Source organism: Salmo trutta, chromosome 22 (assembly GCF_901001165.1).
Source record: "Salmo trutta chromosome 22, fSalTru1.1, whole genome shotgun sequence".
NCBI lineage: Eukaryota > Metazoa > Chordata > Actinopteri > Salmoniformes > Salmonidae > Salmo > Salmo trutta.
Genome location: NC_042978.1, coordinates 49,540,427 through 49,612,515, shown reverse-complemented (window position 1 = coordinate 49,612,515; position 72,089 = coordinate 49,540,427). Strand labels below are relative to the sequence as shown.

The 72,089-nt window shown below is 42.8% G+C and overlaps 3 protein-coding genes across 5 annotated transcripts in view; 1 reads left to right on the top strand and 2 right to left on the bottom strand.

Annotated features, from left to right (window-relative positions):
• The window catches only part of LOC115157916 (B-cell lymphoma 6 protein-like), a 115,818-nt gene extending 110,197 nt beyond the window's left edge, over positions 1 to 5,621 (top strand). Inside the window, exons 3-8 of the mRNA XM_029706249.1 lie at positions 259 to 1,248; positions 2,089 to 2,219; positions 2,992 to 3,159; positions 3,274 to 3,404; positions 3,600 to 3,737; positions 4,208 to 5,621. Coding sequence (XP_029562109.1) covers positions 259 to 1,248; positions 2,089 to 2,219; positions 2,992 to 3,159; positions 3,274 to 3,404; positions 3,600 to 3,737; positions 4,208 to 4,351 — 1,702 coding nt within the window. The 3' untranslated portion in view covers positions 4,352 to 5,621. The remainder of the gene's footprint in view (positions 1 to 258; positions 1,249 to 2,088; positions 2,220 to 2,991; positions 3,160 to 3,273; positions 3,405 to 3,599; positions 3,738 to 4,207) is intronic.
• Positions 5,622 to 20,770: 15,149 nt separating this feature from the next.
• On the bottom strand, positions 20,771 to 60,838 carry LOC115158897 (phosphatidylinositol 3,4,5-trisphosphate 5-phosphatase 1). 2 transcript variants are annotated; one of them, XM_029708318.1, is made up of 27 exons: positions 60,496 to 60,838; positions 57,630 to 57,693; positions 52,835 to 52,970; positions 52,359 to 52,524; positions 51,806 to 51,946; positions 51,459 to 51,549; positions 45,706 to 45,783; positions 45,247 to 45,324; positions 44,018 to 44,141; positions 43,732 to 43,835; positions 43,541 to 43,643; positions 42,100 to 42,296; positions 40,531 to 40,648; positions 39,566 to 39,662; positions 38,305 to 38,443; positions 37,196 to 37,304; positions 34,316 to 34,404; positions 32,266 to 32,347; positions 32,061 to 32,150; positions 31,648 to 31,758; positions 26,446 to 26,525; positions 26,248 to 26,335; positions 24,590 to 24,736; positions 23,002 to 23,068; positions 22,532 to 22,768; positions 21,383 to 21,855; positions 20,771 to 21,151 (listed from the first exon to the last, which is right to left on the bottom strand). In XM_029708318.1, the coding sequence occupies exons 1-27, from the start codon at positions 60,636 to 60,638 to the stop codon at positions 21,102 to 21,104; spliced, it is 3,402 nt and encodes a 1,133-aa protein (XP_029564178.1). In that variant the 5' UTR covers positions 60,639 to 60,838; the 3' UTR covers positions 20,771 to 21,101. The 2 variants fall into 2 exon arrangements, with proteins under 2 accessions (XP_029564178.1, XP_029564177.1); XM_029708317.1 differs by having other exon boundaries at positions 21,383 to 21,858; positions 60,496 to 60,832.
• Positions 60,839 to 69,338: 8,500 nt separating this feature from the next.
• The window catches only part of gpr17 (G protein-coupled receptor 17), a 16,163-nt gene continuing 13,412 nt past the window's right edge, over positions 69,339 to 72,089 (bottom strand). For both annotated transcript variants that reach the window (XM_029708320.1, XM_029708321.1), the window contains exons 2-3: positions 71,803 to 71,961; positions 69,339 to 71,315 (exon numbers count right to left, since the gene is read on the bottom strand). In XM_029708320.1, the coding sequence (XP_029564180.1) occupies positions 70,429 to 71,315; positions 71,803 to 71,959 (1,044 nt within the window). In that variant the 5' untranslated portion in view covers positions 71,960 to 71,961 and the 3' untranslated portion in view covers positions 69,339 to 70,428. The remainder of the gene's footprint in view (positions 71,316 to 71,802; positions 71,962 to 72,089) is intronic.

Sequence of the window (72,089 nt, the reverse complement as noted above, 5' to 3'; positions counted from 1 at the left end):
CCGCCGGCCCTTACGTTGGTCAGGTGATGTTCTGTGGTCGGAGGCGATAGGATGGCCCGCCGGCCCTTACGTTGGTCTGTCTTTCTCACTCCATTAACAAGATATTCCTATTTGCAAATGAGGACCTGTCTAAGAGCACAGCACAGAAATACATTGGTGTAATTTATGTGGACAGGGAAGGAATGTAGAATATGTTTCTGTTATCTGTCTGCGTTGTTCAGGTTCTGTCGTCTCACTCTTCTTCCTCTTCCTCCTCAGTGACGCTGGCCAGGCCAACAAGCTGCCCAGAGATGAGTTCTTGGTCAGCCCTTTGCTTTTACCTCAGGGCGTCCATGCATACCGGCCCCACGATGTGGTCGACAACCTGCCCGGCCGGGTCGGCCCCTTCAGAGACGGGAGGCCCTACGGCTCCAGCATGTTCAATGGGGTCAATTCCCCCAGCAATTACCACCTCTACGGTCAGTACCCAGTCCAGGGGTTGCCTTTCCCTCTCTGCAAGCTGACAGACGCCAAAAACACCTTCGCTGACTTCTCTAAAGGCGGGATTCACCACAAGCACTGTTCACCCCCGGACATGAGCAGCGCCATGAGGGTTGATTACAGCAGGGCGGTGAGCGGGGGCCCGGTCAGCATCCACCATACAGCCAGCTACGTCTCCTCCAGGGAGGAGGAGATGAGGAAGGAGAGCCACGAGGGAGGGGTCAGCCAGGCTGGTGGGGTGGGAGGTTCCAGGAAGAGAGCGTTTGCCACGACGGGCCACAAGCAGCAGATGGTGGTTCTGGGTAAAGAGCACGGTCCTCAGACGACAGAGGAAGACATGAGCCAGCAGCACTACCCTCTGGGGATCTCCTCAGCCGGACGGAAGGGCCTGATGAACAGTCCTCAGAGCCCGCTCAAATCTGACTGCCAGCCTAACTCCCCCACCGAGTCCAGCAGCAGTAAGAACGCAGGTCTCTCCCTCTCCCAGGCCGGCCGGTGTGGCGCCCAGCCCTTACAGGGCAGCCAGGACCCCAAGGCACGCAACTGGAAGAAGTACAAGTTCATCGTTCTGAACCAGAGCGCCACCAAGGAGGAGGATGCTGGACTGCAGGATCCGGTGGTCAGCTCCCCCCAGCGCCTGGGTCTACCCCCTTACCCCCAGCCCTCAGACTCAGAGCACCTGGACACGCAGGCCAACGCCAACACCAGCGAGCATGGAGAGGACCTGCTTGTTCCACAGGCCTCCCGACTCAACAGCATCATCAACAGGTAAAGTCTACAGTCGTACTGGACGAATCAAACACTGAACTACAACTGTACCATAAATGCTTGATTATTCCCATGTTGATGAGGGCCAGTGTGTTGGACTTTACAGCTTTATCTCTTTAAGATGCTTTTGTTTTCCCTTTCATGAATTGAAAAGTGGTAGTGACGTATATTTAAAAAATAAATAAACTGCAATTCTATTGCTCAATGAAGCTCTCCACAGTACACCTCTTTGTCCGCCATCCAGCCCATTTCATACATTTCTAAAGCAATTTCTACCATCATGGCAGGTGCCTAGATGACAACCTTCCAACTGTCGTCTGTAGCCTCTCTTTCTCTTTCTGCCCCCCCTTCTCTTTCTGCCCCCCCCTTCTCTTTCTGCCCCCCCCTTCTCTTTCTGCCCCCCCTTCTCTTTCTGCCCCCCCTTCTCTTTCTGCCCCCACCCTTCTCTTTCTGCCCCCCCTTCTCTTTCTGCCCCCCCTTCTCTTTCTGCCCCCCCTTCTCTTTCTGCCCCCCCTTCTCTTTCTGCCCCCCCCTTCTCTTTCTGCCCCCCCCTTCTCTTTCTGCCCCCCCGTCTCTTTCTGCCCCCCCTTCTCTTTCTGCCCCCCCCTTCTCTTTCTGCCCCCCCTTCTCTTTCTGCCCCCCCTTCTCTTTCTGCCCCCCCTTCTCTTTCTGCCCCCCCCCCTTCTCTTTCTGCCCCCCCCTTCTCTTTCTGCCCCCCCCCCCCCTTGCGGCTGTATTGTTGTGTGGAGAAAAGTCTGACACCCAGCCGTTGTTTAGTGTCTCCAGAGCTCTGGAGGGATCACAGAGGAGCGCTAACAACCACTCCTCTCTCTACATCAGCCACTTAAAGTGCACCTCCTGTGGTGCCCCGCCCCCGCAGCACTCTGAAGTCTGTCCCAACACCCCGGCTTCCTGTTTAGCGGAGGAGATGATGTCAGAGTTGCACTCTGAGTACTCCGACTCCAGCTGTGGTGAGTACACGCTGCTTTTTAAAACGCCGGAATGAGTCGCAAATGGCAGCCTATTCCCTATCTAGTGCACTACTTTTCAACAGAGCCCTATATAGGGAAACTAGTGCACTACTTTTCAGCAGAGCCCTATATAGGGAAACTAGTACACTACTTTCCAGCAGAGCCCTATATAGGGAAACTAGTGCACTACTTTTCAGCAGAGCCCTATATAGGGAAACTAGTGCACTACTTTTCAGCAGAGCCCTATATAGGGAAACTAGTGCACTACTTTTCAGCAGAGCCCTATATAGGGAAACTAGTGCACTACTTTTCAACAGAGCCCTATATAGGGAAACTAGTGCACTACCGATGCGTTGTCTTAGTATGACCCTGGTTCTCACAGAAGGAAAATAATCCTGCAGCCACAGGACATTTGAATTATAATTAAATGGATATTTCTGTAGGGGTTAATAAATGTTTTCATTAGGTCAAGTCTGACATTTTTAAAGTAGAAATTACAAACTTTAGAAGCCTTTTTAAACCTTTAAACTACACTACAATTTGCATTTCCTTTCTGCACAGGAAAATACTCTGCGTCAAACAGTGATCAAATTAAGATAACAGATCTGAAACGTAAGGAATAGGATGGCCATTTGCGAGGCAGACATGAACACCTCATGGACAGAGGGAAGCTTAGCTGCTTGTTGCTTTATACATAACACTTTCTTGATAACGATTGAAGCGTCACTAATCTTGATGTATTCATTAGTTGCCCTAATGCTTCTCCTTACAGAAAATGGTACTTTCTTTTGTAACGAATGCGACTCCAAGTTTGCTGACGACGGAGCCCTGAAACTCCACACGCTGCAGACCCACAGCGATAAGCCATACAAGTGTGACCGCTGTCAGGCTGCTTTCCGCTACAAGGGAAACCTCGCCAGCCACAAGACAGTCCACACCGGTACATAGAAGCAATAATAACACGTTAACTGCTCTGCCCACTAAATTTGGTAACCGGCTAACCGTTTTGTTCTGTGGGTTTTTGTTGTTGTTGTTGTATGTTGTGGCGTTGCAGGAGAGAAGCCGTATCGCTGCAACATCTGTGGCGCTCAGTTCAACAGACCAGCGAACCTCAAGACCCATACCCGTATCCACTCAGGAGAAAAGCCATACAGATGTGAGACGTGTGGAGCTCGATTCGTGCAGGTGAGCAGAATTCCCCCCTCTCTTTTCAGCGGAGGGATAGTCTGGTGGGGGGGGGGGGGGAATACCACCGCTATGCTTCACACCCCCCCCCCCCATTTCTGTTTCCCACATTTTTCTTCATCGTCATAGTCTTCATAAAATACAACTCACCACCACACAGACCTAGTTGTCTCATAGTGTTGTTGTCATGGTCAGGTTGCCCATCTCCGGGCCCATGTGTTGATCCACACCGGGGAGAAGCCATACCCGTGTGAGATCTGCGGAACGCGCTTCCGTCACCTGCAGACGCTGAAGAGTCACCTGCGCATTCACACAGGAGAAAAGCCCTATCATGTAAGTAGCATAACACCATTATATATACACCCTATCATGTAAGTAGCATAACACCATTATATATACACCCTGTCATGTAAGTAGCATAACACCATTATATATACACCCTGTCATGTAAGTAGCATAACACCATTATATATACACCCTGTCATGTAAGTAGCATAACACCATTATATATACACCCTATCATGTAAGTAGCATAACACCATTATATATACACCCTGTCATGTAAGTAGCATAACACCATTATATATACACCCTATCGTGCAAGTAGCATAACACCATTATATATATATATATATATATATACACCAACTATACAATCCAACACGTACTTACACCCTATGTAAGTACACCAACTATACAATCCAACATGATCTATCAGTCAGTATCATTGATGTACACACTGAAATTGAGGTGTTAAACCATGTAGATTGGAGACAGAAAACTCACTTTCGTTTCTGTTTCAGTGTGAGAAATGCAACTTGCACTTTCGCCACAAGAGTCAGCTTCGATTGCACCTCAGACAGAAACACGGAGCGATTACCAACACCAAGATCCAATACCGCATGTCCACTACAGAGCTGCCAACAGACCCGTCCAAGGCGTGCTGAACTGGCGGCGGGCGGAGCCAATCTTGACCATGGCATTGAAACACCCCAACGTATACAATCATCCCAAAATTGTAGTGCCACACTGTGTTGATTTAGAGGGTTGATTCATTAATACGGCCAATGTACACCGCTCTGCACGAGTTTCCTCTAAACATGTGAACGTAGAACCTCTTTTAGTCCATTTGTTTCTTTATATTAGTACGTCTCTTTTAATTTAGTTAAAATGTTTAAGCTTTAAAGAGGAATATAAAAAAAAGAAGCTTGGACGGAATGTAAACATGAATCCCGTTGAAGGATACGGTATTTTATATCAAATAACTTTTCTGAAAGTATTGACATTTCGATTTGAGAGAGAGAGAGAGAGAGGGGGGGGGAGGGTTGTTAACAGTATATTTTAAAGATAAATTGTATTTATCCTGGCTGTATAAGATATTGAATTGTTTATAGATTTTATATATTGATGTACATGTTATACCATGTAGACCTGCCCCCTTTCATGTGAAAGGAAAGAGAAGAAAAAAATAATTTAGTTTTTTTTTTTGAACTCTTGATAATGACTACTGCTCTCGTAGGAAGACAAAATGCTGCATGATGAGGCGTACGTACGTTACTACTGTTGCCAATAGTAACAATCAATGAAGCGGGCAACTGCAGTCATAAATATTGTGACATACTGTGTAATTAACTAATTATATCCACTGGGTTGCTCTCTGCTGGCAGAATCAATCAAGAATTTAAAATGTTTAAAAAAAAAAAAATATATGCATTTCAAGGTACTGCTTTGGGTATGAACCAAGAAGATATTTTTGCTTCAAATGTATTTGTATAGATGTGTTATAGTTTTTTTTGTTTAAGTGAACGTTCCCAGTTGTCATTGTACTAGAAGCTACAGTAAAAAGGTGTATAAGATGTTTGTACATACACTGTGTACTAAAGGTGCCTTGTCTATGGTGACTGAATTTCTTTCCATTCAGCCCAGTTCTGTTTATATAAAAAGGTACAACTCAAGGCACTAGTTGTCCTAGTTTTTATTTCGGGTGTGTGTGTCATTTAAAAATAAAAATAAAATAAAAGGAGAAAAAAAAAAAAGGCTTTTCACCAACCGTACAACATGCAAATTAATCATTACTCGAGCCGTAAATCTTCAGGACTTATTATTATTTATTTTTTTGTGTGTTTAAAAAGGAAAAAAAATAAATAAAATGCATTCAACGTATTGAACAATTATAGATGTATGAATGTAAAAATAAAAGTTTTGGATTTGTATGTATAAAGTCACGTGTGAATTCAATTTATTTATTAAACAGAAGACTTGCATCTATCTCTACTCCAGTAACTAAGGAAGGACATGTTTATGTGATGTTTTACTGTGTATAGTTGAGTCATCATGTCACGAGGAGGGGGGGGGGAGTCTAATGCTGATTGGTTAAAACCGCATTCCAGCCAATGACTTTGTTTTCCTCCATGATCCTACTCATGTGCATGTATGTCTTTTCTCAGGTTTGTGTGCTTGTTTTAAAAAAAAATGTAATTAAGACTATTGTTCAAGAGTTGTCTAATGTGGGAGAGAATTCTTCTTTTAGAAGAAGTAGATCACAAGGCATCTGGTCAGTCCCCAGATACATTATTTAGGGGGTTTTCACATACACTACATGAACAAAAGTATGTGGACACCTGCTTGTCGAACATCTCATTCCAAAATCCTGGGCATCAATATGGAGTTGGTCCCCCTTTGCTGCTATAACATCCTCCACTCTTCTGGGAAGGCTTTCCACTAGATGTTGGTACATTGCTGCGGAGACTTGGTTCAATTCAGCCAAAAGAGAATTAGTGAGGTCGGCATTGATGTTGGGCAATTAGGCCTGGCTCGCAGTCCGCGTTCCAATTCATCCTAAAGGTGTTCGATGGGGTTGAGGTCAGGGCTCTGAGCAGCCAGTCAAGTTCTTCCACCCCAATCTTGACAAACCATTTATGTACGGACCTCGCTTTGTGCACCGGGGCATTGTCATGCTGAAACAGGAAAGGGCCTTCCCCAAACTGTTGCCACAAAGTTGGAAGTACAGAATCGTCTATGTCATTGTATGCTGTAGCGTTAAGATTTCCCTTCACTAGAACTAAGGGGCCTAACCCGAACCATGAAAAACAGCCCCAGACCATTATTCCTCCTCCACCAAACATTACAGTTGGCACTATGCATTCGGGCAGGTAGCGTTCTTTTGGTAAACCCAGATTAATCCGCCAGACTGACAGATGGTGAAGCGTGATTCATCACTCCAGAGAATGAGTTTCCACTGCTCCAGAGTCCAATGGTGACGAGCTTTACACCACTCCAGCCGGCGCATGGTGATTTTAGGCTTGTGTATGGCTGCACGGCCATGTAAACCCATTTTCATGAAGCTCCCGACTAACAGTTCTTGTGCTGATGATGAGGGCCAGAGGCAGTTTGGAACTCGGTAGTGAATGTTGCAGACAAATTTTTACACACTATGTACTTCAGCACTCAGCGTTCGTTTTAGTTCTGTGATCTTGTGTGGCCTACCACTTCACGGCTGAGCTATTGTTGCTCTTAGATGTTTCCACTTTACAATAACAGCACTTACAGTTGACCGGGGCATCTCTAGCAGAGTAGAAATTTGACAAAATTACTTGTTGGAAAGGTGGCATCCTATGACGGTGCCACGTTGAGCTCTTCAGAAAGGCCATTCTACTGCCAATGTTTGTCTATGGAGATTGCATTTTATAGACCTATAGCTGAATCCACTAATTTGAAGGGATGTGAATAGTTAGGCACGTTAAAGCTTTCTGTTTGTTTGTCTTATTTCTTGTTTGTTTCACCCAAAAAAGTGGTAGGCATGTTGTGTAAATCAAATGATACAACCCCCCCCCCAAAAAAAATCTATTTTAATTCCAGGTTGTAAGGCAACAAAATAGGGACAAATGTCAAGGGGGGGGGGGGGGGTGAATACTTTTGCCAGCTACTGTATGTCATTGTTTCCTTAACCACAAATGTATCACATCCTCAAGACTTACGGTAAAAAGAGATCTGGTTATATTATCCACAGATCACAGTCCATATAGTTAGATCATATCTTTCACTTCATATTTTGTACTAATGTATATATATTTTTTTAACAATACAAAACATCCACATACAAACGACAACATACAGACAGACTCACACAAACATCCACAACACAGACCCACCTGCTCACACCCCCATCGCTCTCCTCCAAATGGCCTCAAACTGCACCATTTTGTTTCTCTGTCACCCACACACTTTCAACATTTAGATAATGAAACATTTGACCTTTCCATTGGGTTAATGGCGGGATGATTGATGAGAAAAGAATCATCTAACCCATCGGATATCTCACTGCACCCTCATGTGCCATGTCTTGAAATATGCAGACAGACGGATTCAAAGTTTACATCGTGATAGTTCTGACAGCCAACGTTCTAACCCCGCCCATAACTTTATGACGTCATAAGGTTCCCAGGAGGATTATGGAGTCATTGTTAGTTTTACACTTAAGACATGACTCTGCCATTTATGCTGTAGTAGAATTTGTGTATTTTGTCTCTTGCAGAATAAATTCTATACATGACTTTATACTGGATTAAGCGTACATTTAATTAACTGTAATTAAAATGAATTAATGTTCTTAGCTTTATCCTTTGAAAATAGACACGTAAAGTTTCTGGGGATGAGCATGAGCTTCAATATGTACTCGTTGTTCCTCTTTAGTGCATTTAGGTGTTGCTAGTAAAAGCCTTGGAATCGCTCCAACTCACCAGTATGGAAGGTTAAAACCACCCTCAGACTTAGGAAGATGTGCAATTGTTTATTCTATGAGTTTAGTTGCCCACATAAGTCTTATGACCGTATACTTAGTTAAAGACTAATACCAATTACCCCACCGAAGACAAAGAATAAAAACAAAAAACTTTGGGAGCCATGACATTCTGAAGAGTTTATTTATTTAAGACTTACGGGAAGATTATTTAATTAGATCAGCTTTCTATGAGTAATAAGATAAAGTTCCCTTTATATATTTGCTGCTTACTTTCATCCTAAGTATTTGATTTTTGTGGTCCACTTTAAAAGGTTTGATGTTGAGCAGTTATTTTTCCTATTTCCATTTGTGTTTTTTCCAAAATGGGTTGAGCAGACATTTAAAAGAAAACACACCAAAACAATAGCAAAGTGCTTCTTTGTTAATTCAAGGAAAATAGAAGTACTCAGATTATCATTCCCCTAGTGTACGCCTTAAAAGCATCCCAAACTATAAAATCAGGGACAGCTTCTCTATATGTCTACTGTACATTTGTAATGTTAAGGTTAACCTTTTAATTTACATATTTAATACATTGTCTTGACGATGCTCTCTGTTCATTCTCCATATTGTCGCTAAGTGTACTTTGTGTAAATAAGCATGATACAGGAGAAGGATCTGATAAAGAATTTTAAAACCAATAAATTGAGTATTTAATTATTTTAAACTGTCAATTCTTAGATAGCTTTTCTATGTAGTCTCTTGTAGTTGGATCATCTCCAGGTGTTCATCATGTTGAGATGACATTTTTCAGCCTCTACCTTATTACATCATTATTAAAAAAAAAAAAATCACCTTTATTTAACCAGGTAGGCAAGTTGAGAACAAGTCCTTTATTTAACCAGGTAGGCTAGTTGAGAACAAGTCCTTTATTTAACCAGGTAGGCAAGTTGAGAACAAGTTCTCATTTACAACTGCGACCTGGCCAAGACAAAGCAAAGCAGTTCGACACATACAACACAGAGTTACACATGGAGTAAAAACATACAGTCAATAATACAGTATAAAAATAAGTCTATATACAATGTGAGCAAATGAGGTAAGATAAGGGAGGTAAAGGCAATAAACAGGCCATGGTGGCAAAGTAAATACTTGCTATATTGTAAAACACTGGAATGGTATATTTGCAGTGGAAGAAAGTGCAAAGTACAAATAGAAATAATGGGGTGCGAAGGAGCAAAATAAATAAAATAAATAAATACAGTAGGGGAAGAGGTAGTTGTATGGGCTAAATTATAGATGGGCTATGTACAGGTGCAGTGATCTGTGAGCTGCTCTGACAGCTGGTGCTTAAAGCTAGTGAGGGAGATAAGTGTTTCCAGTTTCAGAGATTTTTGTAGTTCGTTCCAGTCATTGGCAGCAGAGAACTGGAAGGAGAGACGGCCAAAGGAGGAATTGGCTTTGGGGGTGACCAGAGAGATATGCCTGCTGGAGCGCATGCTACGGGTGGGTGCTGCTATGGTGACCAGTGAGCGGAGATAAGGGGGGACTTTACACCTAGCAGGGTCTTGTAGATGACCTGGAGCCAGTGGGTTTGGCGACGAGTATGAAGCGAGGGCCAGCCAACAAGAGCATACAGGTTGCAGTGGTGGGTAGTATTTGGGGCTTTGGTGACAAAACGGATGGCACTGTGATAGACTGCATCCAGTTGATTAAGTAAGGTATTGAAGGCTGTTTTGTAAATGACATCGCCGAAGTCGAGGATCGGTAGTATGATCAGTTTTACGAGGGTATGCTTGGCAGCATTTGTGAAGGGGGCTTTGTCGCAAAATAGGAAGCCAATTCTAGATTTAACTTTGGATTGGAGATGTTTGTGAGTCTGGAAGGAGAGCTTACAGTCTAACCAGACACCTAGGTATTTGTAGTTGTCCACATATTCTAAGTCAGAACCGTCCAGAGTAGTGATGGTGGACGGGCGGGCAAGCAGCGATCAGTTGAAGAGCATGCATTTAGTTTTACTTGCATTTAAGAACAGTTGGAGGCCACGGAAGGAAAGTTGTATGGCATTGAAGCTCGTCTGGAGGGTTGTTAGCACAGTGTCCAAAGAAGGGCCAGAAGTATACAGAATAGTGTCGTCTGCGTAGAGGTGGATCAGAGACTCACCAACAGCAAGAGCGACATTGATGTATACAGAGAAAAGAGTTGGCCCAAGAATTGAACCCTGTGGCACCCCCATAGAGACTACCAGAGGCCCGGACAACAGGCCATCCGATTTGACACACTGAACTCTATCAGAGAAGTAGTTGGTGAACCAGGCGAGGCAATCATTTGAGAAACCAAGGCTGTCGAGTCTGCCGATAAGAATGTGGTGATTGACAGAGTCGAAAGCCTTGGCCAGGTCAATGAATACGGCAGCACAGTATTGTTTCTTATCGATGGCGGTTACGATATCGTTTAGGACCTTGAGCGTGGCTGAGGTGCACTCATGACCAGCTCTGAAACCAGATTGCATAGCGGAGAAGGTGCGGTGGGATTCGAAATGGTCGGTAATCTGTTGACTTGGCTTTCGAAGACCTTAGAAAGGCAGGGTAGGATAGATAGGTCTGTAGCAATTTGGGTCAAGAGTGTCACCTCCTTTGAAGAGGGGGATGACAGCAGCTGCTTTCCAATCTTTCGGGATCTCAGACGATACGAAAGAGAGGTTGAAAAGGCTAGTAATAGGGGTTGGAACAATTTCAGCAGATAATTTTTGAAAGAAAGGGTCCAGATTGTCTAGCCCGGCTGATTTGTAGGGGGCCAGATTTTGCAGCTCTTTCAGAACATCAGATGACTGGATTTGGGAGAAGGAGAAATAGGGAAGGCTTGGGCGAGTAGCTGTGGTGGGTGCAGTCCTGTTGACCGCGGTAGGGGTAGCCAGGTGGAAAGCATGGCCAGCCATAGAAAAATGCTAGAGATTCTCAATTATAGTGGATTTAGAGGTGACAGAGTTTCCTATCCTCAGTGCAGTGGGCAGCTGGGAGGAGGTGCTCTTATTCTCCATGGACTTTAGTGTCCCATAACTTTTGAGTTTGTGTTGCAGGAAGCAAATTTCTGCTTGAAAAAGCTAGCCTTGTCTTTTTTCGATGCTAATGCAGAACGCCACAGGATGTTTTTGTGTTGGTTAAGGGCAGTCAGGTCTGGAGAGAACCAAGGGCTATATATTTTCCTGGTTCTAAATTTCTTGAATGGGGCATGCTTATTTAAGATGGTGAGGAAGGCATTTAAAAAAAATAACCAGGCATCCTCTACTGACGGGATGAGATCTGTCAATCTCATCAAATGTTTGATTTAGGTCAACTGCTAAAATAATAATTCCTGCCTGGATTTGATCTAATATACATCATTGAATAAAAGCCAAAATCATCATAATCAGTTTTATTTATTCATATAAAAATATTTAGACATTACATATTAAAATATCTAAAAAACAGCCACACACACCACAATCAGCCAACAGAGGGTCTATCCATACTACAAGACCTGTATCTGTGTGTTAAACAGGACACACCATCCTCTGCAGACTTCGCCATCATCTCCTCCTGGGTATCACGGTCCATGTCAAAGTCATACAGAAGAGTATTATCAAAGTCATAGCCAACAGCAACATTATGGTTCAAGTTGCCAGTGTAGGGCACTGTATCATAGTGATCCACTGGTCCAAGTCTCCAATGCATCTCCTTCTTGGTTGATATCTGAAAACAAGTGTTAAGAGTTCCTGTACCATAGTGTAGTGTCCCTCAACATTAACAGAAATGCATCCTTCATATTTACCTTTATTTAACTAGTCAAGTCAGTTAAGAACAAATTCTTATTTTCAATGACGGCCTAGGAACAGTGGGATAACTTACATTTACACTTGCCTTGTTCAGGGCACAGAACGACGGATTTGTACCTTGTCAGCTCAGGGATTTGAACTTGCAACCTTTCGGTTACTAGTCCAACCACTAGGCTGCCCTGCCGCCCCATATTAATTTACAAATGAAAGACATACCTCATCGTCAGAGTACTCCTCGTGTGATATTGATCTCGACAGGGAATCATGGGTGATGAATTCCACCGTCACCTAGAAAACAAAGCAAACTCAGGACTCCAGACACTCAAGTCTAATGTTTTATGTGGTAGTACCATGTGACAACACCCAAGTCGAGTAACCAGTAATTGAATGCACCTCAGAGATATTAGTGCAAATGTTTGCAACAAACTGTCGGGTGGGTCATTTGTTTTAGTGTACAGTTCGTCCTAAATTTTGTCGCATGTCTGTTCACAGGAAAGTACATGGCAAACATGGAGTTAATACTTCCTGATCTACACCTGGACGGGCACGACGCTAGCTTGGCTAATACACCTGGATGGGTACATGATAACGCTAGCATGGCTAATACACCTGGACGGGCACGACGCTAGCTTGGCTAATACACCTGGATGGGTACATGATAACGCTAGCATGGCTAATACACCTGGACGGGCACGACGCTAGCATGGCTAATACACCTGGATGGGTACATGATAACGCTAGCATGGCTAATACACCTGGACGGGCACGACGCTAGCATGGCTAATACACCTGGACGGGTACATGATAACGCTAGCATGGCTAATACACCTGGACGGGCACGACGCTAGCATGGCTAATACACCTGGACGGGTACATGATAACGCTAGCATGGCTAATACACCTGGACGGGCACGACGCTAGCTTGGCTAATACACCTGGATGGGTACATGATAACGCTAGCATGGCTAATACACCTGGACGGGCACGACGCTAGCATGGCTAATACACCTGGACGGGTACATGATAACGCTAGCATGGCTAATACACCTGGACGGGCACGACGCTAGCTTGGCTAATACACCTGGACGGGTACATGATAACGCTAGCACACCTGGACGGGCACGACGCTAGCATGGCTAATACACCTGGACGGGCACGATGCTAGCATGGCTAATACACCTGGACGGGCACATAACGCTAGCATGGCTAATACACCTGGACGGGCACATAACGCTAGCATGGCTAATACACCTGGACGGGTACATGATAACGCTAGCATGGCTAATACAGCTGGACGGGTACATGATAACGCTAGCATGGCTAATACAGCTGGACGGGTACATGATAACGCTAGCATGGCTAATACACCTGGACGGGTACATAACGCTAGCATGGCTAATACACCTGGACGGGTACATAACGCTAGCATGGCTAATACACCTGGACGGGTACATAACGCTAGTATGGCTAATACACCTGGACGGGTACATAACGCTAGCATGGCTAATACACCTGGACGGGTACATAACGCTAGCATGGCTTCTAGGTTCAATAGAAGAATGATTATTTGACCCGAGACCACCAGTATTACAGTAAACCCATGATGCTCAGACAGTAAAAATCAATGTTCATTAATAACTTAAATATCCTGTATCACAAGAATTATGGTAAAAAGTGGTTTTATGTGCCACAGATACCTAATCAAACATTTCAAAAGTGTGCGCTTTGTTAGTTTATTGTAAATAGTCAAAACTACTGAATCGGCTCAATGTCCACGTTTTTTTGTACGACAATTTCCTATGAAAGATTGGCATTAAGGAGTTAACTGCAGTATGACCAGGAGGTCATCTAAAATAAGCTGTTTACCGTCTACCAATAATGTTAGAGCCATTCATTTCATATAAATATTAAAATGAACCAAAACCACTGCAAATCATACAACACAGGGTCTGTCCGTGTTAGACAGGCCACACCATTGTCTGCAGACTTCACCAGTGTCTCCTCCTGGGCATCACAGGCCATCTCAAAGTCATACAGGACAGTATCATCATGGTTCTCTGGTCCAAGTCTCCAGTGCATCTCTTTCTTGGTTGAGATCTGAAAATAAACCGTGGTGAGATGGTCGACTCTACTGCGGATATAGTCCCGGTGTGACGACGCCAACCCCTCTGCCGGGATAGCCTCACCGCACACTCACCAAGACAAAAAACAGCCCTCACGAAAGTTAAATACATTATATTGGAACTTAGTTGGTTCTTATGTAGTGCAGAATTTGAGAAAATATCCACAGGAAAGTCAAAAACGCAGGTCCGTGCGCCCATCATAATCTGATTACGTGTCACCCCAAGGGACATGCCCAAGGAGGACATTTCTGGTTCACCAGAAATGTCTGGTGAAGGAAATGAAACGGCAGCCTAGACACTACAGTCTGGGAAATACTTTCCTGTGGATAGTTCTACCCAAATAAGGACCAACTGCCCACACAACCGGTAGAGGAAGTTAAACTGTAATTTGATTAAACATTCTGGCTTGTAAAGAAACTTTACACATATTTTTGCAGTGCTTTAATTCAGACTAGATCCCAGAAAGCTGGTATCAGTCTGATTTATTAGGCTACTGTGTATGAGAGCTGGTATCAGTCTGATTTATTAGGCTACTGTGTATGAGATCTGGTATCCCCTATAGTTGAATTTAAAAAAAGTTAGATTACAGCAAATGAAAGATACCTCGTCGTCTGAGTACTCCTCGTGTGATGTTGAACTTAACAGGTACTCATGCTTGTTGCAGCCTACCGTCACCTAGAAAATAGACAGCAAAAGTGAACTCAGGACTTCAGTTCCACAGAAAGTTTAATTTTATGTTACCCTGTGACATTTGAATCAAGTAATTGAAAGAACTTCAGAGAAAAGAGCTTACTGTTAATGTTTAAGAGCATGGCATGAAATCATTGAGGACAAATAGCAGTTATTCAACTTGATAGGAATGGAAAGCAGATCGCCCAAACGGAACAGTTTACCACATTAGAGATGACATCTGCAGGCCCAACACGGTTGTACATTTCAAATCCAACTTGTGGGCCAAATGTGAGCCACACAGACTCAAGGATGTGATGCATAGGAGACACACACGGCAGTCTTACTGCTGCGTTTACACAGGCAGCCCACTTCTGATCTTTTCACCGATTGGTCTTTTGACTCATCCGATCAGCTCTTTTGCCAATAATTGAGCTTCCTGTGTAAACAGTTGAGCCCACAAATGCCCCCCCTCCGCCCAACTACGTTTGTTTGCATGACCAAACCCTACTTTGAGTTGTCTTAAAACAGTTTGTTACTTGAAGGATAAATTACTTGGTTGAAATGTCTGTTTTGTTTTGAAAGAAGCCTCATTATCTCACAGTATTTAAACATATCGGTCTGAATACACACTAATGAAAATAGTAAACTTACCATAGCAACAACTTCCATTTACCGCTACAGGGATGTTGAAGTGACGTCTTCCCTGAATATTTTTTTTTTGCTGAAAAAGGTGATTGATATTCTAGCAGTTTACCTTGTGCAAGTTAATGAGTTTTTATGGGACTTTCCATGGTCAAATGACCTACACCTGGCTGACCTCACGTAGCCTCAACCAATCAGCAGAACCCTGGGCCCAATTCCAATTCTCCTTCTTCTGCCCTAAATCACAGATGATCCATTATATTTGACAAGATAATGTAGTGACCGCTTTAACAATGAAAATATGGAAGGCAGTTGGGAGGAGGCAAGATCAGGTGGGACCATTCTAGCCAATGAGAGGGCAGATACGCATGTGGACAACAGGCACAACTCTGACATAATGTTTTTTTGCAGGAAAGTCACGTGTTCTACTTATTTCAGTTCACTTGTAACAACTTATGAAACTTGTATTAGATCAAATAAACCACAAGCATCAAATGACCCATTCATTTTTGTTGTTGACCAAATTCAACACTCTCATTGAACTCCATACAAACACTGCTGGAGAAGACAGATTTTGGGTCCAGTTATCCCTCTGGCTTTGCCTCTTCCTCTCTGATGTGGTGCACTCTGGGAAGAAGGAAGAGAATTGTGTATTGTTCAAGACACCAGTACTGGCCTATCTACTGTGTATACCAAACATTATGAGCACCTTCCTAATATTGAGTTGCACACTCTGCAATCTGGTCAAATCAAAAGTTTATCTGTCACGTGCGCTGAATACAACAGGTGTAGACCTTACAGTGAAATGCTTACTTACAGGCTCTAACCAATAGTGCAAAAAAGGAAAGGTATTAGGTGAACAATAGGTAGGTATAGAAATAAAACAACAGTAAAAAGACAGGCTATATACAGTAGAGAGGCTATATACAGTAGAGAGGCTATATACAGTAGAGAGGCTATATACAGTAGAGAGGCTATAAAAGTAGTGAGGCTACATACAGACACCGGTTAGTCAGGCTGATTGAGGTAGTATGTACATGTAGATATGGTCTATTGTACAAGTGACTATCCCCCTGGGATGATATCGCCGTACACATATTGTATATAGCCCATACATTCAATTGATTGAACGGCAATTGCAAAGTTTTCAAACAAGGTTTATGTACACCAAATACCAAAGAAGTAATCAAAATAATATATTCAGCGCTGAACTACAAACTAAAATATCCTGGGGTGTATTCATTTAACGGAAACCATGTATTAAAAAACAAACAAACAAACAGAGAAAACAGAATGAAACAGGACGAGACCTACCTGAATTTATCCAATAGAAACTCTTGTTTGCATTTTTTCCGTTTGGAGTAAATGGTTAAGCAACAGAATCAGTGCAATGATTACACCCTTGGTCTTACATTATGAAAAGTAAAGATTGTGAGGAAACTCTCAATCTAAAAGGGAAAACAAAAAGCAGAGCATTCCTTCATTCAGACAAACAATATCGTATATCAATGTTGCATACAACACAATGTTTCTGAAAAACATGAACATAGACAAAAATAACCAGGGTAGAATCTAGACAGTCATTTCAAACATCAGCTAATAATGCTGATCTATCGAATAGATAAATGTAAGAGTCGTCAGCTTTTCAAAAATCAGGTGTTGTGAGGATGAATGACAGGAAGCACTGTGGTAAAATGGAGCGAGCCAACAACGAATGCACTTTCAGGAGGATACAGTTTTGCAGTTTAGCAAGTCTTTCTATGCAAAAACAATTATAATATTGATAAAAATATTAGCCCCTCACCAACAGGCCCCAACCCCTAGCCTGGTCCCCCCACCAACAGGTCCCAACCACTAGCCTGGTCCCCCTACCAACAGGCCCCAACCCCTAGCCTGGTCCCCCTACCAACAGGCCCCAAGCCCTAGCCTGGTCCCCCCACCAACAGCCCCAACCCCTAGCCTGGTCCCCCCACCAACAGGCCCCAACCCCTAGCCTGGTCCCCCCACCAACAGGCCCCAACTCCTAGCCTGGTCCCCCCACCAACAGGCCCCAACCCCTAGCCTGGTCCCCCCACCAACAGGCCCCAACCCCTAGCCTGGTCCCCCCACCAACAGGCCCCAACCCCTAGCCTGGTCCCCTCACCAACAGGCCCAACCCCTAGCCTGGTCCCCCCACCAACAGCCCCCAACCCCTAGCCTGGTCCCCCCACCAACAGGCCCCAACCCCTAGCCTGGTCCCCCCACCAACAGGCCCCAACCCCTAGCCTGGTCCTTCCACCAACAGCCCCAACCCCTAGCCTGGTCCCCCTACCAACAGGCCCCAACCCCAAGCCTGGTCCCCCCACCAACAGCCCCCAACCCCTAGCCTGGTCCCCCCACCAACAGCCCCCAACCCCAAGCCTGGTCCCCTCACCAACAGGCCCCAACCCCTAGCCTGGTCCCCCCACCAACAGCCCCAACCCCTAGCCTGGTCCCCCCACTGAAGGGCCCAAACCCCTAGCCTGGTCCCTCCACCAACAGGCCCCAACCCCTAGCCTGGTCCCTCCACCAACAGCCCCAACCCCTAGCCTGGTCCCCCCACCAACAGCCCCAACCCCTAGCCTGGTCCCCCCACTGAAAGACCCCAACCCCTAGCCTGGTCCCCCCACCTACAGCCCCCAACCCCTAGCCTCGTCCCCCCACCAACAGCCCCCAACCCCTAGCCTGGTCCCCCCACCAACAGCCCCCAACCCCTAGCCTGGTCCCCCCACCAACAGGCCCCAACCCCTAACCTCGTCCCCTCACCAACAGCCCCCAACCCTGGTCCCAGATCAGTTGATGCTCTTGCCAACTCCATAGAGCCCCACAGTGGAGGTGTCATAATACCCATAAAAACTCAAAACAGGGAAATGGTTCCAATCGTTTTTCCAACATTCCTTTTTCCCCATAAGGAATTTCAGAAACATTAAAAATGTACATGCTTATCAAAACATCCCTCCAGGATAAGCCTACACGAAACAAAGCCCTCTGTTTTGTGTAGCCTTACCCTGGCGTGACGTTTTGATAACTATGTGAATCTCTCTCGGACAAGATTACTTTTATCAATATATTCGGCTCTGTTTAATCTCAGATTCGAAAATGCTAATTAGCATCAAAATAGACATCATGCAAGACTACGAATCCCAGCATGCTCCTGCACGTCATCTCTAGCTGACACCTTTGCTAACAGGTATTGTATCAATTTAAAACTTTCACAAGACAGTTCACAGAATTGTCAACTTAATGAAATTCAGCCTATGTATTCATGACTAAATTTAGCTAATATTAGATAGTTAACCCAGAGATTCTTGCCTTGATTCGGGCAGTCTCGTCCAGATGATGATGGCTTTTTTAGTTCTTTATGATAGCCGCATTAGCAGCTAATTAGCGTTTCATGTTGTTATTTTTATTTTTTACCTTAATTTAACCATGGCAAAGGAGAAATGCTCACTAACAGAGATGTAAACAAATGTCAAACATTTTAGAGGAATAAGCTTTTTGTACATATGGAACATTTCTGGGATCTTTTATTTCAGCTCATGAAACATGGGATCAACACTTTACATGTTGTGTTTATATTTTTGTTCATTGTATAAGGGTCAAATGTTGCACAATCCAGGTGTGGAAAGCTTTTAGAGACTTACCCAGAAAGACTCACATCTGTATTCGCTGCCAAATTCGCTTCTACAAAGTATTGACTCAGGGGTGTGAATACCTATGTAAATCTGATATTTCTGTATTTCATTTTCAATAAATGTGCACACAAAAAAAAATCAAAATAAACATGTTTTCACTTTGTTATTATGGGGTATTGTGTGCAGATGGTCAGATTTTGTATTTATTTAATGCATTTTGAATTAAGGCTGTAACAAATGTAGATTAAATCAACAGTATGAATACTTTCTGAAGGCTCTGTAATCTGATCCGATCTGATGCTCAAAAGACAGATGTAACAAATGATAGCGGATACGTTACGAGAAAATAAAAGTAGAAACTAAACAACAAGAAGAATCACAAAATGCTGGGTCGGAGCAAAATGGCGTCAACACCGGCGGCCATTCAATACAGCGATCTCTTTTTCTTATTCTTGTACCATCTAAACCACTGCGATATATATATTTTTTTTCCATAAACAAAAATGAAGAACGGGAAGCATAGAAATAACACACATAGAACAGATCTACTGTTTTTTTAGACTTGCTTTCAATGGGAATGGCAGATCTATGGCTCTATGAAAAGTGTATGATGATAAAGGTAATGCATTTATTATGTTGAGTATGTCTTGTACGGTGTTTAATTTGTATACAGTAGTACTGTGTGTCTAAGAGAGTTACATTTCATCCTATAACTCACATTTCCTTTTTTTTCTCAACTTTTTTTTATATCCAATTGGTAGTTACAGTCTTGTCTCATCGCTGCAACTCCTGTACAGACTCAGGAGAGGCGAAGGTCAAGAACCGTGCGTCCTCTGAAACACAACCCAACCAAGCCGCACTGCTTCTTGACACAATGCCCATCCAACCCGGAAGCCAGCCACACCAATGTGTCGGAGGAAACACCGTACACCTGGTGACCGTGTCAGCGTGCACTGCGCCCGGCCCGCCACAGGAGTCGCTAGAGCGCGATGGGACAAGGACATCCCTGCCGGCCAAACCCTCCCTAACCCGGATGACGCTGGGCCAATTGTGCACCGCCTCATGGGTCTCCCGATCGCAGCCGGCTGCGACAGAGCCTGGACTCAAACCCAGAATCTATAACACTGTGATGCAGTGCCTTAGACCACTGCCCCACCCGGGAAGCCCATAACTCACACTTCTATGTGAATTTGGTCGGGTCGCCCAAAAAGTTACATAATGCAGCTTTAATTAAAATTAATTATTCTATTTATTTAATTTTTTCATTATGATTTTAATTCATGGATCGAGTATATTAAGTAGACTAATACACTTTTGTATATTTTCTATGCAGATGGTAAAAAACAACAATAACAATAACTTTTCCAATCCAATTATGTTGGCCACATAATTCTAAATGTATTTTGGGGTTCCCGAGTGGCGCAGTAGTCTAAGGCAATACAACTCAGTGCTAAAAGGTATCACTATATTACCTGGTTTGAATCCAGGCTGTATCACATCCGGTTGTGATTGGGAGTCCCATAGGGTGGTGCACATTTGGCCCAGTGTCGTCGGGGCTGGAGTAGGCCATCATTGTAAATAAGAATTTGTTTTTAACTGACTTGCCAAGTTAAATAAAGGTTAAAAAAATTTTTTTAAATCACACGCATGCAATACAGTCAACAAACCAGCAGGTGGTAGCATTAACATATATAAAGGATACTTGGCCACTGGGCATGTGAGAAATGAATAGGAGAGGTGGGTGAGCATCATTCCCTTTTGTTTTAATTGAGATTGTTGTACAAGTCTTTACAAATGATTCTTATAATCTAAAGAGCTCTTCTGGTTGTCAGCATTTGTGCAACAACAAAAAAAAGAACGACGATACATATTTCAGAGGACTCCACAAATCCCCAGAGAGTTGCCAGTAACACAGCCTAATGCATATGGAAAGATGAGTTTGTACAGAAACTTGTTTGGAGAGTCAGGAAGACGAGCATTGCAGTGACTGACACTAGCCACCATTCAACATCTAATTTTAACATATAGGACAAGAGGAGGAAGGTTTTCAGCCAAAAAAAAAACCACACACAGTCATTTCGCTGAACGGCCCGTCTTCGGTGGTTGAGTTGCCTCATGATGCGCTGGGGAAAAGGAGAAGAGAGATTTCTATTACAGACAAAGACCTGTTGCTTTCATCAGCCTGTTGTGTTGGCTATGTACATAGTTTAATGTACAGAACCGCTTCCTCTGCGGTATGCTTAGTTTAAAACCATGACAACAGAAGCTATAAGCAACTTGCTTGCATGATATGTGAACTGAGACTACTTGCGTGATATAGAGCGTTTCGTGAGGGAAAATGACTGTAGATTTACCTTCTTTGGGGAGGGGCTGGATGGGCCTTGTAGGTGGACGGAGTTTGCTGGGCAGCTCCGAGCTGTCTCTGTAGTCTCTGGGCTTAGTGGACGTGGCGTCCGCCTGGCCCGGGCGGGACTTCATGGGCAGATGTGGCCTATTGGTGGTTTGTACCATGCCCCCCTCGGAGCGTGAGGGCTTCACAGGGTTCTTGGTGTAGGTCTGGGGGAGGAGCGAGGCCGAGGCAGTGGTGGTGGAAGGCGGGGGTTTGGTCTCAGAACAGGTGTAAGAGCGGTTACGCGGGGTGGGGACCGGGGGCCGGTCAGGGTCCTGGTCAGAGGGTTTGGTGAAGGAGAAGATGGGGTCTGGAGGTGTCAGCTGGTCCTTGGAGCGTTGGGGGTCTGGTTGGTCTTTAGCTCCTCGTGGTCCTCCTGCCTTCCCCATGGAGCCGTACAGAGGGTTGTCAAACATCTCCGCTGGCTTCCCCCCCTCACTACTAGAAGACAGCACACGAGGCAGGCAGGCAGGCAGGCAGGCAGGCAGGCAGGCAGGCAGGCAGGCAGGCAGGCAGGCAGGCAGGCAGGCAGGCAGGCAGGCAGGCAGACAGACAGACAGACAGACAGACAGACAGACAGACAGACAGACAGACAGACAGACAGACAGACAGACAGCACACACAGCCAGACAGACAGGCAGGCAGGCAGGCAGGCAGGCACACAGACAGACAGACAGACAGACAGACAGACAGACAGACAGACAGACAGACAGACAGACAGACAGACAGACAGACAGACAGACAGACAGACAGCACACACAGCCAGACAGACAGGCAGGCAGGCAGGCAGGCACACAGACACAATCAGGTCATTCAGAGTTCAGACTCACATTGGGGTATCAGTCTATTCACTCTCAGTACATTGTCTGCTCTGTGAGAAAACTGCAACAGTATCGTTCAGTCCCATTTAGTTTCCACTTCAAGTAGGCCTAAATCATGGAACTCTGCATACTAGAGGTCAACGCCACCTCAACACAATTCCCTTACACTGACCAATTTAACCATTTCAATGGAGACGAGTCAGTGTCTGGGGAAACCAGGAATTCCCGAAAACTATAATCTCATAGATATTATTTTTTTCTCTCAGAGCTAAGCTAGTCAAAGACAAACTTACACGTTATCTGATGCTTTTCCTGTGGGGCTTCGCACAGCGCTGTGGTCGTAGACAGTCTTTTTAGGGGAGATGTTTCCATGGGTCTGGTCCCTACCCCCGTGCCCAGCGACACCACCCCCACCTCCGGAGCCTGATCTGGGGGACATGCTGTAGCTCCAGCCCCTGTCTGTCACACCTCCAGACTTGTAGCCCACCCCCATGTAACTGGGGTTGGTTATATCACTGGGAAGAGCAAACCTATTGAACAGGGACACATAACCATAGGATCGTCTCACAATTAAACAGGTAAAAGGGAAATGGAAAGAGTAAAGACTCATACACACTTATACGTTTACCAACATAAATATATATATATTTTACTTGGTAAACCACCAAAGTCAGTTTTTCATTAGTTTTATAGGAACTGGGATCACGTGTCAGCTATGCTTGAATGTTACAAAGTAGCCATGAGTGAAGGAGGAGGTTCTCACTTGTTGATAAGATCAAGTCCTTTTCCTTTAGAGGCACCAGAATCCTCCCTTTCCACTTTGATGAAATCTGTAGACGGAAGAAAAGAGAGTTGAACTCAGCAAGAAAAATAAGAACATTCAACAAATACAGTATATCATTGGATGTCAACCAAACTGTATAACTTCATTGGTTATCAACCTCAATGTAAAACTTCATTGGCTGTCTCCCTCACAGTATAACTTCATTGGTTGTCAGCCTCACAGTTATAACTTCATTGGTTGTCTCCCTCACAGTATAACTTCATTGGTTGTCAGCCTCACAGTTATAACTTCATTGGTTGTCTCCCTCACAGTATAACTTCATTGGTTGTCAGCCTCACTGTTATAACTTCATTGGCTGTCAGCCTCACTGTTATAACTTCATTGGCTGTCAGCCTCACAGTTATAACTTCATTGGTTGTCAGCCTCACAGTATAACTTCATTGGCTGTCAGCCTCACAGTATAACTTCATTGGTTGTCAGCCTCACTGTTATAACTTCATTGGCTGTCAGCCTCACAGTATAACTTCATTGGTTGTCAGCCTCACAGTATAACTTCATTGGTTGTCAGCCTCACAGTATAACTTCATTGGTTGTCTCCCTCACAGTATAACTTCATTGGTTGTCAGCCTCACAGTATAACTTCATTGGTTGTCTCCCTCACAGTATAACTTCATTGGTTGTCAGCCTCACAGTATAACTTCATTGGCTGTCAGCCTCACAGTATAACTTCATTGGCTGTCAGCCTTACAGTATAACTTCATTGGCTGTCAGCCTCACTGTTATAACTTCATTGGCTGTCAGCCTCACAGTATAACTTCATTGGCTGTCAGCCTCACAGTATAACTTCATTGGTTGTCAGCCTCACAGTATAACTTCATTGGTTGTCAGCCTCACTGTTATAACTTCATTGGCTGTCAGCCTCACAGTTATAACTTCATTGGCTGTCAGCCTCACAGTATAACTTCATTGGCTGTCAGCCTCACAGTATAACTTCATTGGCTGTCAGCCTCACAGTATAACTTCATTGGTTGTCAGCCTCACAGTATAACTTCATTGGCTGTCAGCCTCACTGTTATAACTTCATTGGCTGTCAGCCTCACAGTTATAACTTCATTGGCTGTCAGCCTCACCGTATAACTTCATTGGCTGTCAGCCTCACAGTATAACTTCATTGGCTGTCAGCCTCACAGTATAACTTCATTGGTTGTCAGCCTCACAGTATAACTTCATTGGTTGTCAGCCTCACTGTTATAACTTCATTGGCTGTCAGCCTCACAGTATAACTTCATTGGCTGTCAGCCTCACAGTATAACTTCATTGGCTGTCAGCCTCACAGTATAACTTCATTGGCTGTCAGCCTCACAGTATAACTTCATTCGCTGTCAGCCTCACAGTATAACTTCATTGGTTGTCAGCCTCACAGTATAACTTCATTGGCTGTCAGCCTCACAGTATAACTTCATTGGCTGTCAGCCTCACAGTATAACTTCATTGGTTGTCAGCCTCACTGTTATAACTTCATTGGTTGTCAGCCTCACAGTATAACTTCATTGGCTGTCTCCCTCACCGTATAACTTCTCAGTCTGTTTGCCTTCTGAGGTTCGTAACTGTACACCTCCCGTCAGGGAGCCCGTCCGCTCGCCGTGATGCGTCAGTGTGATGTGGAACTCTGTGTAGGAGGACTCCGCCGCTCGCAGAGCCACACAGCCCTCTCCTGTAAGGATGACACCATGTCAGGGAGGAGGAGCAGGAGGAAGAGGAGGAAGAAGGAAGAGGAGGAGGAGGAGAAGAAGGAAGATGAGGAAGAGGAGGAAGATGAAAGATGAGGAGGATTAGAAAATACTCTTTTACTCCCTGTCAGAGCTAGATGAAGACAGAGCTAGATGATGACAGAGCTAGATGATGACAGAGATAGATGAAGACAGAGCTAGATGATGACAGAGCTAGATGATGACAGAGATAGATGAAGACAGAGCTAGATGATGACAGAGCTAGATGATGACAGAGCTAGATGAAGACAGAGCTAGATGAAGACAGAGCTAGATGATGACAGAGCTAGATGATGACAGAGCTAGATGAAGACAGAGCTAGATGAAGACAGAGCTAGATGAAGACAGAGCTAGATGAAGACAGAGCTAGATGATGTCAGAGATAGATGAAGACAGAGCTAGATGAAGACAGAGATAGATGATGACAGAGCTAGATGAAGACAGAGCTAGATGATGTCAGAGATAGATGAAGACAGAGCTAGATGATGACAGAGCTAGATGATGACAGAGCTAGATGATGACAGAGCTAGATGATGACAGAGCTAGATGAAGACAGAGCTAGATGAAGACAGAGCTAGATGATGTCAGAGATAGATGAAGACAGAGCTAGATGATGACAGAGCTAGATGATGACAGAGCTAGATGATGACAGAGCTAGATGATGACAGAGCTAGATGAAGACAGAGCTAGATGAAGACAGAGCTAGATGAAGACAGAGCTAGATGATGACAGAGCTAGATGATGACAGAGCTAGATGAAGACAGAGCTAGATGATGACAGAGCTAGATGAAGACAGAGCTAGATGATGACAGAGCTAGATGAAGACAGAGCTAGATGATGACAGAGCTAGATGAAGACAGAGCTAGATGAAGACAGAGCTAGATGAAGACAGAGCTAGATGATGACAGAGCTAGATGATGACAGAGCTAGATGAAGACAGAGCTAGATGATGACAGAGCTAGATGAAGACAGAGCTAGATGAAGACAGAGCTAGATGAAGACAGAGCTAGATGAAGACAGAGATAGATGATGACAGAGCTAGATGAAGAAAGAGCTAGATGATGACAGAGCTAGATGAAGACAGAGCTAGATGAAGACAGAGCTAGATGAAGACAGAGATAGATGATGACAGAGCTAGATGATGACAGAGCTAGATGAAGACAGAGATAGATGATGACAGAGCTAGATGATGACAGAGCTAGATGAAGACAGAGCTAGATGAAGACAGAGCTAGATGATGACAGAGCTAGATGATGACAGAGATAGATGAAGACAGAGCTAGATGAAGACAGAGCTAGATGATGACAGAGCTAGATGAAGACAGAGCTAGATGAAGACAGAGATAGATGATCAGGATTCGTAGACCTAGACTAGTTTTTACTCAAGCCCAAATGTGGTCTGTGTCATTCTCAGAACGAGTCTCTCCAAACAGACCACAGTTGTCCTTCTTTCTCACCATAGGATTCATCACAGTCTGTGGACTTGACACACAGGAGAATGTGCTGATCCAACAGATACTCTGGGTCTGAGATGATAGGGACGAGCTTTAAAAAAGACACGAGAGGAGTTCTATTACATCAAATACGCCATATTGTAAACTCAACTAGCCTAGTGTAAAAAATTTTTTTTTTAAATGTAATAATCGTCAACAAACCTCAACTTGGTTTCCAAACCGAACTTTGATGGACCCATCTGAGTGATCTTGGTTCTCTCCTTCCGAACTCTTGACGAATTCTGTGGACAAAATGTCTACAGTTATGCTGGTCCCAGATCTGTTTGTGCTGTATAACCAATTCAAGTTTAATAGGAGTCTGAAAGATAAACAGAACAAACTAGTGTGCAGTCACTGTGAGTTAGGCTACATTTCAGTTGAAGCTCTTGATATACATTGTTTTGAAACAATCAAGAATCCCAGAAAAATGAGGGGGGAAAAAAAAGCCCACAATAACATATGTAAACTAAGAAACAAAGTTCATGGAATCCATAACTTGTGATGTGCCCGAGTAGGAAGTCCACTATGTGCAGCTCACCCTGCACTATCAGCTCAAACATAAATAACATGAGCATGTCTACTTCTGCTAAGCTTCCCAGTAAAGCAATGAAAACAATCAAGCATCCCAGAAAAATGCTAAAAATAGCCCACGTTAACAAATGTAGCTTAAGAAACCAGTTTCATGATATCAATAACTTGCTAGTAACAGATGACAGATTCATATTCTGACTCTGATAATACCTTTGATGATACAGTGGTAGCAATACATGGTTATAACATCTACAGAAAAGACAGAAATGCCAACGGTGTTGCGGTCTATATTCAGAGCCACATTCATGTAAAGCTTAGAGACGATCTAATGTTAAATACTGTTGAAGTAATATGGCTACAGGTTCATCTGCCTCACTTAAAGCCCATTCTGGTGGGAAGCTGCTATAGACCACCAAGTGCTAACAGTCAGTATCTGGAAAAAATGTGTGAAATGCTTGATAATGTATGTGATATCAACAGAGAGGTATATTTTCTGGGTGACCTAAATATTGACTGGCTTTCATCAAGCTGCCCACTAAAGAAAAAGCTTCAAATTGTAACCAGTGCCTGCAACCTGGTTCAGGTTATCAGTCAACCTACCAGGGTAGTTACAAACAGCACAGGAATGAAATCCATATTTAAGGGCCAGACGTGCTGCCCTGTTCCGGGCCAGTTGTAATTTTCCCAAGTCCCTCTTTGTGGCACCTGACCACACGACTGGGCAGTAGTCCAGCTGAAACAAAACTAGGGCCTGTAGGACTTTCCTTGTTGATATTGTAGTTATTAAGAAGGTAGAGCAGTGCTTTATTGTGGACAGACCTCTCCCCATCTTAGCTACTGTTGCTACCATGCTATGTTGTTGTCTTAGGTCTCTCTTTATGTAGTGTTGTGTTGTCTCTCTTGTTGAGATGTGTGTTTTGTCCTATATTTTTATTTAATTTATTAGTATTGTTAATACCAGCCCCCGTCCCCACAGGAGGCCTTTTGCCTTTTGGTAGGCCTTCATTGCAGGGCGACAGGGTAGCCTAGTGGTTAGAGCGTTGGGGTAGTAACCGAAAGGTTGCAAGTTCAAATCCCCAAGGTACAAATCTGTCATTCTGCTCCCGAATAAGGCAGTTGAAAATAAGGATTTGTTCTTAACTGACTTGCCTAGTTAAATAAATACAAATACCTAGCTGTGTCTGAATCCTGGCTTAGGAAGGCCACCAAAAATTCTGAAATTTCCAACTACAACATTTTCTGACAAGATAAAACTGCCAAAGGGGCAGAGTTGCAATCTACTGCAGAAAGAGTCATACTATGTAGGTCTGTGCCCAAACATTTCGAGCTTCTACTTTTAAAAATCCACCTTTCCAGAAACAAGTCTCTCACCGTTGCCGCTTGTTATAGACCCCTCTTGATTGCCCCCCATCTATCTTCAAAGTTCGCACTGCTAGGTGACCTAAACTGGGATATGCTTAAAACCCTGGCCATCCTACAATCTAAGATAGATGCCCTCAATCTCACACAAAATATCAAGGAACCTACCAGGTACAACCCTAAATCCGTAACCATGGGCACCCTCTTAGATATCATCCTGACCAACTTGCCCTCTAAATACACCTCTGCTGTCTTCAACCAGGATCTCAGCGATCACTGCTTCATTGCCTGCGTCCATAATGGGTCCGCGGTCAAACGACCTACTCTCATCACTGTCAAACGCTCCCTAAAACACTTCAGCGAGCAGGCCTTTCTAATCGGCCTGGCCCGGGTACCCTGGAAGGATATTGACCTCATCCCGTCCTTTCCTCACCATCTTAAATAAGCATGCCCCGTTCAAAAAATGTAGAACCAGGAACAGATATAGCCCTTGGTTCTCTCCAGACCTGACTGCCCTTGACCACACAAAAACATCCTGTGGCGTTCTGCATTAGCATCGAACAGCCCCCGTGATATGCAACTTTTCAGGGAAATCAGGAACCAATATACTCAGTCAGTTAGGAAAGCTAAGGCTTTTTCAAACAGAAATTTGCATCCTGTAGCACTAATTCCAAAACGTTTTCAGACACTGTAAAGTCCATGGAGAATAAGAGCACCTCCTCCCAGCTGCCCACTGCACCGAGGCTAGGAAACACTGTCACCACTGATAAATCTAAGATAATCGATAATTTCAATAAGCATTTTTCTACAGCTGGCCATGCTTTTCACCTGGCTACCCCTACCGCGGACAACAGCTCTGCACCCCCTACAGCAACTTGCCCAAGGTCATTTGAGGCTATTTGAGCCAGTATAGGGGGCTTTACTATTCTTGGATAGCGGAATTACTTTCGCTTCCCTCCAGGCCTGAGGGCACACACATGTTTGTAAGCTTAGAGATGGCAAATAGGAGTGATAATATCGTCCGCTATCATCCTCAGTAATTTTCCATCCAGGTTGTCAGATCCAGGTGGCTTGTCAATATGTTTTTCACCTCTATTACACAGTTACTTTGCAGAATTCAAAATTACACTGCTTGTCTTTCATAATTTGGTCAGTTATACTTGGATGTGTAGGTTCAGCGTTTGTTGCCGTCTTGTCATGCATAAGTTTGCTAATCTTGCCAATTAAAAAAAATGATTAAAGTAGTTGGCAATATCAGTGGGTTTTGTGATGAATGAGCCATATGATTCAATGAATGATGGAGCTGAGTTTGCCTTCTTGCTCAAAATGGAATTTTACTATCATTTTTACATAATTTATCTTTGTTTCATAGTATAGTTTCTTCTTCTTTTTGTTCTGTTTAGTCACATGATTTCTCGATTTGCAGTACTTTTGCCAATCGGTTGTGCAGCCAGACTTATTTGCCATTCCTTTTGCCTCATCCCTCTCAACCATACGATTGTTCAATTCTTCATCAATCCAAGGGGATTTAACAGTTTTTACAGTCATTTTCTTAATGGGGGCTTATTAGTAACTGGAATAAGCAATTTCATAAATGTGTCATGTGCAGCGTCTGGTTGCTCCTCATTACATCACAGACCAGCAAATATTCTTTACGTCATCAACATAGGAATCACTACAAAACTGACCTCTTATACACTATATTAGGTCCAGCCTTTGGAACTTTGGTTTTCTTAGATATGGCTACTATATTGTGATCACTACATCTGATGGATTTGGATACTGCTTTACAGCAGATTTCTGCAGCATTAGTAAAGATGTGATCAATACATTAATGTAAACATAGACCTAACATTAATCAAATTCATGTCAATCTCTCCTGGCTCAAAGTAGAGGAGAGATTGACTTCATCACTACTTGTTTTTGTAAGAAGTGTTGACATGCTGAATGTACCAAGCTGTCTGTTTAAACTACTGGCACACAGCTCAGACACCCATACATACCCCACAAGACATGCCACCAGAGATGTCTGTTTAAACTACTGGCACACAGCTCAGACACCCATCCATACCCCACAAGACATGCCACCAGAGATGTCTGTTTAAACTACTGGCACACAGCTCAGACACCCATTCATACCCCACAAGACGTGCCACAAGAGGTCTCTTCACAGTCCCCAAGTCCAGAACAGACTATGGGAGGCACACAGTACTACATAGAGCCATGACTACATGGAACTCTATTCCACATCAATTAACTGATGCAAGCAGTAGAATCAGATTTTTTTTTAAACAGGTAAAAAAAATACACCTTATGGAACAGCGGGGACTGAGAAGAGACACACACACAGGTAAAAACACACGCATACCAACACACATAACATACACACTATATACACACACACACACACACACACACACACACACACACACACACACACACACACACACACACACACACACACACATATAACATACACTTACACCTGGATAATGTGTAGTAGTAGAGTAGTGGCCTGAAGACACATACTTAATGTATTGTGAAATCTGTTGTAAAATGTATTTCAATGTTTACAATTTTTATTATAATGTATATTACTGCCTTAATTTTAGCTGAACCCCAGGAAGAGTAGCCTTGGCAGCAGCTGATGGGGATCCATAACAAATACAAATACGTTTGATTTTAGTGTCATCCCCTATTGGGACTCATGAGTGGCTCAGCGGTCTAAGGCACTGCATCTCAGCGCTAGAGGCATCACTACAGACCCCGGTTCCATTCCAGGCTGTATCACAGCGGTCTAAGGCACTGCATCTCAGCGCTAGAGGCGTCACTACAGACCCTGGTTCCATTCCAGGCTGTATCACAGCGGTCTAAGGCACTGCATCTCAGCGCTAGAGGCATCACTACAGACCCTGGTTCCATTCCAGGCTGTATCACAGTGGTCTAAGGTACTGCATCTCAGCGCTAGAGGCGTCACTACAGACCCTGGTTCCATTCCAGGCTGTATCACAGCGGTCTAAGGCACTGCATCTCAGCGCTAGAGGTGTCACTACAGATCCTGGTTCCATTCCAGGCTGTATCACAGCGGTCTAAGGCACTGCATCTCAGCGCTAGAGGCGTCACTACAGACCCTGGTTCCATTCCAGGCTGTATCACAGCGGTGTAAGGCACTGCATCTCAGTGCTAGAGGCGTCACTACAGACCCTGGTTCCATTCCAGGCTGTATCACAGCGGTCTAAGGTACTGCATCTCAGCGCTAGAGGCGTCACTACAGACCCTGGTTCCATTCCAGGCTGTATCACAGCGGTCTAAGGTACTGCATCTCAGCGCTAGAGGCGTCACTACAGACCCTGAATTTGATCCCGGGCTGGGGTAGGCCATCATCATAAAATAAGAATTTGTAACTGACTTGCTTAGTTAAATTAATAAAATAAATAAACCACTGTGTTCAGATGGAATAAGGTCTAGTCTTACTCTCTAAGCAGCTGGAGTGGTATTCTATGAAGAATTTGGTCTTGGACTTTGTCATGAGGGTGGCAATGCAGTTCATGAACTTGATCCCACCCTGAGACACACTGCTGGGATCTGGAAAGAAAGATAGAAAAAAAGACAATTTGAAAGGCAGTTGTCTTGTCCATAGAGTTTGACTAGAAAAACACTAGATCATTTCTAACGTCAGTTATGTCAGACGCAATAGGCTGTGTTTACACATGCAGCCCAATTCTGATCTTCTTTTCCACTAATTGATCTTTTTGACAAATCTCATCAGATCTTTTTTCTGAGCTGATTGGATCTTTACATTTTTTTGTTTTTTTTAACTGTGTAATCACAGTCATTAGTCACACAGTCAGCATGGTGTAGTTGTCTAGGGAAGTTAGAAACTGTACCCTGTTTGGAGACAAACTGTGATACCACTCCAACTTCAAATGTGGAGAAAACTGGAGAATGGTCACTGGTCATGATATCATTGGTGCACCCTGCAAGAGAGGTTTGCGAAATGATACAATTGGTAATAACATTAGCTAAAATGAAACATATTTAATTGGTTATTGCAATGAATCAATCAATCAATTATCATGGCAGTAGTCTCACCGTATGACTGACAGAACACATGCACCAAGGGGTAGGACTTCCGCAGAACACGATCACACCATGACGGTAGATTGTATTTAGTCTGTGAGGGAGAAAAATGTAAATAGTGAACTTTTAATTTCAGTCTTTCAAAAATTCAGCATCTAGTACCTTCAAATAGGGGTTTCAGAGACCCTGTTGTGGTGGCTGTCATTAGGTCATCATTGTAACCATTTTTCAACATAGACAAAACTTATATGAAATATGTTGAATTTGTACCTTTGAAACAATGTCAGATCATCGTTATAGCCACTGTAAAAAACAAAATAATAGGTTGGGCAGCACCCCCTACTGGAGAGTTGATCTACCTACAGCACCTCCTACTGGAGAGTTGATCTATCTACAGCACCTCCTACTGGAGAGTTGATCTAACTACAGCACCTCCTACTGGAGAGTTGATCTATCTACAGCACCTCCTACTGGAGAGTTGATCTACCTACAGCACCTCCTACTGGAGAGTTGATCTACCTACAGCACCTCCTACTGGAGAGTTGATCTATCTACAGCACCTCCTACTGGAGAGTTGATCTATCTACAGCACCTCCTACTGGAGAGTTGATCTAACTACAGCACCTCCAACTGGAGAGTTGATCTAACTACAGCACCTCCTACTGGAGAGTTGATCTATCTACAGCACCTCCTACTGGAGAGTTGATCTATCTACAGCACCTCCTACTGGAGAGTTGATCTAACTACAGCACCTCCTACTGGAGAGTTGATCTAACTACAGCACCTCCTACTGGAGAGTTGATCTACATTACAGCACCTCCAACTGGAGAGTTGATCTAACTACAGCACCTCCTACTGGAGAGTTGATCTAACTACAGCACCTCCTACTGGAGAGTTGATCTAACTACAGCACCTCCTACTGGAGAGTTGATCTACCTACAGCACCTCCTACTGGAGAGTTGATCTATCTACAGCACCTCCTACTGGAGAGTTGATCTATCTACAGCACCTCCTACTGGAGAGTTGATCTAACTACAGCACCTCCAACTGGAGAGTTGATCTAACTACAGCATCTCCTACTGGAGAGTTGATCTAACCACAGCACCTCCAACTGGAGAGTTGATCTAACTACAGCACCTCCAACTGGAGAGTTGATCTAACTACAGCACCTCCTACTGGAGAGTTGATCTATCTACAGCACCTCCTACTGGAGAGTTGATCTAACTACACCACCTCCAACTGGAGAGTTGATCTAACTACAGCATCTCCTACTGGAGAGTTGATCTAACCACAGCACCTCCAACTGGAGAGTTGATCTAACTACAGCACCTCCAACTGGAGAGTTGATCTAACTACAGCACCTCCTACTGGAGAGTTGATCTAACTACAGCACCTCCTACTGGAGAGTTGATCTAACTACAGCACCTCCTACTGGAGAGTTGATCTAACTACAGCACCTCCTACTGGAGAGTTGATCTAACTACAGCACCTCCTACTGGAGAGTTGATGTATCTACAGCACCTCCTACTGGAGAGTTGATCTATCTACAGCACCTCCAACTGGAGAGTTGATCTAACCACAGCTATCCCTTTGGTCTCTCATCAAGGGTTTTAACTAAGACCAGCCCTGCTTAGCTTTGATAGTTATCCTTGACTACTACTAATATGCTATCATGAGAATTATTATTGAGAGAACCCTAAATAACTAAATGGATTCAATGTTGCTATCAAAGTAATTCCAAAGGGTAGGTGTAACAGAGCAAATTAAATTGCAACCATCAGTCATATATCAGTCATATATCAGGCCTATATAGCATTGGCAAAATCATCCACAGCTATTGTTTCAATTTTAAATACACTTTAAATAAAGTCTGATTTTATTTAGACCTATTCTTTAAGTTAGATTTTTTTATTAAGATGGAGACGTGAATCTAACATCAATTATTAATTTGTAGACAAACTGGAATTAATGCCAGACTAAGTCAGTATAAATATTACCCACATTTCCAGGTTAAAATGATGCGGTGTGCCCAGTGGGATCTGAGAAAACACAGTAAACCTACCCCTGTGGCTTTGGCTTTGGTGTAGGCATATTTCTCTCGTGTGTCTCTCTCGAAACGATACGTGGGCGCGAATGTGATCTCTTCCTCATCTGTGGGGAGATGAAATTAAACAACAAAGGTATCAAAGGTCAAGATAGGTTGTGGTGATCTCAAAGGCTTCATTTTGCACATTTCAATGAGGAAGTGATGCCGAAACGTTGGTAAATTAAATTGCTGGGAGTTTATAAACTCATGTAAAAAAAAAAATGTCCCTTTTTCAGGACCCTGTCTTTCAAAAAAAAATCTTAAAAATCCAATTAACTTCACAGATCTGCATTGTAAAGGGTTTAAACACTGTTTCTCATGCTTGTTCAATGAACCATAAACAATTAATGAACATGCACCTGTGGAACGGTCGTTAAGACACTAACAGCTTACAGATGGTAGGCAATTAAGGTCACAGTTATGACAATTTAGGACACTAAAGAGGCCTTTCTACTGACTCTGAAAAACACCAAAAGAAAGATGCCCAGGGTCCCTGCTCATCTGCGTGAACGTGCCTTAGGCATGCTGTAAGGAGGCACGAGGACTGCAGATGTGGCCAGGGCAATACATCGCAATGTCCGTACTGTGAGATGCCTAAGACAGAGCTACAGGGAGACAGGATGGACAGCTGATCGTCCTCACAGTGGCAGACCACATGTAACAACACCTGCACAGGATCGGTACATCCGAACATCACACTTGCAGGACAGGTACAGGATGGCAACAATAACTGCCCGAGTTACACCAGGAACGCACAATCCCTCCATCAGTGCTCAGACTGTCCGCAATAGGCTGAGAGGGGCTGGACTGAGGGCTTGTAGGCCTGTTGTAAGGCAGGTCCTCATCAGACATCACAGGCAACAACATTGCCTATGGGGGCACAAACCCACCATCGCTGGACCAGACAGGACTGGCAAAAAGTGCTCTTCACTGATGAGTCACTTTTTTGTCTCACCAGGGGTGATGGTCGGATTCGTGTTTATCGTCGAAGGAATGAGCGTTACACCGAGGCCTGTACTCTGGAGAGGGATCGATTTAGAAGTGGAGGGTCCGTCATGGTCTGGGGCGGTATGTCACAGTATCATCGGACTGAGCTTGTTGTCATTGCAGGCAATCTCAACGCTGTGCGTTACAGGGAAGACATCCTCCTCCCTCATGTGGTACCCTTCCTGCAGGCTCATCCTGACATGACCCTCCAGCATGACAATGCCACCAGCCATACTGCTCGTTCTGTGCATGATTTCCTGCAAGACAGGAATGTCAGTGTTCTGCCATGGCCAGCGAAGAGCCCGGATCTCAATCCCATTGAGCACGTCTGGGACTTGTTGGATCGGAGGGTGAGGGCAAGGGCCATTACCCCTAGAAATATCCAGGACCTTGCAGGTGCCTTGGTGGAAGAGTGGGGTAACATCTCACAGCAAGAACTGGCAAATCTGGTGCAGTCCACGAGGAGGAGATGCACTGCAGTACTTAATGCAGCTGGTGGCCACACCAGATACTGACTGTTACTTTTGATTTTGACCCCTCCCCTTTGTTCAGGGACACATTATTCCATTTCTGTTAGTCACATGTCTGTGGAACTTGTTCAGTTTATGTCTCAGTTTTTGAATCTTGTTGTGTTCAAACAAATATTTACACATGTTAAGTTTTCTGAAAATAAACACAGTTGACAGTGAGAGGACGTTTCTTTTTTTGCTGAGTTTACATGGAGTGTGTGACTTTCTTTATTGTGATAGTTTATAGTTTATTCGCCGTTAGTCAGCACCTCCACACAAACACATTTTTCTGGGTGTTTTTTAATCTAAATTTCAATGAGAATAGCATAAGACTTGGACTAGGTAATGGTTTTATTAAAGGTCCAATGCACCTGTTTTTATCTCAATATGAAATAATTTCTGGGTAACAATTAAGTACCTTATTGTGATTGTTTTTAATAAAAAAATTATCGAAACTAAACAAAAAATGCTTCTTGCTTCTTAGCAAATTGCAGTTTCTCAAGCAACAATGGGACTGTCTGGGAGTGGTCTGAGAGAGAGGCCTATTTGGAGTAGTCTAATGGGAGGGATGTGTAACCTGAAAACCAGCTGTTATTGGCAGAGAGGAGGGCAAACTATCTTTGTTATTAGTCTAATAACATATACCCCCTGTCTTTTCAAACAGCTCTTACACTAAAAGTGCATTATCATAATTTTCACAATTTCATAACATTTTTTTCCCAATCTCATAGTGTAGAAATATATATAAAACATAGGAAAATCTCGTTTTTGACTGCACTGCCCCTTTAAAATGTTGACACTTGATAGTGTAAAATAGTATAATGGCTGTTAAGCCTACATTACCAACATACTGTAGATCTGTACTAACTCTTATCACTGTTGATTTTGTATGGAAATGTATGATTTTGTATGGAAATGTATGATTTTGTATGGAAATGTATGATTTTGTATGGAAATGTATGATTTTGGTATGGAAATGTATGATTTTTGTATGGAAATGTATGATTTTGTATGGAAATGTATGATTTTGTATGGAAATGTATGATTTTTGTATGGAAATGTATGATTTTGTATGGAAATGTATGATTTTGAATGGAAATGTATGATAATGTATGATTTTGTATGGAAATGTGTGATTTTGTATGGAAATGTATAATTTTGTATGGAAATGTATGATTTTGTATGGAAATTTATGATTTTGTATGGAAATGTATGATTTTGTATGGAAATGTATGATTTTGTATGGAAATGTATGATTTTGTATGGAAATGAATGATTTTTGTATGGAAATGTATGATTTTGTATGGAAATGTATGATTTTGTATGGAAATGTATGATTTTGCTAGTGGCCATGTCTTACCATAGTGTAGGAACACCTTCTCTTCTCCCTTCTCAATGGTGAGCTGGTCTCTACACAGCAGTTCCTGGTACTGCTGCTGTTTGATCTTGGTCACGATGCTCTCTGCTTCCTGTTAAAGGGAACACAATGCAAAGTAGCGGTTCTCTTTTTCCTGCCCGGTGACGTCATCAGCACAGCACTGTCTCTGTTTCGCCTGACTTGTCGCTAACAGATAAATAGGGAATAGGAACTGCATGCTGGCTGTGTGTTCCAAATGGCACCCTATTGCAGTACTTTTGACCAGGGCACGGGTTAAAAGTAGTGCACCAGATAAGGGCGCAAATTAGGATGCATAGGTCAAAAGTAGTGCACCAGATAAGGGCGCCATTTAGGATGCATAGGTCAAAAGTAGTGCACCGGATAAGGGCGCCATTTAGGATAGGACCACTTTTTCATGCACCAGGCGGTCTGTCCTCCACGTTCTGCTAACCAGTGGCCAAGTAACAACTTGCCCTCTTGTTTCTTAACACATTCAAGAAGCACGTTGACAGAAATCATTTGTTGGTTACACTGACACTATTACACAAAGCAGGTTTCCATCCAACCTTTTCATGCGAGTAAAGTAAATATATATTCGGTACATGGGAATTTAATCGCAAAACTGTGTTTTTTATGTGCACTATGTCACCATGCATAGCCCTTTATCTGCAACAAGTCAATTGGATGGAACCACATCTATGTTGGGGAAAAATTTGCATAATTATTGTTTTTATGCTGATTCTTAGAATATTTGTAAGAAAATCTGTCACTAATTGGATGGAAACCAAGCTCCTGACATTAATTCCTCTCAATATTATCTCCAGTTTTTGTAATACTGTCATGATCTCAGTAAGAGAAGACTAAGTTGAGAGAGTTGTTGATACTGTAGCAACCTTAACCCAACACAAACTCGTCAAAAGGTTCGGATCTCTTGGAGTAACGGTTAAGGTGTTCGGGTTGACAGCCGCCGGACCCAGGTTTGAGTCCCGGTCAGGCTACCCCCCCCCCCCCCCCCCTTCGAATTAGCTACAACACAATCTCCCCATCTAATGGTAACTAACTGCTAAACTAAGTATAACTTTATAACTTACTGTGGATGGCAGTTCGATTCGATAATTCAGATCCCCAAACCAGAACAGATGAGTGAATCGATGTGTGATGTCAAAAGGATTCAGTTTCTTATCTCCAAGATTAAGGAAGCGTAGGATGCTGACGTAATTCTGGTTGCGTCTGGCAAGAGAACAAATGTTGAGGAATTAAATGTTTTGTTTCAAGTTGAGATATGGTGTTTTCTTTCCTCACGTTTAGCTATTTTTTTGTTGTTGCAATATACAGACTCGTATCTTTGTGTTTCTCTATTCATCAAACAGAAACGAACAGAAAATAATTCCATTCATTTGTTATGGGTTAGCTTTAGATGAATTCCATGACACTTTGTGGGGGTTCGTAGAGCGAAACGGAAAACAGCATCTTGTTCGTGAGGGTCTCTCCTTTCTACAGTGGGGTCATAATAGTTTGTTACCCAAACGGTTCAGATGCTACAGACAAACATTGGCATATCAGCATTATCGACTTCAGACAAGTCTCGTTGGGGCTTTATGGGGTGGTCAAAGAACAAAACGTAGAACACCATCGTGTTCAAGAGAGTCTCCCCTTTCTATAGAGTGGTCAGATTAGTTCAGATGCTACAGACGTTTTCGTGAGAATACCTATTTTCGGGATGTCTACTGGTTGGACAAACAACGCCGTAGCTCTGCCACTTTCCACCGCAGATGTGGAAGGACGACATCGGAGGATGCAGTGGATTGAGATGCAGCCCATGTAAACAGACAGATATCTCTATTTTTTAACTGATGGATTTAGATTCAATAGACTCTAGGGTTTTTTAAAGCCCACTCAGGAAATAGAGCAGACAGACCACAAATAACAAGACATTCTAAACAATACTGGGGCATAAACAAAACAAAGCTCCTAAGAGTTTAGATACATTTTGAGGAGATGTTAAATGTACTGATATTGTGCCAGTGGAATACTTTTTTATTTTATTAAATCTTTCCATGTATTACTCAATGCGAGAGGAGTTCTGGTCAGACATATACCACATTAAAATGGTCTGTATTTATTTGGTCATTTTAAATCCCAAATCTCACTACCTACTGAGATTACGTCTGTGAAATAATACACTTTTTAATTTAACATCATTTAGCTTTCAATGCAATCTGGTTCCCAGGGGGTCAGGAGGTCTGGGAAAACATGGAAATTGTCTACATTTGACACAGCTATTCAGTATGCTTTAGGATTTTTATATTCAGAAAATACGTTTTCAAATATTTTTGGGGTCCCGCAGCTCACCTGATCTTCTTCTCACTGCCTGAGGTCAGGTGACTGTTAACGAAGCCAAAGGAAGTACCGTTGAACATAAAGGAAACACCCACTGCTCCCTTATTTCCTGGAAAAACAAAAATAAATGGACGGATGTATCTTTGATCAAAGGGCCCGTTTCCCGGACACAGATAGATAGTTAGTCCTGGACTAAAAAGCAATTTCAAAGAGTATTCTGCATTGAGCAAGCTTTTTAATCCAGGACTAGCTATAATCTATGTCTGGGAAAACAGTGAGTTGATGGGACTGCAGTGAGTTGATGGGACTGCAGTGAGTTGATGGAACTGCAGTGAGTTGATGGAACTGCAGTGAGTTGATGGAACTGCAGTGAGTTGATGGAACTGCAGTGAGTTGATGGAACTGCAGTGAGTTGATGGGACTGCAGTGAGTTGATGGGACTGCAGTGAGTTGATGGGACTGCAGTGAGTTGATGGGACTGCAGTGAGTTGATGGAACTGCAGTGAGTTGATGGGACTGCAGTGAGTTGATGGAACTGCAGTGAGTTGATGGAACTGCAGTGAGCTGATGGGACTGCAGTGAGTTGATGGAACTGCAGTGAGTTGATGGGACTGCAGTGAGTTGATGGGACTGCAGTGAGTTGATGGGACTGCAGTGAGTTGATGGAACTGCAGTGAGTTGATGGGACTGCAGTGAGTTGATGGGACTGCAGTGAGTTGATGGAACTGCAGTGAGTTGATGGGACTGCAGTGAGTTGATGGAACTGCAGTGAGTTGATGGGACTGCAGTGAGTTGATGGGACTGCAGTGAGTTGATGGAACTGCAGTGAGTTGATGGGACTGCAGTGAGTTGATGGGACTGCAGTGAGTTCATGGAACTGCAGTGAGTTGATGGGACTGCAGTGAGTTGATGGGACTGCAGTGAGTTGATGGGACTGCAGTGAGTTGATGGGACTGCAGTGAGTTGATGGGACTTACCCAAAGCGTTGGCGATCCCTGTCTTGACGCTGTCTGAGAAGATGTGTGAGATTCTGTTCTCGTGCTCAGGCTTGGCTAGCACAACAATCCGGATGTTCCATAGGGTCTGGGTGGCTATCTGAACAAAATGAAAACACATAATAATGATACCTTGACCATTTCTTATGGTCGACTCTATTACCATCTGACAAACTGTATTTAAACAGGCCACTGTCATTTGTAATGTAACCCAACCTCAAACCAGTGTAGGAATAAGGAGATACAAGCAACTGTCCTTTAACGGTGGGTTTCCTGGACTCAGATTAAGCCTTGTCCTACAGTGAAAAGCTTGCTCCATGGAGAATCTCTATTGAAAGTGCTCTTTAGTTCAGGTCCAGGCTTCATATACTGTATGTCTGGGAAACTGGCCCTGAGTGTTGAGACTGAGACACTGGCTCTGAGTGTTGAGACTGAGACACTGGCTTTGAGTGTTGAGACTGAGACACTGGCTCTGAGTGTTGAGACTGAGACACTGGCTTTGAGTGTTGAGACTGAGACACTGGCTCTGAGTGTTGAGACTGAGACACTGGCTCTGAGTGTTGAGACTGAGACACTGGCTCTGAGTGTTGAGACTGAGACACTGGCCCTATCTCAAATCCTCTTCCCTCGATTCCTCAAATCCTATCTCTTGCCTCCTAAACCGTACTGGAGGAGAAGATCCAAGGTATATCCTTATATCCTGCCTGTTTGGCCCTGTCCGGGGGTATCATCGGATGTCTCCTGACCCCTCCTGTCTCAGCCTCCAGTATTTATGCTGCAGTAGTTTGTGTCGGGGGGCTAGGGTCAGTCTGTTATATCTGGAGTATTTCTCCTGTCTTATCCGGTGTCCTGTGTGAATTTAAGTATGCTCTCTCTAATTCTCTCTTTCTCTTTCTTTATTTCTCTCTCTCGGAGGACCTGAGCCCTAGGACCATGCCTCAGGACTACCTGACATGATGACTCCTTGCTGTCCCCAGTCCACCTGGCCGTGCTGCTGCTCCAGTTTCAACTGTTCTGCCTGCGGCTATGGAACCCTGACCTGTTCACCGGACGTGCTACCTGTCCCAGACCTGCTGTTTTCAACTCTCTAGAGACAGCAGGAACGGTAGAGATACTCTCAATGATCGGCTATGAAAAGCCAACTGACATTTACTCCTGAGGTGCTGACCTGTTGCACCCTCTACAACCACTGTGATTATTATTATTTGACCATGCTGGTCATTTATGAACATTTGAACATCTTGGCCATGTTCTGTTATAATCTCCACCCGGCACAGCCAGAAGAGGACTGGCCACCCCTCATAGCCTGGTTCCTCTCTAGGTTTCTTCCTAGGTTCTGGCCTTTCTAGGGGAGTTTTTCCTAGCCACCGTGCTTCTACACCTGCATTACTTGCTGTTTGGGGTTTTAAGCTGGGTTTCTGTACAGCACTTTGAGATATCAGCTGATGTAAGAAGGGCTATATAAATAAATGTGAAGGTCCCTCCCCTCAGGCCTTCTTCTCCAATTGGTGCAAGGAATCATGAAAATAACTAATTGAGATAGTAACTGACTTGTTTGAAGCTGATGTTGGTGGTTCCTCTCAAGGCACTCTTCAGTGTGTCTATCCACTCCTTCTCCCCCAGGGGATCTTCCTGAGTCCCGATCACATAGATGTCGTGAGGAATGTGATCGGCCGTGTCGTCCCTGGTCTTGCCCTGACCCTTACACTGGAACCACGATGCTATGTTATGGGGGGGACTGGCGTTCCCTTTGGGAGAGATAATGATAAATCAGTCAATCAATCAATCTCTTTTTTATTTCAATTAGGAAATGTGTAGCTAGTTGTTGAATCATTCAGCAAAACAATTATCCACTGAGCTAAAAAACAACAATATCGATATTGATCAATGGACGATTCCATCCCAGCGTGGCCCCAAAAATATTTTTGGTATCCGAGATTGTTCTGGCAATTCTCACATAAGAAATTTAATTGTGAGGAAGGATGTTTGACATGATTTTTACATTTGTTTCACACAAAAAAAGACCCTATGATCTGTGAAGCGTAATTGATACGGACAACATCTTAAGAGTCATTATACTCCTTATGGTGTTCTCTATCCCATAGAGCCTAGCGGGGAGAGGATGCCCGTTGTCACAGTTCCAAGACCAGTCCTAAGTGTCCGACTAATCCTACGTCAATGACGTGGGTGAATCTCAAAACTGAACTTGGATCGGCGTTAACTAGCAACGATATCCTTCGCCACCGTCGTCTTACGACAGATATCTGGAACCAGTCATGACGATTCAACAAAACAATAAAACAATCAATCATTTCCAAGTTTCTTTACAGCACATTTCTTAGTTACATGATTGTATAACTAGCAAATGAGTTTTGAAATTGAGGGTGCAGTAATGAGGAAGTTTGGCAATGAGGACGAAAACTAGCATAGTTCAGCTAGCCAGCTAGTTTAGCCAAGGAAAACCGGGGGAAACGAGCTCGGGCCTGGTGGTTCTGCGCCCATGCAGGAGACATAATGTCGTTTTTATGCCCTGACTTCAGGAGTTGGTGGCGAAAAGTTTGATTTAACAATTCAGAGACTGAAACGAATACATCCGATGATTTATATTTAAGGACAACGAATCGATATAAAGTACAATCCCGAGATCAGCTGTAAAACAAATCTTCAAATGATGTTTGAGTGAACCCTGAAAATAGAAAATGAATGGTGATGTCGCTTCCGGACACAATAGACTCCTCCTCCTTACCATTCTATAGGGTCTTACAGGAAGCATGTAGCTTCAAATGACTAGTTTCATCTTGATTTTTTTTTTAAAAACGGTTTGTAATACAAATCTAAAAGTATATTAAATATCTTCCCTCCCAAAAACCTTTTCGGGCCACGCTGGTGTGTAATCACTCCAATAGAGTATTTATTAGAAACCAACTATAACACTATGTAAAATGTATTATGTATTCCAGGTAAATGTAGACATTGAAGGCAGCCATTTTACCCATATTCCAGGTGCCAACGAACACAGTGATCATATCTGGCTCAGGCTTGTCTGAGTGTTTGTTCTTCATCTGTTGAAGGAGTTGACAGAACCCCTCTCTTTTCTGGTGACACACAGACAGACGTCAGAGGGACAACATACAGTTAACATGAAAACATAGCTCGACACCAAATAACTTTGGAGGTCTTTACCTTTGTGTCGTCGAAGACAAACTCTTTCCTCAGAGTCTTCTCCTTCTCTGTTTCCACCATGATCACCAGCTTGGCAACCTTCTGGGATTTCACGAGCTGTAAAACTTGACATGACATAGATTAGACCCATATCAACTGGTGTCTTTGATTGTCTCCCAAATGACACTACTAAGTAGAATGCTATATAGGGAATTAGATGCCATTTGGGACGAAGACTTAGATACAATACAGAATGTAAAATTTTAAATTAAATTCTCTGGGATTTTATCATGAATAGAGTACTGACTTTTATTGTGAACAAAGTATTTGTCTTCTGGTCCGTCTTTAGATTTCTTGAAGTAGATCTTCCCAGTTTCCACATCCACCTTGAGGAACATCTTGGTTGTGAGACCAAGCAACTCTGATTTGACCTGCAAAGAAGACCACGACCTCACATGTTCACAAAAGGAACCTGTCCTTGTACAATTAAACCGTGCAAAGATAATTTGAAGAGATTTGTTCCAAAACGTTATATCCACAAATTTTTGCACATTTTTGTGTATTTAAAAAAAAATCTGAAATAATTCCTATTGGTACCTTCATGTGTAAAATATGACTGTTCCCACATGTTTAATTCATATATTTTATGTGTATTAAAATGGGGTTGTTCGTATCCTGTGATATGGTTGTGTCGTCTAGCTATCTTCAGATGAGTGCACTAACTGTAAGTCGCTCTGGATAAGAGAATCTGCTGAAAATACTAAATGTTAATGCTCATGTTAAATGTAAATACTTTACATACAGTTCTCATATTACTGTATTGATTAATTTTCATTTTTAAACAAGAAGTTCTAAGTATGATTTAGTTGCTATTGTCAGCCTGCATTACAACGGTTGGCCTTCAACTTGATACTCAATGAGAGGGGGAAGAGCTAGCCTGGAGCTAGCCTGGAACTAGCCTGGAGCTAGCCTGGAGCTAGCCTGGAGCTAGCCTGGAACTAGCCTGGAGCTAGCCTGGAGCTAGCCTGGAGCTAGCCTGGAGCTAGCCTGGAACTAGCCTGGAGCTAGCCTGGAGCTAGCCTGGAACTAGCCTGGAGCTAGCCTGGAACTAGCCTGGAGCTAGCCTGGAACTAGCCTGGAGCTAGCCTGGAACTAGCCTGGAGCTAGCCTGGAGCTAGCCTGGAACTAGCCTGGAGCTAGCCTGGAGCTAGCCTGGAGCTAGCCTGGAACTAGCCTGGAGCTAGCCTGGAGCTAGCCTGGAGCTAGCTACGCATGTTATGTAGAGTGTCAATGATATGATTTCCTTGGCTTCACATAGATATTAATGGTGTCACATGGTCGATGCCTTTGTCCATTCAAATACACTCATTGAGTTTACCCCAATGATAACTGAGAGAAATCCCTTTGTTTCAGTCAAGTTTCTTTCTAAATCTTGCCTTTGATATGTCATAAAGTTCTGAAAATGCCTTTTGACTATTGTATATATATATATATATATATATATATATATATATATATATTTTATAGCTCACTTACTTCAAATGTAATAGGTGGTATTAGAGACCTTCTGTGGCCTCCGTCGTACCCAGCCCACTCGAACACGGCTGTTTTGGCCTGAAGAAAAAGGGAACTACAGTATATGAAAAGGAACACTACTTCCTCATGACTCTGTTTTTACCCTGGTCCGGGTAAGTCAAAATGTAACAGGAAAGACGTTGAGCGAGCATCTCAGAGGTCACCTACACCAGGGTTAGTTAGAGATCGATAGATATAGAAAATGAATGAGCTTTGTGCAAAAAAATAAATAACGTTTTTCATTTTAGAATATGATTTTCTTCCCAAATGACACCCTATTCCCTTATATATATATATATATATATATATAGTGTGTTACTTTTGGCCAGAGCCCTATGAACCCTATAGTAGTGCACTATATAGGGAATAGGGTGCCATTTGGGACAGGTCCTAGGGTTTAGACTCGTGTTAAAACATTACCTTCTCTTCTATGGAGTAGAGCAGCTTGGTCAGTTGTTCCAGCCTGAAGGACACAGACTGGTCAGAATCTGCGGACACCTAGAAATTAAAACAGAAACGTGATCTGAATTAAGACTCTTAAAGAGACCAACTATTGGAAACATGATATTCTATTGATAGACAGAGTGTCTATTTCTGCAGAACAAACCAAGAAAAGGGCAGAGGTAGACTACACTACAGTAGATGAGAGATAGACTTCACTACAGTAGAATAGATGAGAGATAGACTACACTACAGTAGAATAGATGAGAGATAGACTACACTACAGTAGATGAGAGATAGACTTCACTACAGTAGAATATATGAGAGATAGACTACACTACAGTAGAATAGATGAGAGATAGACTACACTACAGTAGATGAGAGATAGACTTCACTACAGTAGAATAGATGAGAGATAGACTACACTACAGTAGAATAGATGAGAGATAGACTACACTACAGTAGATGAGAGATAGACTACACTACAGTAGAATAGATGAGAGATAGACTACACTACAGTAGAATAGATGAGAGATAGACTACACTACAGTAGAATAGATGAGAGATAGACTACACTACAGTAGAATAGAGCAGAGATAGACTACACTACAGTAGAATAGATGAGAGATAGACTACACTACAGTAGAATAGATGAGAGATAGACTACACTACAGTAGAATAGATGAGAGATAGACTACACTACAGTAGAATAGATGAGAGATAGACTACACTACAGTAGAATAGATGAGAGATAGACTACACTACAGTAGAATAGATGAGACGTAGACTACACTACAGTAGAATAGATGAGAGATAGACTACACTACAGTAGAATAGATGAGAGATAGACTACACTACAGTAGAATAGATGAGAGATAGACTACACTACAGTAGAATAGATGAGAGATAGACTACACTACAGTAGAATAGATGAGAGATAGACTACACTACAGTAGAATAGATGAGAGATAGACTACACTACAGTAGAATAGATGAGACGTAGACTACACTACAGTAGAATAGAGCAGAGATAGACTACACTACAGTAGAATAGATGAGAGATAGACTACACTACAGTAGAATAGATGAGAGATAGACTACACTACAGTAGAATAGATGAGAGATAGACTACACTACAGTAGAATAGATGAGAGATAGACTACACTACAGTAGAATAGATGAGAGATAGACTACACTACAGTAGAATAGATGAGAGATAGACTACACTACAGTAGAATAGATGAGAGATAGACTACACTACAGTAGAATAGATGAGAGATAGACTACACTACAGTAGAATAGAGCAGAGATAGACTACACTACAGTAGAATAGATGAGAGATAGACTACACTACAGTAGAATAGATGAGAGATAGACTACACTACAGTAGAATAGATGAGAGATAGACTACACTACAGTAGAATAGATGAGAGATAGACTACACTACAGTAGAATAGATGAGAGATAGACTACACTACAGTAGAATAGATGAGAGGTAGACTACACTACAGTAGAATAGATGAGAGATAGACTACACTACAGTAGAATAGATGAGAGATAGACTACACTACAGTAGAATAGATGAGAGATAGACTACACTACAGTAGAATAGATGAGAGATAGACTACACTACAGTAGAATAGATGAGAGATAGACTACACTACAGTAGAATAGATGAGAGATAGACTACACTACAGTAGAATAGATGAGAGGTAGACTACACTACAGTAGAATAGATGAGAGGTAGACTACACTACAGTAGAATAGATGAGAGATAGACTACACTACAGTAGAATAGAGCAGAGATAGACTACACTACAGTAGATGAGAGATAGACTACACTACAGTAGAATAGATGAGAGGTAGACTACACTACAGTAGAATAGATGAGAGGTAGACTACACTACAGTAGAATAGATGAGAGGTAGACTACACTACAGTAGAATAGATGAGAGATAGACTACACTACAGTAGAATAGAGCAGAGATAGACTACACTACAGTAGATGAGAGATAGACTACACTACAGTAGAATAGATGAGAGGTAGACTACACTACAGTAGAATAGATGAGAGGTAGACTACACTACAGTAGAATAGATGAGAGGTAGACTACACTACAGTAGAATAGATGAGAGATAGACTACACTACAGTAGAATAGATGAGAGGTAGACTACACTACAGTAGAATAGATGAGAGATAGACTACACTACAGTAGAATAGATGAGAGATAGACTACACTACAGTAGAATAGATGAGAGGTAGACTACACTACAGTAGATGAGAGGTAGACTACACTACAGTAGAATCGATGAGAGATAGACTACACTACAGTAGAATAGATGAGAGATAGACTACACTACAGTAGAATAGATGAGAGATAGACTACACTACAGTAGAATAGATGAGACGTAGACTACACTACAGTAGAATAGAGCAGAGATAGACTACACTACAGTAGAATAGATGAGAGATAGACTACACTACAGTAGAATAGATGAGAGATAGACTACACTACAGTAGAATAGATGAGAGATAGACTACACTACAGTAGAATAGATGAGAGGTAGACTACACTACAGTAGAATAGATGAGAGGTAGACTACACTACAGTAGAATAGATGAGAGATAGACTACACTACAGTAGAATAGAGCAGAGATAGACTACACTACAGTAGATGAGAGATAGACTACACTACAGTAGAATAGATGAGAGGTAGACTACACTACAGTAGAATAGATGAGAGGTAGACTACACTACAGTAGAATAGATGAGAGGTAGACTACACTACAGTAGAATAGATGAGAGATAGACTACACTACAGTAGAATAGATGAGAGGTAGACTACACTACAGTAGAATAGATGAGAGATAGACTACACTACAGTAGAATAGATGAGAGATAGACTACACTACAGTAGAATAGATGAGAGGTAGACTACACTACAGTAGATGAGAGGTAGACTACACTACAGTAGAATCGATGAGAGATAGACTACACTACAGTAGAATAGATGAGAGATAGACTACACTACAGTAGAATAGATGAGAGATAGACTACACTACAGTAGAATAGATGAGACGTAGACTACACTACAGTAGAATAGATGAGAGTAGACTACACTACAGTAGAATAGAGCAGAGATAGACTACACTACAGTAGAATAGATGAGAGATAGACTACACTACAGTAGAATAGATGAGAGATAGACTACACTACAGTAGAATAGATGAGAGGTAGACTACACTACAGTAGAATAGATGAGAGATAGACTACACTACAGTAGAATAGATGAGAGATAGACTACACTACAGTAGAATAGATGAGAGGTAGACTACACTACAGTAGAATAGATGAGAGATAGACTACACTACAGTAGAATAGATGAGAGATAGACTACACTACAGTAGAATAGATGAGAGATAGACTACACTACAGTAGAATAGATGAGAGATAGACTACACTACAGTAGAATAGATGAGAGATAGACTACACTACAGTAGAATAGATGAGAGGTAGACTACACTACAGTAGAATAGATGAGAGGTAGACTACACTACAGTAGAATAGATGAGAGATAGACTACACTACAGTAGAATAGAGCAGAGATAGACTACACTACAGTAGATGAGAGATAGACTACACTACAGTAGAATAGATGAGAGGTAGACTACACTACAGTAGAATAGATGAGAGGTAGACTACACTACAGTAGAATAGATGAGAGGTAGACTACACTACAGTAGAATAGATGAGAGATAGACTACACTACAGTAGAATAGATGAGAGGTAGACTACACTACAGTAGAATAGATGAGAGATAGACTACACTACAGTAGAATAGATGAGAGATAGACTACACTACAGTAGAATAGATGAGAGGTAGACTACACTACAGTAGATGAGAGGTAGACTACACTACAGTAGAATCGATGAGAGATAGACTACACTACAGTAGAATAGATGAGAGATAGACTACACTACAGTAGAATAGATGAGAGATAGACTACACTACAGTAGAATAGATGAGAGATAGACTACACTACAGTAGAATAGATGAGAGGTAGACTACACTACAGTAGAATAGATGAGAGATAGACTACACTACAGTAGAATAGAGCAGAGATAGACTACACTACAGTAGAATAGATGAGAGATAGACTACACTACAGTAGATGAGAGGTAGACTACACTACAGTAGAATAGATGAGACGTAGACTACACTACAGTAGAATAGATGAGAGATAGACTACACTACAGTAGAATAGATGAGAGATAGACTACACTACAGTAGAATAGAGCAGAGGTAGACTACACTACAGTAGAATAGATGAGAGATAGACTACACTACAGTAGAATAGATGAGAGATAGACTACACTACAGTAGAATAGATGAGAGGTAGACTACACTACAGTAGATGAGAGGTAGACTACACTACAGTAGAATAGATGAGAGGTAGACTACACTACAGTAGAATAGATGAGAGATAGACTACACTACAGTAGAATAGATGAGAGGTAGACTACACTACAGTAGAATAGATGAGAGATAGACTACACTACAGTAGAATAGATGAGAGGTAGACTACACTACAGTAGAATAGATGAGAGGTAGACTACACTACAGTAGAATAGATGAGAGATAGACTACACTACAGTAGAATAGAGCAGAGATAGACTACACTACAGTAGATGAGAGATAGACTACACTACAGTAGAATAGATGAGAGATAGACTACACTACAGTAGAATAGATGAGAGATAGACTACACTACAGTAGAATAGATGAGACGTAGACTACACTACAGTAGAATAGATGAGAGGTAGACTACACTACAGTAGAATAGATGAGAGATAGACTACACTACAGTAGAATAGATGAGAGGTAGACTACACTACAGTAGAATAGATGAGAGATAGACTACACTACAGTAGAATAGATGAGAGATAGACTACACTACAGTAGAATAGATGAGAGGTAGACTACACTACAGTAGATGAGAGGTAGACTACACTACAGTAGAATCGATGAGAGATAGACTACACTACAGTAGAATAGATGAGACGTAGACTACACTACAGTAGAATAGAGCAGAGATAGACTACACTACAGTAGAATAGATGAGAGATAGACTACACTACAGTAGAATAGATGAGAGATAGACTACACTACAGTATAATAGATGAGAGATAGACTACACTACAGTAGAATAGATGAGAGATAGACTACACTACAGTAGAATAGATGAGAGATAGACTACACTACAGTAGAATAGAGCAGAGATAGACTACACTACAGTAGAATAGATGAGAGGTAGACTAAACTACTGTAGAATAGATGAGAGATAGACTACACTACAGTAGAATAGATGAGAGATAGACTACACTACAGTAGAATAGATGAGACGTAGACTAAACTACTGTAGAATAGATGAGAGATAGACTACACTACAGTAGAATAGATGAGACGTAGACTAAACTACTGTAGAATAGATGAGAGGTAACCTGCAATCATGCAGTATCAATGTATCTACAATCAGGAGCCCTTTATGCCTCATTTAACAGAAAGACCCAGATCCTCTACAATACAGCTCATACCGACCCATTTCCTAATTGAATGTTAACGTTAAAACTGATTCCATCTCTAATGCAGTTCAAAACCGTCTCTTTACTGAACGTTGATGTTCAAATAATGTCTGATAAAAAGGTGCATATTGATAATGTCCACCTACCTGAGTCCTCAAGCGTCCGATCCCTGGGGACAGCTGCTGGTCCAGGATCCTCTGAAAGGCCTCCAGAGTGGGCAGGGAACGGGTAATCTCGCTGGTACAACAGAAGGAGCATAGCAATTGTTTAAATGCTATTTTACCAGGGTTTAGGAGTCAATTTCAATTCAGTTAACTACCCTAATTGGCTGAACGAATTAAATGGACCCCGAAACCGACTGAGATCTCACTGACGCACTACAGGAGCACAGAAATGTTCTTTCATTTCACAAGGGACAATTAAACACTGTTCATAGTGAAAGCCAAGTGATGTACATGTTACAGAAGCTGCTACTGTCCCGCCAGTACTGTACCTGTTCAGTTGTTTGCAGATTCCCATGGTGAGCTTCTTTAGATGGGGGAGGGTAGGATTCCCATTCTGGACTTGCTCAGCATCGAGAGAGACCGAGGTGTGGAAGTATTCCTCAATGGATTTCTGGTGTTCTTCTGGCAGGCTGGAAGATATGATTGAATTGAATTTATTTTTGGGTAACAGACACATATACAACAAACTGTACAATGTGGACCCAGAGGATATCACTTCAAAGTATTCATTAAAAAAAAAAACGCTTGTTTCCAAAGTGGTCCTCGAATTTACATATGCATCATCAGTCAGTGTAATTTGTTAGTTGGTATGTAACTTAAACATGGCCAGCTGGGTAACACAATACAACATGTCTTTAGTAACACAAGGGCAAATTTTAACTTCCTCTTACAGTCAAATTTTCATTTTGTCTCCTACTGACATTAATGCATGCTGAAGTGAAAACTTGATCTGAGAGGAAGTTAGTATTTGTCCCACAATACTGAAGACACTTGAGTAGTATCAGAACATAGATTAGTTGAATGTGAGCCTTCAGTACATACTTAGACATATCGATGTGTTGTAGTCTCTGTAGGTATGTGTCTACCAGGGAACTACAAGCCAGCTCTGACCCTCGGGAATCCCCTCCATGGGTTTCTATACTGCCATTGGCTGACGGTCCTCCTGAGAAGTTCCTGGGGGGCAGCTGAGGAGGGTATTTCACTGGCTCTGTTGATCCAACGACAGACAAACTGTTAAGACGTTATGTCCTGTGACAGCGAAAATACTTTGGACCTTAATGGATGTGTGAGACAGGCCCCTTGAGTTAAGCTTGAATATCCAGACTGCCTTGGCTTAGCTCAACTGTAGCAGAAACAGACAAGAGAGAATGTCTGTATCCTGAATGGCATCATACTCCTTACGTAGTGTATTACTATTGACCAGAGCCTTATGGGAACCCATATGGGCTCTGGTCTAAAGTAGTACACTATATAGGGAAGGGTACAATTTGAGATGCAAACCTAGCCTATTAACCCACCTGCTTCTTCCTCTGGCTCCTCCTCCTTCTGAACAGGGAACTGCAGGTGTGTGGCCAGACCCATGTTGGGACTGTAGTACGTCTCCACCAGGTCAGACAGCACAGAAAATAACTGGATAGGCACACCCTCAGAGGCCTGGAGACAGGCACAAAAGCAGTGATGTAAAGTAGTTCAATAACAAAAATACTTGAAAGTACCACTTAAGTAGTTTGAGTTCATTTTATTTTTACAGGGACAGTGCACATTAATCAACGTTTCAGTAAAAGTGACGGTTTTAGCCAGACGGCTAAAACGTTGTTTTTTTTTTAAGGGGTATCTGTGCTTTACTATTTATATTTTTGACAGCTTTTACTTTTACTTCACTACATTCCTAAATAAAATAATGTACTTTTTACTCCATACATTTTCCCTGACACTCAAAAGTACTCGTTACATGTATTTATTATGGATTCCCATTAGCCAAGGCAGCAGCTACTCTTCCTGGTGTCCAGCAAAATTAAGGCAGTTTATACCATTTTAAAAACATTACAATACATTCACAGATATCTCAAACACACTGTGTGCCCTCAGGATCCTACTCCACCATTACCACATATCTACAATACAAAATCCATGTGTACGCGTGTATATAGGGCATATGTTATTGTGTGTGTTTATATGCATGTGTCTGTGCCTATGTTCACATTGCTTCACAGGTTAGTACACTTCTCTGGGTCTAATGCAAAACATCAACACTTACAGGTTAGTTGATTTCTCTGGGTCTAATGCAAAACATCAACAATCACTGGTTAGTGAACTACAGAACACAACAGTAGTCACAGCCTAGTATCCTTTGGAGTCGACAACAGTAGTAGAACAGATTCAAAAAAACTGGAAAAATATAATCCAACACAAGTGTGAAATGGTTTGAAGAATTGAGAGGTCCAGGCACTCAAGTGGGTTTTAATGTATGTACTACCATCAAGCCATGGTCCTCATACACTGTTTCTCAAAGATCTCATCACAGGCTAGTACACTTCTGAGTTTAGTGCAATTCTGAGTTTAGTACACTACAACAGCAAGATAAGTACACTACAGAGCACCAACAGCAAGATAAGTACACTACAGAGCACCAACAGCAAGATAAGTACACTACAGAGCACCAACAGCAAGATAAGAACACTACAGAGCACCAACCGTAAGACAAGAACACTACAGAGCACCAACCGTAAGACAAGAACACTACAGAGCACCAACCGTAAGACAGGCTAGTAGCATCTTCTTCTCATCTCTCTACTTGGTGCTTGCTCTCTGGTGCCGGTATAGATCTTCTCAGTGTGGCAACGTGAGAGTCTTCTAGGGTTTTATGTTTCCAGAGAGACTTGATGTTGTATGAATGACAGGGTTTCCTTCTGGTACCTGGTTTCTTTAGCGTACAAACAACCTAGTCACCTGGTTTCTTTAGCGTACAAACAACCTAGTCACCTGGTTTCTTTAGCGTACAAACAACCTAGTCACCTGGTTTCTTTAGCGTACAAACAACCTAGTCACCTGGTTTCTTTAGCGTACAAACAACCTAGTCACCTGGTTTCTTTAGCGTACAAACTACCTAGTCACCTGGTTTCTTTATCTTATTACCTACCTAGTCACCTGGTTTCTTTAGCATATTAACTACCTAGTCACCTGGTTTCTTTAGCGTACAAACAACCTAGTCACCTGGTTTCTTTAGAGTATTAACTATCTAGTCACCTGGTTTCTTTAGCGTATTAACTACCTAGTCACCTGGTTTCTTTAGCGTATTAACTACCTAGTCACCTGGTTTCTTTAGAGTATTAACTACCTAGTCACCTGGTTTCTTTAGAGTATTAACTATCTAGTCACCTGCTTTCTTTAGCGTATTAACTACCTAGTCACCTGGTTTCTTTAGCGTACAAACTACCTAGTCACCTGGTTTCTTTATCTTATTACCTACCTAGTCACCTGGTTTCTTTAGCGTATTAACTACCTAGTCACCTGGTTTCTTTAGAGTATTAACTACCTAGTCACCTGGTTTCTTTAGAGTATTAACTACCTAGTCACCTGGTTTCTTTAGAGTATTAACTACCTAGTCACCTGGTGTCTATATCTTATTACCTACCTAGTCACCTGGTTTCTTTAGCGGATTAAATACCTAGTCACCTAGTTTCTTTAGCATATTAACTACCTAGTCACCTGGTTTCTTTAGAGTATTAACTACCTAGTCACCTGGTTTCTTTAGAGTATTAACTACCTAGTCACCTGGTTTCTTTAGAGTATTAACTACCTAGTCACCTGGTTTCTTTAGCGGATTAACTACCAAGTCACCTGGTTTCTTTAGAGTATTAACTACCTAGTCACCTGGTTTCTTTAGCGTATTAACTACCTAGTCACCTGGTTTCTTTAGAGTATTAACTATCAAGTCACCTGGTTTCTTTAGAGTATTAACTATCAAGTCACCTGGTTCCTTTAGCCCATTTCACAGCCACTGTGGATGCATTGATTCATTTAAATGCAGTGAAAATCTATATTTTTGTGTGAAGGTTCTGCTATTTTCTGTTGCGCACAATATTAACTTTGTGGCTTTTCATAAACCCACGCCCCAGGATAATTTATAAACTTCTACTACTGAAAGAGGAAGGCGGTTTTGATCAGCATTAGCAGAGTGGCCTGTAGGAACCGTTGTACCCTTCAACATTAGCAGAGTGGCCTGTAGGAACCGTAGTAACCTTCAACATTAGCAGAGTGGCCTGTAGAAACCGTAGTAACCTTCAACATTAGCAGAGTGGCCTGTAGAAACCGTAGTAACCTTCAACATTAGCAGAGTGGCCTGTAGGAACCGTAGTAACCTTCAACATTAGCAGAGTGGCCTGTAGAAACTGTAGTAACCTTCAACATTAGCAGAGTGGCCTGTAGAAACCGTAGTAACCTTCAACATTAGCAGAGTGGCCTGTAGAAACCGTAGTAACCTTCAACATTAGCAGAGTGGCCTGTAGAAACCGTAGTAACCTTCAACATTAGCAGAGTGGCCTGTAGAAACCGTAGTAACCTTCAACATTAGCAGAGTGGCCTGTAGGAACCGTAGTAACCTTCATGTCTGTGTATAACGCAGGCTTAAACTCAAGATGCTTTTCAGCTACAATAAATCAATGAAAATCTATCTAATTCATCACCACTGTAGGGTGGTCTCTAGGTTCGGAATATTCTAACTGCCACACTAATACAGGCATATTAACCACAAGTGTTTCCATCTCAACCTCGGCCTAACAGAGTGATGCCTTTGTGTGACAGAGAGAGCAGAGAGGGTGGCCCTACAGATGAAGAGATATCCGGTGTACTGTATTCACTCTTCATTATTAAATAGAAGACATTAGCAGTGTCGCATATTCACAGCCACAGGAAGCAAGGCACTTTTATATTGAGTGTCAGGTTCTATGGAGCGCTCACACTTTAGCACATTTTTTTTTCCCCCTTCACAAGTAGGCTTGGTTCAATGTACTGTATAACCATAATAGGTTGCACAATATTTACAATACACTGGTACATTCCAGAACTCTACCACCACACATGGCCTTTCTTCATTTCTGAAGGCATTGAAAACCAGAGCAGAAGTTGTCTGATTATTGAGGAATTGAGAAGTGGCTCTTAAAATAGCCCTTAACACCCAACACCTGGGAATAGACTATATCAGCTATACAAGTTGGTGGTATAACGCTCAGAACTTGTGTTGTGTGGATCAACATAGTAACGTTAAATGCTTTGTAGGAGGCTCAACACTCAAAATGGAGTGCAGATCTCACATGAACCGAGAGATTCCTCCCCTCAAAAGGTCTGTCTCAGCTGGACCAAGAGCTTCCTCCCCTCAAAAGGTCTGTCTCACCTGGACTAAGAGCTTCCTCCCCTCAAAAGGTCTGTCTCAGCTGGACCAAGAGCTTCCTCCCCTCAAAAGGTCTGTCTCACCTGGACTAAGAGCTTCCTCCCCTCAAAAGGTCTGTCTCAGCTGGACCAAGAGCTTCCTCCCCTCAAAAGGTCTGTCTCACCTGGACTAAGAGCTTCCTCCCCTCAAAAGGTCTGTCTCAGCTGGACCAAGAGCTTCCTCCCCTCAAAAGGTCTGTCTCACCTGGACCAAGAGCTTCCTCTCCTCAAAAGGTCTGTCTCAGCTGGACCAAGAGCTTCCTTCCCTCAAAAGGTCTGTCTCACCTGGACTAAGAGCTTCCTCCCCTCAAAAGGTCTGTCTCACCTGGACTAAGAGCTTCCTCCCCTCAAAAGGTCTGTCTCACCTGGACTAAGAGCTTCCTCCCCTCAAAAGGTCTGTCTCACCTGGACTAAGAGCTTCCTCCCCTCAAAAGGTCTGTCTCAGCTGGACCAAGAGCTTCCTCCCCTCAAAAGGTCTGTCTCACCTGGACTAAGAGCTTCCTCCCCTCAAAAGGTCTGTCTCACCTGGACCAAGAGCTTCCTCCCCTCAAAAGGTCTGTCTCACCTGGACTAAGAGCTTCCTCCCCTCAAAAGGTCTGTCTCAGCTGGACCAAGAGCTTCCTCCCCTCAAAAGGTCTGTCTCACCTGGACTAAGAGCTTCCTCCCCTCAAAAGGTCTGTCTCAGCTGGACCAAGAGCTTCCTCCCCTCAAAAGGTCTGTCTCACCTGGACCAAGAGCTTCCTCTCCTCAAAAGGTCTGTCTCAGCTGGACCAAGAGCTTCCTTCCCTCAAAAGGTCTGTCTCACCTGGACTAAGAGCTTCCTCCCCTCAAAAGGTCTGTCTCACCTGGACTAAGAGCTTCCTCCCCTCAAAAGGTCTGTCTCACCTGGACCGAGAGCTTCCTCTCCTCATTTGGTAGGATCCTGTAGGTATACACACAGTTCTGGTACCTGGAAACAGAAGAGATGGGATGGTATCATAAGGATTACAGCAGATATGGAGTCTTGAATGTTTTAAGAAATGTCTTTCTGACATTTCACAGAAGAGTGTGACAGGTGCAGTAATAACAGATAGCATGCACTCCTACACACTTCCGTTGGTCTTTGTGTCCAATGGAAAAATAATACATGACCATTTATGTATTTGTTTACCAGTTATTCAAATGAGAGCCCACAGTGACACAAATATGTGTGGTGTGAGTTGTACAGTGGAGTCTACCCAGCTTTGCAGCATGACAGTGTGTGCAGATACGTTGGGCGCTGCAGGAAGCATGTCTATTTTAAAATAGGTCTTCATTATATAGAATTCCTGCTATATAGTGTTGTGGTGTTTCACTTGTCTTAATGTGTGTTTGTCCTACATAAAAAAAATTAAAAAAGAATCCTCTGTCCCAGCAGGAGGCCTTTTGCCTCTTGACAGGCCGTCATTGTAAATAAGAATTTGTTCTTCATTGACTTGCCTAGTTATATAAAGGTTTAATAAGTGTAAAACAAAAACATGCAAACCACTATCATGAGGCCAAGTCCAGTTCCATACTGCAGGAGAAACTGTATCTGAAGTACTGTACACTTCCGTTCAGAAGTCTCAGAAGTCCTCAACTGGCAGCTTCATTAAATACTACCCACAAAACACCAGTCTCAACGTCAACAGTGAAGAGGCGACTCCGGGATGCTGACCTTCTAGGCAGAGTTGCAAAGAAAAAGCCATATCTTAGACTGGCCAATAAAAAGTAAAGATTAAGATGGGCAAAAGAACACAGACACTGGAACTCTGCCTGGAAGGCCAGCATCCCGGAGTCGCCTCTTACATTTACATTGTAGTCATTTAGCAGACGCTCTTATCCAGAGCGACTTACAGTAGTGAATGCATACATTTCATACATTTTTTTTCTTCTCCGTACTGGTCCCCCGTGGGAATCGAACCCACAACGCTGGCGTTGCAAACACCATGAGCCACACGGGACTACAATGCTCTTCACTGTTGACGTTGAGACTGGGGTTTTGCGGGTACTATTTAATGAAGCTGCCAGTTGAGGGCTTGTGAGGCGTCTGCTTCTCAAACTAGACACTCTAATGTACTTGTCCTCTTGCTCAGTTGTGCACCTTGGCCTCCCACTCTTCTTTCTATTCTGGTTAGAGACAGTTTGCGCTGTTCTGTGAAGGGAGTAGTACACAGCGTTGTAAGAGATCTTCAGTTTTTGGCAATTTCTCGCATGGAATAGCCTTCATTTCTCAGAACAAGAATAGACTGACGAGCTTCAGGAGAAAGGTCTTTGTTTCTGGCCATTTTAAGCCTGTAATCGAACCCACAAATGCTGATGCTCCAGATACTCAACTAGTCTAAAGAAGGCCAGTTTTATTGCTTCTTTAATCAGAACAACAGTTTTCAGCTGTGCTAACATAATTGCAAAATAGCTTTCAAATGATCAATTAGCCTTTTTAAAATGATAAACTTGGATTAGCTAACACATTGGAACACAGGAGTGATGGTTGTGATGGTGATGGTTGCTGATAATGGGCCTCTGTACGCCTATGTAGATATTCCATAAAAAAATCAGCCGTTTCCAGCTACAATAGTCATTTACAACATTAACAATGTCTACACTGTATTTCTAATCAATTTGATGTTATTTTAATGGACAAAGAAAAAGTGCTTTTCTTAAAAAAAAAACAAGGACATTTCTAAGTGACTGTCACAACTTCCGCCGAAGTCGGTCCCTCTCCGTGTTCGGGCGGCGTTCGGCGGTCGACGTCACCGGTCTTTTAGCCACCGCCGGTCCACTTTTCATTTTCCATTTGTTTTGTCTTTGTTTTCTACACACCTGGTTTCTATTCCCCAATTACATGTTCATTATTTAACCCTCTGTTTCCCACATGTTACTATGCGTGTTTATTGATTGTTCATGGCGGTACTTGTCGGCTGGTTATGTTTGCCGGGTTATGTATTTACTCCCGTTATTTTCGAGTGGCCGGTTTTTCTCCGCACTTTGAGTATTGTCTGTATACTGGTGCTGTCATGGAATTAAATACCTTGTACACTCATTTCTGCTCTCCTGCGCCTGATTCACTGCACCAGTTAACCACCGCCTGACAGTGACCCCAAACTTTTGAACGGTTGTGTAGGTATTTTACACTCCAGATTGAAATCCCAATAACAACAGCGTTTAGCGTTGATCCTTGTTTTGTCTGATTTAAAGTTTTGATCAGCTCTTCTTACTGAAAGGGACACAACTTCCTTCCTTCCTCAATTTGAACATTCCAACATCATTGTAGCTCAGTATATGTTTAACTGCCAATTCTTTCCTGAAACAGACTAGTCAGTATTCAGCATGGCATAGTTTACTCTCCCTACTCACGGCTACTTTCAACTGTTACTTGCATGCAAAGAGATATAAGGGATGAACTCTCAACAGATGACCTTCTGTCCTCAATTAGATCTTAATGTTCAACTGTCAGTTCTATCCTTGTCTGTTTTTCTTTGCAACAGAAAACATACTGCAGTTAGTAATCAGTTAGCATAGTTAACTCTCCCTACTCAAAGCTACTTTTAACTGTTACTTGCATAGAAAGAGATCTAAGAGATGAACTCTCAAAACATCTTCCTTCCTTCCTCAATTTGATCTTTCCAACATCATTTTAGACTGTTAAACTGTCCATTTTATCCATATATATATATATATATATATATATATATATATACATATATATATATATATATATATCTATCTATCTCTTATGGTATGTTTTACTTACAGAACACAGAGGGCATAGGCACCCTGTATGGACTCACTGTCCCGGAGGAGGAAGCTTCCATCCCTGGCTGCTTTGGAGAGCAGATCCTCAGCCTCGGACCGGGTGATATTACCATGGTGCCATGGCTGGAACGACTTAGACATCCTAGTCTTCTACTGAAAACACTCTGCATACAGAGTTCTGCATCGACTCTCACACTAGACAAGGACTTATCAGGATTCAACAACTGTTGCTAGTAACCGTACTCTTCATGTTTCTTGTTGTGTGTATGTCCTCTTCTCCTCCGTTCTCTCTCTCTCTCTCTCTCTCTCTCTCTTCCTGTAAGTGGGGTGAAAGCTGTAAAAAGGAAGCTGCTACAAACACGGCTGTGAACTTCCTCATTTGAGAAGTCAGAGAGCGTGAGGAGGACCAGAGAGAGAGAGAGAGAGAGAGAGAGAGAGAGGAGGGCCAGAGAGAGAGAGAGAGAGAGGAGGGCCAGAGAGAGAGAGAGAGAGGAGGGCCAAAGAGAGAGAGAGAGGAGGGCCAGAGAGAGAGAGAGAGAGAGAGAGAGGAGGGCCAGAGAGAGAGAGAGAGAGAGAGAGAGGAGGGCCAGAGAGAGAGAGGAGGGCCAGAGAGAGAGAGAGAGAGGAGGGCCAGAGAGAGAGAGAGAGGAGGGCCAGAGAGAGAGAGAGAGGAGGGCCAGAGAGAGAGAGAGAGAGGAGGGCCAGAGAGAGAGAGAGAGGAGGGCCAGAGAGAGAGAGAGAGGAGGGCCAGAGAGAGAGAGAGAGGAGGGCCAAAGAGAGAGAGAGAGGAGGGCCAGAGAGAGAGAGAGAGGAGGGCCAAAGAGAGAGAGAGAGGAGGGCCAGAGAGAGAGAGAGAGAGAGAGAGAGAGAGAGGGCCAGAGAGAGAGGAGGAGCCAGAGAGAGAGGAGAAGAAGGAGGAACCAGGAGAGGAGAGAGAAGAGAGGTCCAAGAGAGAGAGAGAGGAGGAGGGCCGAGAGAGGAGAGAGGGAGGGCCGAGAGAGAGAGAGAGAGAGGGAGGGCCAGAGAGAGAGAGAGAGGAGAGAGAGGGAGGGCCAGAGAGAGAGAGAGAAGAGAGAGAGAGGAGGGCCAGAGAGAGAGAGAGAGAGAGAGAGAGGGAGTAGGGGAGGGGGGCCAAGAGAGAGAGGAGAGAGAGAGAGAGGAGGGCCAGAGAGAGAGAGAGAGAGGAGGGCCAGAGAGAGAGAGAGAGGAGGGCCAGAGAGAGAGAGAGCGAAAGGATGACCAGAGAGAGAGAGGAAGGCCAAAGAGCGAGAGAGAGCGAGAGGAGGACCAGAAAGAGAGAGAGAGCGAGAGGAGGACCAGAAAGAGAGAGAGAGCGAGAGGAGGTACAGAAAGAGAGAGAGAGAGAGAGAGCGAGCGAGAGAGGAGGTCCAGAGTCAGAGAAATCAGCTCAATGTCATTGATGAATCCATAGACTTTAACCACTTCTGGGAAAATTGGAAAACACTAAACAAACAACACAAAGAGTGATCTATCCAAAATGGAGATGCATGGATAAACCACTTCTCCGATCTTTTTGGCCCTATAGCAAAGAACAAAGAGCAAAAATATATACATGATCAAATACAAATATTAGAATCAACTATTAAAGACTACCAGAACCCACTGGATTCTCAAATTACATTGAATGAACTACAGGACAAAATACAAACCCTCCAACCCAAAAAGGCCTGTGGTGAAGATGGAATCCTAAATGAAATGATAAAATATACAGACCACAAATTCCAATTGGCTTAAACTTTTTAACATCATTCTTAGCTCTGGCATCTTCCCCAATATTTGGAACCAAGGACTGAACACCCCAATCCACAAAGTGGAGACAAATTTGACTCCAATAACTACCGTGGGATATGCATCTGCATTATCATTAACAGCAGACTCGTACATTTCCTCAGTGAAAACAATGTACTGAGCAAATGTCATATGTTACCGTATGACAGACCAAGTATTCACCCTGCACACCCTAATTGACAAAGAAACAAACCAAAACAAAAGTAAAGTATTCTCATGCTTTGTTGATTTCCCAAAAACTTTTGACTGAATTTGACATGAGGGTCTGCTATACAAATTGATGGAAAGTAGTGTTAGGGGAAAAACATACAACATTATAAAATCCATGTACACAAACAACAAGCGTGCGGTTAAAATTGGCAAAAAACACACATTTCTTTCCACAGGGGCGTGGGGTGAGACAGAGATGCAGCTTAAGCCCCACCCTCTTCAACATATATATCAATGAATTACCCTACTAGAATCTGAAGACAAATGTCTACTGTTTGCTTGTCAGGCGGTGGGTGTAGCTGGTGCATGAAGTCAGGCGCAGGAAAGCAGAGATGAGTGAACAACGCACTTTACTTGAGAAATAGCACACAGTAAACAATGTGCGAACAATAACGGTTGCCACAAAACACGGGTGAAAACAGCACCCGGAAAAAAACTGCCGGAAACGTACCGACCTGAACAATAAACAATCACACACAAAGACATGGGGGAAACAGAGGGTTAAATACATGACCAGTAATTGGGAAATGAAAACCAGGTGTGTGGGAAACAAAGACAAAACCATTGGAAAATGAAAAGTGGATCGGCGATGGCTAGAAGACCGGCGACGTCAACCGCCGAGCGCCGTCCGAACAAGGAGAGGAACTGACTTCGGCGGAAGTCGTGACATTGCTGATGATCTGGTTCTTCTGTCCACAACCAAGGAGGGCCTACAGCAGCACCTATATCTTCTGCACAGATTCTGTCAGACCTGGGCCCTGACAGCAAATCTCAGTAAGACAAAAATAATGGTGTTCCAAAAAAGGTCCAGTCGCCAGGACCACAAATACAAATTCCATCTAGACACCGTTGCCGTAGAGCACATAAAAAACTATACATACCTCGGCCTGAACATCAGCGCCACAGGTAACTTCCACAAAGCTGTGAACAATCTTAGAGACAAGGCAAAAAGGGCCTTCTATGCCATCAAAAGAACATTTGCCATACCAATTAGGATCTTTCTAAAAAATACTAGAATCAGTTTTAGAATCCATTGCCCTTTATGGTTGTGAGGTCTGGGGTCCGCTCACCAACCAATAATTAAAAAAATGGGACAAACACCAAATTGAGACTGCATGCAGAATTCTGCAAAAATATCCTCCGTGTACAACGTAAAACACTAATTATTATCATTTTTTTTACCTTTATTTAACTTGGTAGGTCAGTTAAGAACACATTCTTATTTACAATGACGGCCTAGGAACAGTGGGTTAACTGCCTTGTTCAGGGGCAGAACGACAGATTTTTACCTTGTCAGCTCGGGGATTCGGTCTAGCAAAATAATGCATGCAGAGCAGAATTAGGCCGATACCCGCTAATTATCAAAATCCAGAAATGAGCCGTTAAATGCTACAACCACCTAAAAGGAAGCGAATCCCAAACCTTCCATAACAAAGCCATCACCTACAGAGAGATGAACCTGGAGAAGAGTCCCCTAAGCAAGCTGGTCCTGGGGCTCTGTTCACAAACACAAACAGACCCCACAGAGCCATCACCTACAGAGAGATGAACCTGGAGAAGAGTCCCCTAAGCAAGCTGGTCCTGGGGCTCTGTTCACAAACACAAACAGACCCCACAGAGCCACAGGACAGCAACACAATTAGACCCAACCAAATCATGAGAAAACAAAAAGATTATTACTTGACACATTGGAAAGAATTAACATAAAAACAGAGCAAACTAGAATGCTATTTGGCCCAAAACAGAAAGTACACAGCGGCAGAATACCTGACCACTGTGACTGACCCAAACTTAAGGAAAGCTTTGACTATGTACAAACTCAGTGATCATAGCCTTGCTATTGAGAAAGGCCGCCGTAGGCAGACCTGACTCTCAAGAGAAGACAGGCTATGTGCAACACTGCCCACAAAAGGAGGTGGAAACTGAGCTGCACTTCCTAACCTCCTGCCAAATGTATGACCATATTAGAGACACATATTTCCCTCAGATTACACAGAACCACAAAGAACTCGAATCTACTGGTTACCAGGCCTAAACTTAGTTTGCTGAGAAGGAATACAGTTTCTTATGCTTAATTAAGCTATTCATTACACACACACACGCACATTAACACACTCACGCATGCACGTGCACGCACACACACACACACAAAATGTGGTTTTCAAAATGTGGTTGTTGCATCAACAGTTTTTCTCCTTGTTATGTCAGTCACTGGCAGTCACTCAATTATCCTTGTTATGTCAGTCACTGGCAGTCACTCAATTATCCTTGTTATGTCAGTCACTGGCAGTCACTCAATTATCCTTGTTATGTCAGTCACTGGCAGTCACTCAATTATCCTTGTTATGTCAGTCACTGGCAGTCACTCAATTATCCTTGTTATGTTAGTCACTGGCAGTCACTCAATTATCCTTGTTATGTCAGTCACTGGCAGTCACTCAATTATCCTTGTTATGTCAGTCACTGGCAGTCACTCAATTATCCTTGTTATGTCAGTCACTGGCAGTCACTCAATTATCCTTGTTATGTTAGTCACTGGCAGTCACTCAATTATCCTTGTTATGTCAGTCACTGGCAGTCACTCAATTATCCTTGTTATGTCAGTCACTGGCAGTCACTCAATTATCCTTGTTATGTCAGTCACTGGCAGTCACTCAATTATCCTTGTTATGTCAGTCACTGGCAGCCGTTCAGTTAGCCCATGTCAGCTAAAAAAAAATGTTATTGGTAAATTAGCCTAGTTAGTGTAGTTAGCCTAGCCAGCTGTCTACACCTTGAGGTAATCATAGCCGACTACTAACCAAGCCCAGGGGCCCTTGATTTTGCTATTCACTCTCACTCAGATATCATATTAACATGGCATAAGTCATGGCAAAATGTGTAGAACTGCGGGAAATTTGTTTAAAAAAACAGCAAAAATGTGTAGAATTGCAGAAAACCTTTCAGACAGTTTTTTATTGCTATCCTACCCATCAAGAGGCGACAGGTTGTTAGGCGTGTGTATCGGAGGCGAAGTCAGGTGCAGGAGAGCAGAGTGTAGTGAACAGGCGCTCTTTTTATTCCGGTCAAAATGACAGCACAAAAATAACATAAAATGTTCCCAAAACCCGGAACATAGACAAAAAGTAATGTGCGTAACAATATCCACAATATCAAAATACACGTAACACAAACAATCCTACACTAAGACATGAGGGGAAACAATAAATACATGCAGTGCGATTAGGGAATGTAAACCAGGTGTGCAGGGAACAAGACAAAACAAATGGATACATGAAACATGGAGCGGCGATGGCTAGAAAGCCGGTGACGTCGACCGCCGAACGTCGCCCGAACAAGGAGAGGAGCCGACTTCGGCGGAAGTCGTGACACAGGTAGCCTGGTGGTTATGCATATGAAGAAGCTGATTAAACGTCATGATCATTACACAGGTGAACCTTGTGCTGGGCAGCAAGGTAGCCTAGTGGTTAGAGCATTGGGCCAGTAACCAAAATGTTGCTAGATTGACTCCCCGAGCTGACAAAGTAAAAATCTGTCGTTCTGCCCCTGAACAAGGCAGTTAACCCACTGTTCCTAGGCCGTCTTTGTAAATAAGAATTTTTCTTAACTGACTTGCCTAGTTAAATAAAAATAAAGAAGGGGACGACTGAACATTTTTACCTGCGAGGTGGGTTAAACATTTAAGGGGCCCCCTACCTCAGGGGTAAAACATTTTATAGCTCCCCACCTCATGGGTAAAACATTTTAGGGGCCCCCCACATCAAAATATTTATACCCTTGAGATGGAGGGCCCCAAAAAAAGCTACATCTGGCCCTGTACACACTGGAGATCCCCCCTACATCTCTCTATCGCTCTCTTTCTCAATCGCTCTCGCTTACCCTCTCTTTCGTGCTCTGACTTTCTCTCTCTCTTTTTTTCCCCTCCCTCTTTCTCTGCGGTAATCTCGTCAGTTCAGAGGCAGTGGACAGGAAATCTTTCGCAAAATACTAGAGAAGAAAAAAAGATCAGATGGCAACCCACAGTCGCCTGACCATAAAAGAACCCGACCTGTACACAATGACACGTTACTGTAACCCAGAGGTTTCCGTCCTGTCTGTGAATGTGTCGCAAATCGCACCCTATACCCAAGGGGGCACTTCTTCTGGCCAGCGACATTGAGCTCTGGTCAAAAGTAGTGCACTATATAGGAAATAGGGTGTCATTTGATACACACCGTTGTCCACCCCTGCATGTTGCGTCATCCTCACTTATAGGCAGAGAGCTCAGGAACTCACAAGTACATTATAAATAGATCCAGAAGAGGACAGCATCAGGTTTGAAGTGGAAACTGCAACTCCCATATAGTTATTTAATAACGACTAAGACAGTCTATAACCCACTCTACAGTACACTGAGGTTATTTAATAACGACTAAGACAGTCTATAACCCACTCTACAGTACACTGAGGTTATTTAATAACGACTAAGACAGTCTATAACCCTCTCTACAGTACACTGAGGTTATTTAACAACGACTAAGACAGTCTATAACCCTCTCTACAGTACACTGAGGTTATTTAATAACGACTAAGACAGTCTATAACCCTCTCTACAGTACACTGAGGTTATTTAATAACGACTAAGACAGTCTATAACCCTCTCTACAGTACACTGAGGTTATTTAACAACGACTAAGACAGTCTATAACCCTCTCTACAGTACACTGAGGTTATTTAATAACGACTAAGACAGTCTATAACCCTCTCTACAGTACACTGAGGTTATTTAATAACGACTAAGACAGTCTATAACCCTCTCTACAGTACACTGAGGTTATTTAATAACGACTAAGACAGTCTATAACCCTCTCTACAGTACACTGAGGTTATTTAATAACGACTAAGACAGTCTATAACCCTCTCTACAGTACACTGAGGTTATTTAATAACGACTAAGACAGTCTATAACCCTCTCTACAGTACACTGAGGTTATTTAATAACGACTAAGACAGTCTATAACCCTCTCTACAGTACACTGAGGTTATTTAATAACGACTAAGACAGTCTATAACCCACTCTACAGTACACTGAGGTTATTTAATAACTTCCTCAGGATAGGGTCTATTTTTCTCCATTGCCGCCTGACTGATGTGCCCAAAGTAAACTGCCTGTTGCTCAGGCCCTGAAGCCAGGATATGCATATATTTGGTACCATATGAAAGAAAAGCACTCTGAAGTTTGTATAAATGTTAAAATAATGTACGGGAACTATAACACAATAGATATGGTAGGAGAAAATCCAAAGAAAAACCAACCTGAATTTTTGTTGTTGTTGAGAGAACCCATGCTCTTCCAATGGAACGTATAGTGAAAAAAATGTAATCTAGCTTCCAGTATGCAATTCCTATGGCTTCCACTGGATGTCAGTAGTCTATGTTCAAGGTGTCAGGCTTGTTTCTTCCCAAACGAGGAAGAATAATACGTTTTGATACAGGGAGTCAGAGTTGGAAATCAGTGTATCGTTTTCCTTTTGAACATACTTCTTTCCGTATGAAATAATATAGTTTAATTACATTTTACCTGAGAATTAAATAGAAACGTATTTTGACTTGTTTTAACAAAGTTTAGCGGTAGCTTTTTGGATTCCTTTCTCTGCAAGTTGAACGAGTGGATTACTCAAATCGCTGGCGCCAACTAAACTAACTTTTTGGGATATAAAGAAGGATTTTATCTAACAAAACTACCATGCATGTTGTAGCTGGGACCCTTTGGATGACAAATCAGAGGAAGATTTTTTTTAAAGTAAGTGAATATTCAATCTCTATTTGTGAATTTATGAAACCTGTGCGGGTGGAAAAATATTGTGATGTGGGGCACCGTCCTCAGACAATGGCATGACATGCTTTCACTGTAAAGCCTATTGTAAATCAGACAGTGCAGTTAGATTAACAAGAATTTAAGCTTTTAACCAATATAAGACACTTGTATGTTCCTAAATGTTTAATATCCATAATTTTTATGATTATTTATTTGAATTGCGCACCCTCCAGTTTCACTGGAAGTTCTCCCGCTAGCGGGACGCCTAGCCTTAATACCCATTTATAGACAGCCTATATTCCCAGTCTACTGTACAAAGTGTTCTTTAATAACCACTATAAGTCAGTCTATATTCTCAGTCTACTGTACAAAGTGTTCTTTAATAACCACTATAAGTCAGTCTATAACCTCAGTCTACTCTGTACGGAGTGTTATTTAATAACCACTATGTCAGGTGCGTCGTAGAAAGTGGACCAAGGCGCAGCGGGTATCGTGCTCATCTTCTTTTATTTATATAAATGAACACTTAAACAAAATAAATCGACGTTAACCAACAGTTCCGTAAGGACACAAGGACTATACGAAAAACAACTACCCACAAACACAAGAGAAAATAAACCCACTTAAATATGGCCTCCAATTAGAAGCAACGACAACCAGCTGCTTCTAATTGGAGGTCGTTCCCAAAACTAACATAGAAATAGAAAAACTAGAAAACCCACATAGAAATAGAAAACATAGAACATACACCAAAAAACCCGAAACACACAAAACAAACACCCCCTGCCACGCCCTGACCAACAACAATAACAAATAACCCCTTTTACTGGTCAGGACGTGACACACTAAGACAGTCTATAACCTCAGTTTACTCTGTACGGAGTGTTATTTAATAACCACTAAGACAGTCTATAACCTCAGTCTACTCTGTACAGAGTGGTATTTAATAACGACTAAGACAGTCTATAACCTCAGTCTACTCTGTACAGAGTGTAAGCACATAGAATGAAAAAAGACACGTTTTATATATATATATATAACAATTTATTAATTTACAGTCCTAAAGTGAAGATACAGTCAAATGTATAAATAAGACAAAGGCCATGAGATATTTTCGATGAGAACAGTTGTCTTTATGCACCCAGACTGTTTCTCACTGCTTTCATATGAAGCCCTAAAGCTCCTTTTCTGCATATATGAAATGCTACGTGAGGATGCATAGCAATTACAATGTATTGAGGAAACAGTAGCTTGTAAACAAACAGGCTTGCAAACCCATGTCCAAACACATACATTTGGAGACACTGATGACTAACCTCAGTGTCAAACATAACTTTTTGCTAGAAAGTCGGTAAGAGATTAATCCAATATATAATTTTGAAATGAATGGCTACATATTTTTTTTTTTTTTTGGTAATAGGACAACAAAGAAACGTTAATATACAGTAAATGCATTTGATTTTAACATGAATTAACTTGGCGGGATTCATTGAAGATACACTTTAATTAGTGAGAATAAGATTGTATTATGGTAATAATAATAACCTTGCCCAAAAGCATATTAGGCATTACTAAGCATGATCTTAAACAGTTAACACAGATCAAGATCTACTAAGAGTAAAAAGGCATGCATTTCCCCCTTTTAAAACTAACAAAAAAATACTGTACAACTACAATTACAACTGGGATGGAATCCATTGATTTGGTCTTTACCAGCACTTTGACAAGGTGGAAAATAGTTACAACTGAAGAGAGGTGATGATGAAACAAGCTCTAATTCATTTCCCAAAGTCAAAGTTACAGTCCCAAATGGACAGGAGAGGCAGTATAGAACAAAGTTACAGTCCCATATGGACAGGAGAGGCAGTATAGAACAAAGTTACAGTCCCATATGGACAGGAGAGGCAGTACAGAACAAAGATAGTCTCATATGGACAGGAGCGGCAGTATAGAACAAAGTTACAGTCTCATATGGACAGGAGAGGCAGTATAAAAATAAGTATTGAGATGGCAGAGGCTTGAGTGAAAACAGGCAGAAAAATGTATAAAAAAATGTACTTAAAAATAAGTCAGTCAGATAAAATTCATATTTCCGATGGTTCCACCTCCAGCTTCTCAGAACTCAGACTTGGCGCTGACAGAGCTCTCGTGTGTTCCCTTCAGCTCTCCTGCACTGGTGGCCCCAGATCCCCCGGCCCTGTCTCTAAAGAACAGCCTCCTCACCGTTCCCCGGAACTTCTCGGCCCCAAACAGGTATACCAGAGGATCCAGGCCCCCGTTCAGACAGGTGAGAGAGGAGGTGACACGGTTGGCCAGGGACAGACCCCGCCTGGTCTGGCAGGAGACATCTGGGTGGGCGTACCCCAGGATGAACGTGGCTCTGGAGGCATGGTACGGCAGGAAGCACACCACATAGATCAGCATGACCAGGCCGATGGTCCTCAGGGCTCGCAGCTTCAGCTGGGGCTCCAGTCGGGATCCTCTCCTCAGGCTGTGGATGATGAGCAGGTAGCAGGACAGCGTGGAGAGGAAAGGAGGGGTGAAGGCTACGGCTAAAGAGACGAGGGCCTTACGAGAGGCTTTCTCCCTGTACAGCTGTAGACACACCGTCAACCCGTCCACCTCCGCAGTCTGGCGGGTGACCAGCAGGGGCGCCATGGAGACGGTGACCAGCGCCCACAAGGAGAAACTGATGGTGTGGGCGTAGCGGGCACGGCGGATCTTCAGTGACCTCACTGCGTGTACCACGGCCAGGTAGCGATCCCCAGCCACGCACGCCAAGAAGTAGAGACTCGCGTACATGTTGACATAGAACAGGAAGCCGGCGACTCGACACGGAATCTCGCCGAACGGCCAGTGGCCCCCTGTGAGGTGGTATGTGGCGCGGAGCGGCAGGATTATGACGTAGGAGAGGTCGGCCACAGCCAGGTGCAACAGGAAGACGTTAGCGGGAGAGGATGTGCCACGCTGCCGGGAGAAGATCCAGAGGGCCAAGGCGTTACCTGTTGTGGTGAAAGAACGAGACTTGTACTGATCTCATTTATTAGAACTCAAACATCCTTATCTCAACTAGGGTGGATGAAGAGGATATCTCAACTAGTGTGGATGAACAGGATATCAACTCGGGTGGATGAAGAGGATATCTCAACTAGTGTGGATGAACAGGATATCTCAACTAGGGTGGATGAAGAGGATATCTCAACTAGTGTGGATGAACAGGATATCTCAACTAGGGTGGATGAAGAGGATATCTCAACTAGTGTGGATGAACAGGATATCTCAACTAGGGTGGTTGAAGAGGATATCTCAACTAGTGTGGATGAACAGGATATCTCAACAATAACTGTCAAGGTAGGCTATATAGCTAACATAACACAACATAATGGAACAAAACACAACACAACCCACCGCAACGCTACGCAACATTACATAACATAACATAACATTCCGTAACATAACATAACATTCCGTAACATAACATAACATTACCATTGAGCGCTAGGAGAAAGACCAGAATGTAGTAACCTCCAAACACCATGTTCTCCACAGTGTTGTCTACAGGAGCACAGCTACTCTCTGAAGACGCGTTGGACAAGATGGACGTCAGGGCGTCCATGTCCGTGGTGGGAGTGGTCTGTATCTTCATCTCTGGGGAGAGAGAGAGGAGAGAGAAAGAGGGAGACACAGAGAGAGAGACCGAGAAAAGGGCGATCAAATAACTGAGAGGAACTTGATTGTACTGCTTTTCTTTTGAAATGAAGAAGAAAATGAGCAGC

Bases quoted from the DNA above. Each gene is read 5' to 3' on its own strand.
- LOC115158897 (XM_029708317.1), bottom strand. From the start codon at position 60,638: ATGTCTAAGTCGTTCCAGCCATGGCACCATGGTAATATCACCCGGTCC. The intron at 32,348-34,315 runs GTAGGTTTACTG...TCTCCCTCACAG, and splicing joins CCAAAGCCAAAGCCACAGGG to ACTAAATACAATCTACCGTC. The intron at 32,151-32,265 runs GTGAGACTACTG...CCTCTCTTGCAG, and splicing joins TGTGTTCTGTCAGTCATACG to GGTGCACCAATGATATCATG.